Below are 72,089 nucleotides of genomic sequence, written 5' to 3'. Positions count from 1 at the left end.
TCACGTGCATAAAGGAACTACTTTATATTGTAAACAAACAATGGACGCAGACGCCAGCACTTTTGATTTGTACACAAATATTGTACACTCGCGTAGTAGGCGCGTTACGTTTTGGTTGATTAAATTTGTTTCTGAATGAAGTAAAGCAGATGTTTCGTGGACTGCCACATACCAGCTGGTTTGGCACATTCCGCGTTAACGATTTTGATTCAATGTTTAGGATGTAGGCTAGCTACACAGTAGACACCAGAAAGGGTCCTTACAAATAACATACAAGTGACAAGGCATAACATATCATCTTTAGCTGGTAATAAGAATGGCAAGAAAAAGATACTTAAGTTTTACATCCTGAATTTCCTCAAAATGTACTTTCTTAGTTTTGCAAATCCAAATTACATGAACATGTCATAGGTTATCAATCTTGATTACACATTTCGAAAGTGTTCTATACTTTCGAATTTAAGTGCAATTACATCCTCCTTATTGCACTCAAAATGAAATAAGCATTAAAATCCATAGCGTCCTTTTAATAATTTCAATTGAAAAACTTCATATTTTTCCCACATTATGATTTCGAACATTCAATGACAGAAACAGAAACACATTTGTAGATGTCAACACGTTTCTCCCTCGCTTCTTCAATCCGATGTATTTAATGTAGAACTCCAGTCCATAATCACGAAATTTCGTAGAATCGAAACAAATACCAAAATCTATTCATTCCAGATCAAATGGAAAATTTGTTGCAATGTGCATTCATTACCAATATGACTCCAAATTTCAATTTTGTTTTTGTTGTGGAGTTATGTGCGCAGTAATAATGTTGTTGTTGTGTAATGATGAATCTGATGAATCTGCGCTTTTATATTTAGTTTGGAATATGGCATACATTCAGTTACTTTGTTTACTGTAGCGTATTTTGTTAATATAATTAAGAAGGTAGAATAGGAAAATGAGCTTATAATAAAAAGGTTACTGCATTTGTATTGGAAAATATGAACTCGTTTTGTCGGATGGATGTTCTGCACTCCCAAGGTCGTGCAGTGTTTACATCCGAAAAAACTCGTTCATATTTTCCCATACAAATGCAGTAACATATGAATATTGTATTTAGACATATTATACTAATACTGTATCAGGACATCCTGTACTATTACTATAGCACGACATCTTTTACTAATACTGTATCAGGACATCCTGTACTATTACTATACCACGACATCTCATAGAAACTAATACTGTATCAGAAGATCTGAGTAACGGAATATTCTAGGAATAATGTGGCATTCAACATTGATTACGTGAATATTTTCCATCTCATTGTAAATCCTTTTGGTTGCTGCGATATAGAAAAATCTACCAGCCAAAGAGTGTCAAAAATTGGTTGTGAAATACTTACGAGAGTCTGAAGTTAAATGAATATTGTGTAAAAAGATATGTAATGTCGGGTAATTAAGTATTACAATACGCACTCTATCACGTAAGCGCACGATGAAGCTATTTTTAATTATTCACCCGAGTTGGTAAAGACAGACGTTCCTAACTACATTTATGGAAATGAAATAGTTATCGAAATATTATTATTCTAGGTAAAACTACTTTGGTAATGCAAGACAAATGTTACCTTTTCTGATATGTTTTTTTACTAATTCTCATCCAGGTTTAAGGTGAATGATACTCAAAATAACGAAAATCACTCAGATTTTATAATTTGACGGGTAAAATGCTACTCATCATGGACAAAGTCAAGTTCATAATTTGTTGAGGTAAATATTACTCAAAACTGTATAAAAAAATCAGACTGAAAACAAAAAAATTAAAACTTTACAACTTCATAAATATATTTTAACAGATTTTTTTTTACCGATCATCAGTTAGGTTTCATGTAAATGATAATACTCAACCGTGACAAAGTCAAGATAATCAGATTTTATAACTTGATTGGGTAAATGCTACTCAACCTTCAAAAAGTCAAAGCAGTCAGATGTTATTATTTCATGGAATAAATAGCACTCAAAATTGTGAAAATCCTACTGACAATCGAAAATTAAATGAAAAATAGTATTAACAGAATAAAAATAAATATAATCTGAATAAATACAATTATCAGAAGAAGAAACAAATATTGTTTTTCACTGATTATCAGATTTGCTGGGGTAAATTTTACACGATATTGAGATTTCATAATGTGTTGAGGTAAATGTTATTCAAAGTAATAATTATAGGACTGACTGCATAATCTGCTGGGGTTAAACAGTACTCAAAAACACGAAAACCCTACTGAAGACAGAAAGTTACGCAATAATAACAATTTCACAAAATAAAATAAAAATATTTCTGAATTAAAAAATTATTATCCGAATAAAAATAACTCAGAATAAATATTATAATCTAAACAAATATTATGATCTGAATTTTTCTGCAAGAGCCTGAAATGAATTCTTCTGTTTAGCTGTTACCACATTAAAAGTGACAGCACCTTCACTTTTATAATCACCAGTCACTTTGTCACTGTTTTTATGTTCACTTTTACTACAGATCGTTCACAATCTGACATAATCTTTCTCAACTGTCTTCCACGCGTATTCAGAATCATTTTAGTTTCGTATTCGTGAGATAATTATGATCTAATTTTTTCAATCGTGTGTGGGTGACAAACGAATTCTTCAACTTCTGCATCTTTGACTGTCGCCAGGGATTGTAACATAGGCTGTTGAATCAGCTTCACGAATCGATATTAAGCTGGAAGTGTATATCTATCTTCGTTTTTTCATTGTTGTCATGATTCAAAATCAAATCAGGATTAAGCTGATCACGAATTTTAATACCGTCATGTTTCAATTTTTGAATTGCAGAAAAATAACATTAATATTTTCAACACTTGTTATATCATAAATATATATTTAAAATTAAAACTTATTTGCACAACACAAAACCCATGTGAACCAATTATCTAACGATATTCTAGCAAGTCCAGAGGGCGATACGAAATATTTACAATCTCAGTACCATGTGAATAGCTAGACTGCCAAACAACATTCATGTAAATCCAGAGGGTAAGTATATACGAATTATTTACAATCTTAGATCTAAGGACGGCACAACCCAATATGAATCCCTGGATTGCCAAACGACATTCTAGCAAGTCCAGAGGGAGATACGAAATATTTACAGTTTATACAATCTTAGCTCTGAGGACGGCACAACATATATCAAGCTATTTACAGCATTATATATAATCTTAGTTCTAAGAACGACACAGTACACTTAGTATCATATTTACAACATTATATCAAGATATTTACAGCATTATATACAATCTTAATTCTAAGGACGGCAAAACATACAAACGGGGATATTCTCTACATTCGACAAGAGTTATGCATACCCTCCCCCCATAAACAACCCTGGGGAGAGCAAAAGAGCAAAAAATGTATCAAAAAATAAAAATTGTTTATAAGAGACAAGCTCTGCCTTTATCTCACAGAATTATACCCCTTAACATAATCCAATCACAAAGTCATTGACGTTGAATTTCTGTCTTAAAATAGGTAATACTTATCCTTTGTTTATATTTCTTTGAAAATGCCGATTTTGTTATATCATTTGCGACATGATGGAAAACAATTAACCGAAAAATGGTTATTTATAAGCGAATAATATTGTAAAATACAGACGAGATAACGTTTTGATCGCTCTATCTTTAACCTGACGAAATTATTTCCTTTTATCTGGTCATTTTTACATAACTTAGTCGGGAGATACTGAAATAATATTGTTTTCTTTATATTCCTTTGAATACGAAGATTTGATAATATTATTTGCGATAAAGTTCCTTGAACGCCAGCAAATGTCAAAATATTTGCCAGATGCATATGTCGATGGAAATATTATTTCATCGCCTGTCTCTACATTTATAGATACAACTGCTCTGGCGCTCTTATATTTACAGCCAGTATTTCCAAATTTGCTATTTTGACTTTGCGTAATAAATCGTAAATTATCCAATGATTTATAAGGTTTATTGACAATTAATATGATCGATCATAAAACCTTTTTCAACTAGTCCATGAAAAGACTCTTAGATAAACTAATGACAAAGATACATTTCATCCCCTCATACTGAATATGAGATAACCAGTATTAATGACAATACCGACTGTTCTTTTATTCGAGAGTTCATGATGACACCATCACGAGATACTTTATAATTCTTCATGATGGGATGTTTTAGCTCCATTTTTATATAATAATATTATTTGCTTAAATACTTATTCTTAGAAATCTGGCGAGATCGTCTTCAGCGTTTTTTATGACCTTGTCATTGTCGGCGTTATTTTTTTAATCATAATATCGTTTCTGCTCTCTGCATTTTTTACCACCACATTGCACACACAACTGTGTTTCTCCTCTAACTTCAACACCACACTTCAAACTTAGTTTTGGTCCTAGATTCACTCTTCGCACGCTTTGTAGGCGAAGTCAACAGGATTCATTTACGCAAGACCGATTACAAGGAGTCGTAGAGCCGATCATTAACCATTTACAGTTACTCTTCGCGTGAATCATTACATATAAGTATACTTCAATTTAAATATATATTTGTCCTAAATATAATATGGAGGATTTGGAGAGATAATCTAAAATCGAACCTTCTAAAGCAAATTTCGATCTCGACAGAAGAATCCTTGACTTGTCGAGGTGAGCTCTGGTTGATCATACGAAAACTCTGATTACAAGTATTCATGACGCCAAGAAAGAATTTTGCGAGAATGGTGCAGCTCAAGTGTGATCAGCATTCAGAATCATGTGCAACACCGAAGGTGTTATAGATATTACAATGAATGACCACCGACCGGCGACGATTATTAACTATCAAGACAGTCAAAGCCTTTTTTAGAGTAAAATTTATTGCGCAGCTAGACGAATCAGAAACCTATCATTCATGATCTCAAACCAATTAAATTTTCAACACCCAATTGTGTAGCCGAGCGAGATACAGAACGCTTCACAAACGTGATACGCGGAAATTGTTTAACGGATCCAAGATGTAAAAGATGAATGAATGGACACAAACAGTTAAAGATACTGGAGCGTCTATCAAAAGACGTCGCTGAACTCAGAAAGAAACTAAACTTTCCTATAATGGTAAGAAGAATAAATAGAGAGATTCTGTGTATTTTTCGGCTCCAGTTATTTCGAAATACTGAGCGAAACTCAACCCATACTGCATGTGCAAATTGCCTGCAGCGAAAATCTAAGTACCTAGCTGCGCATATCTGTCACAGCTAGTATACATATAGAGCAAATTCTCTATAAACAAATTACATTACGACAAGTGTTGTCAGAAAGCTTACTCTTTACGGGAGCAAATCTCCAGCTGTAGCGCTGCCATATACATGGTTTGATGTGGAGTCACAGAACTCTGTGTGGTTTCTTGTGACGTGTACGCCGTGTCTGGTGACGTTGGATCGGAAGAGTGTACTGCTGTTATCGATCCGAGGGACCAAGGCTTCGCGACCATCGGGTCGTGTGTTAAATGTGAGGGCTCTCGAGGGATCCTTCAACAGACTGAGAGGGGCGCACCGTGCGTAGGCGCTTTTCTGACCATTGACTAAAGCGAGTGGAACCGGAGATACATCTTGGACATCATTCGTTAAATTCCTGTTTGAGTTTTTTCGTTGAGTTACTTGTTGATAGTTTCATGTTAGAAACCTTATAATTTTCCTTCTCTTTTTGTTTATAATGGAGTCAGATTTGCTAATATTTAATTTGCGTTTATAAATAAACATATTATTAACGCAGTTGCTTTGGGTGACTTCACTAATCCAGTCACAACCCGGCTTCATCTTGTGACACTGTTAGGTTCTATGAAGGTGATATGTTTTATTGTATCACGATTAACAGAAAAATTGATCCCGTATCCGTGTGACTGTTTCAAAATTCCGATTATGGAAACTGTCATCAATTTGTACGACCTAATAGTGATATTAATCGCACAGATTCTCTTCACCAAAAACTGAAACATTTTGCATTCAAACATACCATGACAATAATAATTATAATAATGAGGACTTTGTATAGCGCCTAATCTTTAGAAGCTCTAAACGCTTTACAACATTAGACAACACCTATAAGATAAAAAACATATAATAATATTATTAGAAAAACAAACACCATGGAATTTGAAGAAAAAAAAAACATCAAAAAATAAAAAAACCTGCTGAGAATATTTTAGGTAGGAAACATTATTAGGTCTATAAGTTTGTTCTTGCAGTCGAAATAAGTGAGTTTTGAGAGCCCTCTTGAATGTAATCACTGTGTCTTTGTGTCTAAGTTCAGTGGACAATTCATTCCACGTTGCTGGGCCCTGGTATGCGAAAGAATGCTGTCCATATGACTTTGTTTTCATAGTGGGAATAATGAGTATATGATTGTCAGAAGAGGGGCGTATGGATCTTGCTGGTGTGTACACATGGGTGAGGTCGGATAGGTATGTTGGACTAGAGTCCGACAGTGAAACGTAGCACCAAGGACAAATTTTGTGTTTGATTCTGGATGGAATGAATAGCCAGTGTAGGGTACAGAGCAGCGGGGAGGTGTGCTTTGATCGTGGTACTCTAAGTAGGACCCGAGCAGCTGTGCTTTGAACTTTTTAAAGTTTCTGGAGTAGATATTGAGATGAATCAGGCAGAATTGAGTTACAATAGTCCAGTCTTGAAAGTACTAATGAACACACAAGTGTTTTAGTGGCATCAACTGAAAGATATTTGCGAACTGAGCTGATGTGTCTCAGCTCAAGATATGCAGCCTTGCATATGTTCATGACATGCTTTTGCAATGTGAGAGTGCTGCCCAGAGTAACACCTAGGTTTCGTACTGATTGTGTGAATTTAATGTTGGCGTTGCTGATATTTTTTGTTTGAGGTAAAGGATGTGAATGAGAAAGTATTTGTGTTGTGATCAGAATGGCCTCAGTTTTATCATCATTCATCTGCAGCTTGTTACATGTCATCCATGATTTCGCATCAGAAATGCACCTCTCTACACCTTGGATGGTAGCATCAACAGTTGGGTGGCTAGATTTGTATAGTTGGGTATCATCAGCACACAATTGGTGAGATACTGGATGATGATCTATGACACTTGAGAGCGACTGAGTGTACAGAATGAAGAGAACAGGTCCAAGAACAGATCCCTGTGGAACACCACACCATAGATTAACTGGGCTGGAGTGTATTCCATTTGCAGATACAAGGTGTGTCCTGTTGACCAAGTAGGACTTGAACCACAGTAAGGCTGTATCACGAATGCCAAATACATGCTGGAGACGGTGAATTAATATATCATGGTCTATTGTGTCAAATGCTGCAGACAAATCAAGGAGGGTGAGGACAGTAATCTTTCCGCTATCCAATGCAGAGAGAATGTCATTAACTACTTTTAGAAGAGTAGTTTCCGTACTGTGGCAAGGGCGATATGCAGATTGTACATTGCTAAAAAGACTTTGAATTTAGATGAGATACAAGCTGGGATAGGATGTTATCTCGGTTGATATGGTTGGATGTTTTCCTGGACGTTTTCTAGGAATGAGAGAGCGTTCGGCATATTTTAAGAGATTTGGACATCCAACACACAAAATGACCAGTGTTTCGATAAACGGACTTCTACCAAATTTTGATTTGAATCGATGGGCTTGTATGGAGCTATTCGAGTTTGTACCGAAAATCCTTCACCTGCTTGTCGCTGTTTGGTGTGGAAAAAATTTAACGAACGCGGTAGGGCTCCAACAGGTATATTGCGATATATGACTGATGCAAAAATATTGATATCGTTGATTGTAAGTGAAGCAATTATACTATATTTTCCGCAGAAACAAATTTGGCTACCACAAGAAAAATATTCCGATGATGAAAATCCTGATATGACTGATTTTGTGAATGAAATAGCCAAAGATCTTGGCAGAATAATAATTGACAAATTTACGCAAGAAGGATCATCTGATCATAAACGACAGGACTAATGATAGATCAACTCGATTTTATAATTGATGATACAACGGAGAGAAATACATTTATAAGTCAAATAATGTTAACTTATCGGACGGAACTAAATTAGATACAATTGTGAGTTACACTGATGGTGAGCCACCGCAGTTTACTCATTTAAGATCTTCGATTCTCGCGTATTTTTCGATAAATTTGTTATCGATGATAAATAGATTTCCTGATGCCACTGTTAGAGTCGCCAAAGATTCATTTTATATCAACAAAATATTACAGGATTGCTAGAACAATTACATACAGGCACTGGTGCATCATGAGGCGAATGGAGAATAAACCAAGAAAAGATACTTAGTTATTCTGAATCTGCCGACGTTCAAATCAAGTACATTTATTACCAAAAAATCAATTATCAAAATTGTCATCAGCACCATCGGAATATATTCCTGTGACCAGACATAAAACCGTTTATCTCAATAGACCGGCAGTTATGGTAAAACAACAAGTGTGAACGAATTTTTTCGTGCACTTAATATAATTTTGTTAACCGCTACACATAGACTCGCCAGTAAAATGAACGAACGAGGAGTCAAATCTCATACGTATCACAGCTTCTTCTGATGGAAGGGAGATACGTGGACTCCTGAACGAATGGGTAAGAAATATATTCCAAAGATTATTATATGGGATGAAATAAGTACAGTTCACAGGAGACATAAAAAAGTCATTCTTGATTGGTTACCGACTAGACATACTGCTGTTATCATGTGTGGCGAGCATGGACAACCACCACCATTTGTTGGATTGTCTCCATATGAATAGTTTTAAAAAAGTTCGTAGATTATTATGCGGAGATAACTGATGATCATAAAGCTCATGATCCATAATTAAGAGAGTTTAAGAAATTAATGAGACTACAGCCGAATAAAATTCAATGTGAAATAATGCGTGAGATAATTTCAAAAACTCCTATGATCATTTTGTGGGAATTCATGGAGACCAGATGATTTGATAGTTGCAAGTATAAATATAGTTCATGCTATGCTTCAACAACAATTATTTCTGTTACATAAAGTAAACTTTCAAATCTACCCGTACCATTGTACTATTGACCAGCAGACACTCGACGGCAAAATATTGACGTTGAAATTACAGGTTGTAAACAAAATCTTGTGTTAAATGATATTGTTTTAGTTCTTGTCAGTGTTGTTGAGGGCACGTTAACAATTGACTAAACTTCAAGGACGCTAGAATATGCTATAACGTATCATTCGTCACAAGGATTATCAATTTCGGATACTAATATTTGGATTGTTATGATCGTATCAAATGGTCAAATTTAGTTTATCTCGCAGCGTCCCGAGTCAGAAGAATATCTCAGCTGCAGAGACTTATTGCAGACTTCATAGAAAATAATAATCGAAATCAGGACATCGACGATGATGTAGTAAGAAAACATTAGTTATAAACAGTGACGAAAAAATAAGCGCCACTTTGATCTCGATGCTGAATTTATCATTACATTGAAATAACGACAGAATAATCATTGAGCGAGCTGTAATACTGTAATGTTGTGGCAGTATTCAAATAGTAATCCAAAACAGTTTACCGTAGATAGACTTAATAATAGTCTTGGTCACACAAGTGAAAATGTTATTCTGACCGGTCTTTAATGAAATCGACATCGAGGCGCTAGTTCACAAAAGTGAACGCGGTGGTAATTGTGTATCATCAGGAATTACCTGTAATTGTTCACGTACAAATAGACTTTAAATATAGTCTGTAGATTGCATGTCTACTCGTGGAGATTAGCACACTGGAAATTTTATGTGTGGTCACACTCCAAATAGGATCGGTTGCTTTTTTGATCCCCTTTAAGTTCACCAAGTTCATATAAATATCTTACAGTCACATTACCTAGTACTGGTTGTTTTAAGAAAGAGTCATGTCGTTGTATTGGTATATGTTGTTTTTTGTGATTGCATTGGTAGGTTTCATAGTAATTGCAAGAGTAATTTCATTTTTTAACGCAGCTATCACACTTGGAAGTCTTGCAACCTTTCAAGAGATCTCATGTCTTTTTGAACTTTGTTCAGTGATATTTCCTCCGCATACTGATATCCAAATAACCGCTAAGCAAGAGTTCGATTAAATCGTTCACAAATTGCCTGATCGCAAACAATTGAGATATGTCCTCGTCTATTTTTGACGTTATGCTTTTCTCATCAGAGATGATACTGCATCAAGAAATTTCTTACCTGGATCAACTTGTAGCATATGTGTCCATCTCTAGGGTCCTCATTGATAAATTCGTTCAAAAGCAGATGCAACTTCATTTGCAATGTTTTAGTTGATAGTGGTTCTGCTTCTTTATATCTACTTGCAACGTCAACAACAGTCAACGCGTATGTGTATGTGCGTGATTGACGTCTACGTGTTTTAATAGTATCATGTGGTTAAAACAAAATATCTGCTGATGAACCTCATTGGGGATGCTGACATCAAAATGTACCTTCTGAATTTTTTTAGGTGTTGGTAGGTAAATTTGCCATATAGCCTGTCGTGCTAACCAATTTGCAGCAACAAAAAGTGTGACATTTGCTGCATCATCGAATTTAATAATCGCTGCTCTACCCCTCCAATATCCCACTAGGCTACAATAAATCGAGTCCATAATAATAATAATAATAATAATAATAATAATCGGTTGATTAATTACCGGCCCCTAATACTAGTTAACCTTTCATCGCGGATTCTGCTAGGAAGCTAGCAAGTTTTTCTCTGAGACGTTTATTTTGTATGGAGTTTAACGAATGAATCAACTTCACATCTGCAATATTTCGTTCTTGTAAATCATTGTTTTATACGGTACATCATGAACGTGACATGCTTAATCAGTCGCATTTATTGGATACTTCCAGGTCTTGGTTGATCTCCCAGGTCAAATCGGATATCAGTCAAGTCGGGTTCCAGGACCACGATAATTTTATCCATAAAGATTTTTTCTCCTGGATACTTAGCTCAGAAAGCTCCTGATAATTTTGCTAATGTAGTAGCGATATCTCCACCTGTTTTCCTTGATGTCAAGGGATATACATTTGTAATTGCTTTTACCGCATTTTACACACTTACCTTTAAAATCACGCTTTTAATTTATTGTTTTGGTTGTTATTACTGTTGTTAGTCCTTTACAACATGAATGTCATTGATTACTCAGCGAAACGAAAGCAATAGCCAGTAAAACATCGTCCAGCGCTCCCAAATTTTAACAGAGCAATTATCATAGGTCCATCTGGTTCTGGTAAGAAAACAATTATTACTTAATATGATAGTGAGATGGCTCAGATGGGATAGGTTATATTTAATGGCACCATCCACAGATGATCAACGATGCTACGACGTGTTTAAAATTTTTAATGAAAATGAAAAATTGTTGGACTAGGACGGCAATTGTATTATTGATTTTATCACCGATATGGATGAAGCCCCATCTGCAGATGACCTCGATGGAATTAGTAATGATCTCGTAATATACGATGATGTAAAGCGCGACAAACAATCAAATCCAGTTCGGATATTTTCTCGAGGCAGACACAAAAACATTATTTATGCTACTAAGCGATATACACAAATATATAAAGTAATCAGAAATAACTGCAATATTTTAGTTGTGTTTAATAGAGTTGATACACATACTCTGTGAAACATTTACCAGACCTGGTGTTCAGGGGATATGGATCTTATTAAGTTCAAAAATTTCTTTCACGTGTGTAAGCTACCCCCACAGGGATTTATCACGATACACTTACATAATCCTCGGTCGCGATATCATGTAAGTGTTGAAAACAAACTTGGTTAAGAAACAGCAGCAGGTAGGGTTACGACCAACAGTGAGTATCTGGGTGGGTAAACAAACACACATACAAATTTGAAAACACGAGCGACAAAGACAAAGTAACAAAATGAGCTAAACCAATTAGAGAAAACTTCGGTCGGTAAGAGGCTACAGTTTTGTCGTTATTTTCAGGCATATACACTCCTAAAAAGGGTATGTTCACCCTCTCTGCTGCTAAATTAAATGTGATGTTGTCTTCTCATTTTTATACATTTGTATCGGGAATGTTTTGTACATCTTCAAACCTAAACCAATCCACGGATTGAATGTCCAGCATGAAATTCGACCGAACTAAATTATATGGGAGATAACACCTATGTTTCCAATTATCCAAAGATGACTACAGTCTGTTGCATGCAAAAACAAATCGCATAACAATTCATATAGCATGGCCTTTAGGCTGTTGAAATAGATAAGTACTAGCCAGTATAAAATAAATAAAACCTATACAATAATTATTTCGCTCATTGGCATTTGAAATAAAACTAAAATAAATACTGTCCATTCTATAAGATTTATCCGAATATGAAAGCATTTATGAAGGTCATTCTCTCAAATGTAAAATGCTGACTCAAACTTGGTAGTTGCTTTTAAAAAACAAATTCAGAACATTCTATGTCAAAAATGCTTCAAACTCTATCATCATTATCAAGTATTACAAAATAGTATTTTCACTAGCCTAGGTTTTGATAACCCTATCTACAGCCTGGCATATCTAGCAGATATTTCTGCTCTTTGGGTCTGTGAATTTCATTGGATGCAGCCGCAAGCCACCGCATGCAATCAAAATTACGTTGTTCAAATTTGAACACTATTTCTACTTGATCGACACAAGGGGAGCACACAACTTTAATGGACTGATAACAAGCAATTTTCCATTACCGGTCAGTGTTTGTACAAATACCTTTCACTCAAATAGACCTGTATTGGCTTCACTCTGGTACATAGTCATACTTTCGATGTTAAACTTATAAAGTATCCTTTTTAGGTCATTTGCCACCACTGTTTTCAACATATGTTCAATGCACCACGCTATTGGTTAGCTGGCATTACATACTAAGGTAGGCAACATATAGATGTCGCTAGTACAAAGCACCGACATAGCTGTTCGATCTTCCATGGTGTAGATATGGTTATCGGAATTAGGGAACGAAGATGACAAAACACATTTACACGGTATGACGGACGCACTATGAGTAACCTTGATGTAAGAGCCACAGTATGGCTACTATTACGACCGAGTCTAATTCATGTGGAATCAACACAGTCAAATAGTGCACGTCAAGTCCCACCTGAAGAACCATTTTTATTTTTCCAGGTTACACGTGCATGCACATCAAAAATTGAAACAAATCGAGCGTTGAGAGTGACATACAAAATCATACAATTTCTCCTGTTCTTCATATGTATAGCTTACCATACAATGATTTGCGTTTTAAAAAGCCAATTTGGTAAGATAGAGCATCGAAAACCGTCAGTAATTTTATTTTTATAAAAGATTGTTTTTCGGTCACCGTTTTATAACCAAAATGAGCTGTGTATACTTGTTTATCACACGAGATTTGGGCAATGCTAACGTTATATAAACCTAATATCTAAATATAAAATTATCACACGAGATTTGGGCAATGCTAACATTATATAAACCTAATGTCTAAATATAAAATTTTCTTTATTGTTTAAGTTATAACACTTCCTGCTCAAAAACATGTATTTTACGTACCTAAATGTTCTGTTTGTCTATCACTAATTAATTTATTTAACAACATTTTATTGATATAAGTAAAACCAGACTGCCATTGTATGAGTTCGTATGTACCCATAAAACAATACTTCCATATATCAGATCTATACGTTCTATAATGCAACGTGATTTTACAAAGTTATTACCCGATTTAAGTAACTTTATTTCATTTACACGCATATGTGAGTTATCGTAAAACTGAATATTCAAATTCTGTACATAAATTCACTATGGGAATATTTATCGTAATAATATTGTTTTAAAAGTGCATAATTTATTGTGTGTTATTCATAATCCTTCATGGTGCTGTCTATGTAACATGCATCCTCCATCATCGTCATTGGAAAAGTGTTTCTTTGACACATCATCTATTTTAATTTAATACTGTTTTCTACTGTTTGTCACCTGTTAAACAATTCATCATATACATTACGTTTGAAAAGTACTTACATTTTACCTTTCATTCCTTTGGTCTTCATTGTTTTCAACCTTTTATATGTCATCTCTTATGAAGTATATAGATGCCCCTTGTGTGTAAAATATATCCTCAATATATTTTCCATTTAACATTTTCCAGTTTATAACCAATCTCAATCTTGAATATTTCCTCGGTAAAGTTAGAAAGTTGTTACTGTTTTATAATTTGAAAATCTAACTGTTACACCAAAATTTAAATTTAGGCGTTCCAAAGGTGTCAGCCGTTTGATAACTGAATAGATTGGTCCACACTTTTCAAGTAAATATCAGTTCATTTATAATTGTGTCATTGTTAATCAAATCAATTTGGTGCTGTGCACAAACCCATGGGTAGTCTCAAAACTTTAGTTGCTAAGTTGCTAAATAAAATAAAACCGAGATCAAGTGAAGTGGTAAACTTTGGTTTGCGCTCTATAAAAACTAAGAAAATAAATCGTGTATATCAAGAACTGTGTATCGAAAATCCATAGTCTCTGAGTTTTAGTTACTGAAAACCACAGCGAAATATTTGTTATCAGAGACTTCATTCTCGTGTGATATGTTTGGTTTAATGTTGGATTTTTGCGTGTTGCTATAGCAACAATTGTGCAGGTAAAAGCAAATCTTTTGCCTCTGAGGCTGTAACACTGAGATCTTGTTTTTAAAATGTTCATCAAGTGATTCCTTAGAATCTCCTTTTCTTCGGGTGTCCATTGGTAGAAATGCTGATGTTAAGATTTGGCATCTTCTTTTAAATGACAAAGACATCTTTATTTATTGTCGAGACACTGAAACAATTTAGGCATTGGGTCTGATGGCAGAATTATGCCGCACTTCTGAAAAATATGGGCCGGAATGGGTACAGTAGTTTTGAAAACCTTCTGATTCGTAGCGCCCAGGGGCAATGTTCTTTAGTGGCGTACGTACTGATTCATCCATGGACAATGCTTTTTAGTGGCATACCTCCTTTGTTACAGAGAACAGTTTTTATGCTTGTTGCCAAGCCCGCCTACTCTCATCGCCACTGCTGAAACTTCGTGTCTCTGAAGGACCAATATTTTTTAAAGAACAAGACCCAATACACATAAAGTTACTGAACATAATCATTAAAGTACTGCTCCTACATATATAGGACATAAAAGTTTTAACTTTGAAGACAATTAAGACAGGAATTAATAGGAAAAGCTTTTTTTTATTGTTCTACCAAGGGTAAAGTTAAAAGGTCAAAAGGGATGCATGGTGCTGCTATTGGGTGCTTTCCTTATTACTAGAAGAAGAACACAAAATGATTGAATACTATTTCGGGTTTTATTATAATCTATTTCATACAATGTACATGTTACAATGTTTCAGTGCATAAATGGAATGTTCGATACAGTGGTTCTATATTGAGCATTGTGCATCTTTGCTTTGTATTTACTTTAGTATGGTTGTTGTACAATGAATTATTGCTAAGCAGGATCAGAACTTATATAATATATACAAAAATATAATATTTTTAATAATATATACAAAGACTACAGTTGAAATAGAAAAAGAAAACTTATAAATATGCTGTCGATCAAGGACAATAAATATTAGTATGTCATAAGAAATGTAGGTGTGTTAACAGGTCGCTTATGTGCTTCACTTTTCAGTGAGTGAAAAACATGGTGCAATATTAGTCGCATGATTGTAAGAAAACAAGCCATCAAGATATACCCGTAAAGAACGAGACCAACTCTCACTTTGTTTTGATTTTAAGAGATAAAAAGACAAATATCGCTTTAAAAAAATATTAATTTCTATGTTACCATATATATTTGCTTATAGGCCTAGTCAGCTGTAAACGGTACAGAACCCAGATTTGCCGCTTTATAATGCGCAGGCAGATTTTGGTCCATCTCCATCCAGTTTGTAAGCAGTAATCAGTTGAATAAACTAAATAGACTCTGATTTGCGGGCACATTTTTGCGATAGCAGGTCAAGGTCTATGTTGTCTGCACTTGTAGCCTATATATTTAAAGGTGAGTATAGACGATAAACATTTTTATGAAACAGCAAATTGATCAACATTATCAATTATCATATCCGAAGTAATATCCACCTTGTGTGCCTATACAACGTAAATATATTACCTGGATTACTTGGGTCAACGTCGCGATTTTAAATGTCATGATAATAAACCCCACCCCCAACCCCAGTCAGAAGCCATATTCCTATCATCTGTATGTATATTCTGAAAGAGCAATTTTTGTCGTGATGTCTCCATTGAGGAGGTACACCATGTTGTGAGGTCTTCATTGAGGAGGTACACCATGTTGTGAGGTCTTCACTGAAGAGACTTTCCAAATATCTTTGCTCTGAATAAACAACTGTATGATCAGTTTTTTAAATTGGTTTTGACAAGAGTCTTGGTGGTAACGAGACCCAAGGTACACGCGCTGTAATGGTATAAGAAAAGCATAGATGCTTGTGGTACCTTTAACGAGGCTTGTGGTGGTCGAGACATTTTTTTGAACACTAATATTCGACTGTTCTTCTTACCAAGTTGCCAAGTTTAAGCTAAGAATTCGCATAAGGAACTCGATTGTAAAATCTCTAATAACTCTGAAAACGGCTTGTGTACCTGAATCGAAAATGAAATGTTAAGAAATAGTCATGCAGCGTTAGAACGATATCTATATAGAAGTAAAGATGCTTGTACATGCTAACAAAGCATATTATATTTTGCTTCCATATATAGAGATAAACCCGTGAAAACTCCGTCCTTAGACACGCTAGCAAGTATCGTACTTCTGCGCACATGATGTATGTATATCATATTCTGTCATGGAATAAGTACTAAGAGCCATTTCAAAGTCGAAGCAAACTGTCGAGAAACGGAAGTATGATCTTAATAAGGCACGTGCAGATATCACTTCGAATCGTTAGGAAGATATTTAACACAAATCAAAACAGCGGCGAACCACTCGAAAAAAAAAATGTCATGGGCACCCCGCACATGCATACACCTAGTACACCTACACCTAAATGATTTGATTCTATTCAGTTTATAGGGCATCGTGGGGCATAACCGAAGTGGCGCTTTTTATGATGATGGTTGCTGGTAGATATTATTTCACTAATAAAGTTCCTTTTAATATGTCATTAATTTGGCTACATTTTTAAGTTCATTTGTATCAAGACTGTATTTTGTAAGGAACTAATCTAGTCAAAAACTCTGCACCGGAAACGTAAGTGGCAGTATTTCCAAGACCCACAGAATCATATCTGTTTACGTTGTCGTCCTACGCAAAAAGTAATGAGGCTACGTTCAACAAACATGTAATATTCTAATTATACATTAAAGACATTTTCTATTTAATGTATATAACTTTTTTAATGATTTGAAAATCTCCAGCAACATCAGAGAAAACAATCTTAATGATGTCTCAAGGACTGCAATAGAATTCAATACCAGTCCTAATTCTTGTAGTTATGCCTGATAATGTCAAAAGCATTAACGTGTAGGAGAAACCACTAAATTCATAAAACAATTATTGAATGCTTCATAGGTTACCTGTTAAATGGTAAACAAAGGATATATCTTTACCATAATGACTGGTGCTATATCGCACAGGAAGTTGCTCTGTTTTTGTTTTAAAATTATCATTTTCGCATTTTGTTCATTATGCGAAACAAAATTTGGTAGATACACATACATTTTAGGTATATATTTACATTCGTACATATATGTGTTCATATCATTACTTTGATATGTACTAAGTTCATAATGTAAAGTTATCAAATAAATCGTTATTTGATACTTTTCTTTAACCCACTGCCAATTAGCGATGCCATTAAGAAATGCTTGCCTAATGTAAAAGGAAAAATATAATCGAAAACTTTTTTGATATGGATATGTGAAATTTCTTGAATTTCTTGAATAAGATAACATAACACTTGCTGGAAGTAACTAATTGCATACAGGATTTATCAACTCTTTTTATAAGTTTCATATCAAATGAATACTCGTATAACATACTCCATATTTCAAAATGCAAAACGAAAGCAAAATAATAATTATGCTGGAATAGTTAGAAGTATTCGATTTTCAAGAGGAAAATATTTACATCATACAGGTTAATTGTGAGGTGTCATTTATTACAAAGATGTATATCTAATTTTTGTAGTTCGCTATTCTTTATTTATTGCGGATTACATGCATGCAGAGGTTTCTAAACCAGGTTATTGTCATTAAGTTATCAAACAAAAAGCAACAAAATGTGTTGGATAAGATAAATAAAGGTTGAGAAAAGTGCTTGTTTACATTGATTAAAATGACATTATGGTTGGATAAAAACTATACTTACCATCCTTCTCTGAGGCAGACATATTGACACGTTAGTATATTTTTTTATGATGCAAAACATTCTACAAATAATTCTATAAAGTTCTGCCATGACAGATATTCATGTTTCACCACATATGGAAAGTCTGATTGAAAATAGTAGTAAACTATTTGTAAAATATTTTCAATATTATTTTTATCAAATGAACCGAACACGCACGTGTCACTGTGTTCCTATAATGTTTTCTTGTTTTTAAAGTATCTTTCTGTATTTTGTTGTTGCTCTTGTTCTTGTTGATGTTGCTGTTCAAGTACCATCACCTCTGATTACACAATGTTTCCATATTTTTTGCTCTTGTTGTTTTTGTTCTTCATATAAATTGCTATAATGTTTTACATTAAACCTTTACAAGTACAATACGTATTCGGCCATGTCAGTCGTAAAAATGACATATTGACGATTTCGAGCGCATTCATCTATTTACTGAAACAAACCAAATTAACTTCATTTGAACTAAACTGACAAATATTCGCACCATCCCCTCTGCATCAATGCTCCTCTCACAGTCTGCTCAACTAAGAATGCACCGTAATAGAGATGATTAAAGACGACCAAAGAACCTCGTATAGATAATTCACAAAGAAGAAAGTTCAATGGTCCATTCTGTTATAGTTGGATACATCATACCGGACAAGTGTAAACAATACAAGCAGATTTCAGCTTTCACTTTTTAGATTTATTTACTGCAGCTGTATGTACCCGGTATCCAATAAACGTCTGCAAATCCCTAAAATGCCAGTCTATACCTGAGAGTCGTCCCTCTGTAGGCATACATTTTGTCTATTTTTTCTGGGCACCATGAGCCAATGGTTTGATATCAGATCAAATACATTACGTCACAATGTTAGATTAATGGCTCTGATTCTGTTATGTTGGACTTAGGTGTTGACGTTACATTCGTATTAGTAAGTGTACTGCCTATTCTCACATCACCGCTACCTTTATTAGTGCTAGATACTAATGTATCATTACCAGCACTTTCATTTGCAAATGTTGATAATGTACTATTCTCCACAGGGGATAGACTTGGGAATGTTACATTACTTGCGTCCGTGCTATTTATAGTATCATTTATAGTCACTATATCAAGAGTGACGCCATTTGTGTTTGCTAGATTATCGGATGAATTCCAGGATGTAGGCGAAGTTCCGTTATCACGTAGCTCAACATTCAGTGTACCAGATTCAGTTTCCTTTTCATATTTGTTTGTAAAATTTAAAATGTATGGCGTTGTCTCAGTTACATTTCCATTAACTGTTTCATTATATAGGGAATTTTCCGTAGTATTGGCAAGAATACCGGTCAAGTTTGTATCAGTAATATTTTCTGTTACATTCACGGTATTGGTCGTATCATTTGCAAGCACGGTTTCGGTTTGATTGTCCATAGCAATGCTATTAGTAGCAACCGTGGCCATCTCCCACAAATTATTTGTCGTTATACTTTCTGAGGCAAGTGTCGATATATTCACACTGTCGGATACTAGAGACAATACTGTTACATTACTAGCATCTGTATCAGCTGGGTTTTCTGTTGTAACGCCCGTGACAGTTGCATTTCTCGCCCCTTTAGTAAGCGGAGTTGTATCATTTGAGATTGGTAAAGTAACCTCTGAACTATTGAAAATGTCGATGGATGTGTTCAGTGCACTGTTGTTTCTATTATTAGAAAATGGATGCCTATCGGACACGTTTTCACTCACTAGTGGCTGTGGCTCGGTGGTGAAATTGATAATTTCGACCGTTGTAATAGCCGTGTCATTCAATTCATTGACAGAAGCGACTGCTGGTGGCTGTTGTGATCCTAATTCTGTCAGACCTGATAAAGAAGTCTCCTCGATAGCTGATGCAGAAGAAACACCATCAACAAGACTTTGATCATTAGAAGTTCGTGATGAGTTACTCTGTGACGTACCGATCGTTGATTTAATTGTTCCTGTAGGAATAAGTTCTGTTGTTTGTCTCTCCGAATGAGAAACTAATGGTGTTGCTATCCTCTCTGTCGTAGTTAGGAGCCGAGGTCCAGTCACGTTTTGATTTGCAATCGCAGCAGAAATATTTGACACAATTTCCTTCCCAATCAAAGGTGAATCTGTGGTTTCATTATTCATTGGTCCAGACGATACGTTAAAGTTTTCATCGACAGGCGAGATACCATCAACGAGACCTTCATCTATAGACGGTCGTGATGAGTTACTGTGTGACGTAACGAACACTGAGTTGACTGTTTCGGTCGTAATAATTGTTGTTGTTTGTCTCGCCGAATGAGAAACTGTTGATGCTGCTATGCCTTCTGTCGTAGTTTGGAGCTGAGCTACCGTCATGTTTTGATCTGCAATCTCAGCAGTAATGCTTGATACAATTTCCTTCCCAGCCGAAAGTGAATCAGTTGTTTCATTATAAACTGTTCTGGACGATACATTAAAGTTTGCATCTACAGACGAAATACCATCAACGAGACTTTGATCAGTTGAAGTCTGTGGCGTACCGAACACTGAGCTGATTGTTTCTGTCGTAGTAATTCGTGTTGTTTGTCTCGACGAATGAGAAACTATTGATGCTGCCATGCTTTCTGTCATAGTTTGGACCTGAGGTATCGATACATTTTGATCTGTAGTCTCAGCAAAAATATTTGATATCAATTCGGTGGTTTCATTGTACACCGGTTCGGACGATACGTTAAAGTGTTCATCGGCAAACGAGATACCATCAACGAGACCTTGATCAGTAGAAGTTAGTGCTGAGTTACTCTTTGACGTACTGAACAATGAGTTGATTGTTTCGGTCGTAATAATTTCTGTTGTTTGTCTCGCCGAATGAGAAACTGATGTTGTTGCCATCCTTTCTGTCGTAGATTGGACCTGAGGTACCGTCACATTTTGATCTGTAATCTCAGATGATATATTTGATACAATTTCCTTCCCAGCCGAAGGTGAATCGGTGGTTTTATTATCAGCTGGTCCGGACGTTACATTACTCAAATTTCCATCGATAGACGATATAGTTTCAACGAGACCTTGATCTGCAGAAGTTCGTGATGAATCATTCGGTGACGTACCCATCGTTGAATTGTTTGTTTCTATAGTAATGATACCTGTTGTTTGTCTCGCCAAATGAGAAACTGGTGACGTTGCAATCCTCTCTGTCGTATTCTGGAATTGAGCTGCAGTCAAGTTTTGATCTGTACTATCAGCAGAAATATTTGATACAATTTCTTTCCCAGCTAAATCTGAATCGGTTGTTTCATTATAAATTGGCCCGGACGATAGATGACTCAAATTTCCATCAATAGACGTATAATTGTATTCAGCTGTTGACGTAATAGTTGGTCTGTCCACCTCACTGACTTCTGTTTTTCGAGTAACTTCTGATGTAGTTATGGAAGGTATTTTTGATATAGTAGGCGAGAGTTCCATTGTACTTGCGATCCCTGATGTCGTAACTTCCATTCTGACCGCATCAGTTGCTGCGAAAGGACTTAATGTAATATCCAAAGAGTGTGTTGAACTCGCTACTGGTTCCGCAGTAGTAGTGTCCACAAGAACCATCTCTGTGGAACTCAAAACAGCTAACGTGATATTGATTTCTGGTTTGTCTGATGTCTCATTGCTGGGGACAGTTGTTGGTTTCTGGTCGATTCCTAATGTAACATTATCTGGCTGCCGGGATAAATGTTCTTGTTGAGTAGATTCTGTGACAATCGCTTCTGTGACAGAAGAAACCTGAACAGATTCCGAGCTGATGAATGTTTTACTACTTGCTGCTTGCATTTCAGTTGTTGAATTGTCAACAGAAGGGGATGTTATATCAACGTCAGTTGTAGCTGTGAGATTCGATGATATTGTTGTTCCAACAAAACTAGTTGTCCGTCCAAACGTAATAAAGAGCTCTAAAGATGTATTAGCCATAATTAGGTCCGACACGTTTGAGAAAGTATCAACAAGAGTAGTGTATGCGCTAACTTCTGCAGGCGCGCTTGGCACGTAAGTGTTCGTGTTAGTTGCATCGGTTGAAACTTTTAATGCTGATGTCGTGAATTCCATTGTTGGGTGTGTTGCATTGACAGCAGTAAAAGTCTCAAGACCAATTGCCTCACTGACGTTAAGATTTGTATATGTACTTACAGTAACATCTGATGAAACCATTGTTCGGTCTATTACAGACGGCAATTCAGATGGAAATATATCAGTGGACGTATGTACTGGCACTTTAGTCAAATCCGTTGAGCCACTGCTTTGGCTAGTCATAGCAATCTCAGTTATCGTAGAAATATTTGGCTCCAAGTCAGTAATGGATGAAAGCTCTGGAGATAATGTCGTTAAGAACTCGGCAGAATGAGGTAAGGTTGAACCTTTGTTGATGACAATGGCATCGGTAGGCAATGCAGTTGAAGAAAGAGCAGTTTCGAGCAGTAGTGTTCTATCCTCCAAAGGTGGTGACGTTTCTGAGGAGCTAGTTATCATGTCATTCTTCTTAGAAACTAGCCCTAAATCAGATGAAAAGGTGCTAACAACATCAGCAAAAGCAGTTGTACTGATCCCGAGATGTTCTACATTACTGACCAATATCATTGGTGTGGAAGTATTGATCAAATCCAAAGCAGTTGCGATCTCCGTCTCGTTCTCAGATGAACTTGATGAGGTTCTCAAAAGTTTAGAAGTAGTGTTTTCTTGTTGCGTTGAAATATTATCAAATGCCATGGCTCCTTCACTTGTAACAGTTTCGTCAAAGGAAGTTTTATTGTCTTCCGTTCTGGCCGTGACAAGCTTCCTAGTACCATCAGAAAAAGTTTTGATATTTGATTTTTCTGCGGTATCAACTTTGGGAATAGGTGTTGTCAATGTAGAAACGAATGTGCGTATATCTGTGGAAACAACAACTCTTAAGGGACTCGGCGTTGTACTTAGTGTGGTAGAAGTTCTCTCCGTAGTAAACGTTGTAGTCGTCTTTGTAGTTGCGTTTGTCATGTTTAGTACTATTCCAGTGGATATAACCTCCGATAAACCCTTCGTAAATACAGCAGATGTTGCTCTCCCAGTAGTGGGAATGACTTGACTGGCTTTGGTTGTCTGCCTCTCCGTTGTTACTGTGGAGAATTCACCAACATAATCACCAGTTAATGTTGAAGTGGTTGCTGCGGATGAAACACCAAGAGCTTCAGTTCTCACTCCTACCGTTGTAACAGATTTCATTGACACATCCGTGGTTCGTTTAGTCAAAATTGAATCTTGCGTAGATGCATCAGTAGACGTGTGTTCAATTCCTTCAGAAGTTATTAAAACATTTGGAGAGGTGTTTACGATTTCCTTTGTTGTAATAACAGCTTTAGCTATGGTGGAGGTGGTAGTCGAAGTGGTGGTTGTAGTGGTTCTTGAAGTGGGGGTTGTGATGTTGATATATGGTTTTACTGTCATCGCTCCAGTCTTGTCTACTTTTACAAAATCCTTGATTGAATCCAGGTTGATTTTGAGCAGTTTCCACGGTCCATCATCATTTAGCTTTTTGGTGAGATAAGTTATCAGCTTTTCTTCCATACTACGCTTGCCTTCGGTGTCAGCCTTTTCGCTTGGACGAACGAAGATTCGAAATCGTGTCACGACGCTCCCATTCCTGGAAATAAATGTAAGCATTTGCTTAGTTGCAGTTGTTAGTGCACTCTAGGTCGACAAAATTTTGACCAAGAATAACTTTTGTTTTTACACATCTAAATTATCTTGCTGAGTATATGATTATCTGCAAATATGAATTTACTCTATTTGACATATCTGATATTCGGAGGCGCTGAAGTTCCACGAAGAGATCGTGCAGAAGGTAAAATAAACTCATACAACAACCAGGTTGCATTCGAATACGTTACACAGATGGTACCAATATAGTCTCTTGTATACCTTTTCGAGAATATTTCTGTCATAAATATCATGACTTTATAAATTCTGCAAAGTGATGTCAGTCATATACGCTCTTTAACTGATAAAGTCCCTGATGGAATGCCCAGTTGAGAGCTCAGTTACTGTGGTCTAAATAGCTGTATTTTCCTAGCTCTAACTAAGAAACGTAATATGCATTACGATTATACATTCAAATGTAACTATGCAATAGTATGAATTCTGCAGATGCTTGTAACGTACAGGTGTCAGCGTGACATACCAATTTTAAGTTCATGAATATGATTGGCACGGAATTAAATCCATGACAAGGAATAGTGATATTGTACACGAATGTTGACTAATGAGGACATGACTGATTCTTAATGAGTTCCGACTGATACTTGTGCTAGGCAAATTGGTCAAGACGATGTGAATTGGTTACAGAATAGAACAAATCATGCGAAGGGTTGAAATGTTGCAGAAAGAGCGTTTGTACCTCCTGAAATATTTTTCACAAGTTTAAACTTTGCATAGATCGGTTTATTAAGGGAAGCGTGAAATATTTGAAATTTTCCAAACCCTAGATGGGCATGTGTAAGAGCATAGAGGTTAAATAATCCTAGATCCTGATTGGATAAGCAGCTGTTTAGGGGTGTTTCTCATGAGAAATTTTGTGCTTTATAAATTTCTTAAGCTGCACACTTAGACATTCTAGTTGCGATCGTGACTCCGAAAAAGAAGTAGAGGGTAAAAAAACGTCAAAGAGACGTGTCATTGTAAGTCTTAAGAGATGATTCGGCAAAAGGGAATAATGGCAATGTAATATATCTTTGTTTCAACAATGTTTCTTTAATATGATATCTTAGTTCATACAATCTTTATTTGATGTGTGTCTGAAAATAATTGTTCAATTTATTTATCTAAGAATTTCATATATTATTTACTTCATAGTAGTCTTGAGATAATTGTTTGAATTCCTTTGTCTTGAATGGTATATGGATCATGTATTCTAAGAATTTTATACATTGTTTTCCTGATAGCAATCTTGAGACAATTGGATTGATTCGTTGATATGTAATACGAATCATGTAGGCTAGGAATCGATCGTATTATGTCCGTGGGGTGTTTGTGCCGATGAATTTTTATTAGCAAATATTGTAGTTAAGACAAGAAGTGAATTTCGTTCAATTCATTTGTATAACTAAAATATGAATTCTCTCAACCGAGGAATCTGTGTATTAACATTGGAATCACATAATGATTTTATTCTCGACTGTTTGTGCACATGTGTTTGATATCAGTCAAGGTAGTGAGTACTAGTTCTCAATACATGGGCCCATTTGTTAATTTTATTAAGCAAGACCAGACTGTGTCATAGATCGATTAGTGATGTTAAATAGTCTGTTAGAGAAGTACATTAATCTTTCTGTACTATATTCCGTTTATAGAAAGTGATATTTACACAAATTACTCTACGGTATGAAAATGTTGTGACCTGACAACCATATTAGCTGTTAGTGTTCGTTTGGATTAGGATGTGATGATATCTAAGTAACGAGAGAAGAAATAATGTTCTATCCATGTAGTAAGAACCTAATAAAATATTTAGGCTGCATATTTATATATGTTAGCCAGGAGATAGCTCCACACAACGCAACGGAAGACGTAGATGTAATACGACCCATATTGCAGTTAATGACCTGTAATAGGCTGAAGGAGACAGAGACAGAGAGGAGGGGGAGATAGAGGGATAGGCATGCTGGACATTTGAGTTTTAAAAAAATGCTCACTTGATTTTATGGTGAAATTTGTCATATCCGTGTAAACGGAACTGTTACTTCCATTTTTAATAACTTTTGGTAATTTCTTTATATAGAAGTGTATCCTTCAATGTCATTTTACAATTTTGTTTCTTCCTTTAATCGAATGAATTGTATATTTTATGTAAGGAAGCTATTGTTGTTGTATTCTACATCTCTGCTCAGATGTCCATTTATTCCATCCATTAATTTGATACTTTTATTATCCGCTCAGTCCTTACAATAACACCGAGGTCGATTATCCTCTAGTTAACGATAGCCACCACCATCACCGCTTAATAATCACATTTTTTATTATCGTCATTGCCAATAGCGAACTACAAACTGAAGAAGAGTTATGATGAGATTGTATGATCAGAAATGTTTTACATTCTTAAGGTAAACTTACGAGAATTCCAAAACCTCACAACCTGACCATTCAGATTTTATTGGAGAATCGTCTGCTATGAACAGCGCGTGCAACTGTAAGTGGAAAAGAAAAAGAAAATCGTCAACAATATATATATATATATATATATATATATATATATATATATATATATATATATATATATATATATATATATATATATATATGATTTTAAACAAAGAGTAGCTGTCCTAAAACTTATCCTTGTGGTACACATGCTCAAAGAAGCTTAAATTCCGATTAACACGAGTTTAGCAAACTGTATTTTATTTTCCTTAAAGACATAGAGTTTTGAACCAGTCTAAAGGTGGATGTCGAATTCCATTAGTTTTTAGTTTGTATAAAATACTATATTGCCAAACCCCTTCAAAGATCGTGGAAATACACGTATTCTCATTACTGTTAGGATCTGCACAAGTTTGATGCGAAATATCAATGAGGTATTTTAACAGGATAACAGGCTTAGAATCCCTACTAGAGCTTTTATAACAGAATGACATGCTTAGAATCCTAATTAAAGTTTATATAATATAATGACAGGCTTAGAATCCCGAATGAAGCTTATATAGTAGAATGACAGGCAAAGAATCCCGATTGAAATTTATATAATAGAGTGACAGGCTTGGAATCCCAGCCGAATCTTATATAATAGAAAGACATGTTTTGAATCCCAGCAGAAGCTTATATAATAGAATGACTGGCATGGAATCCCGACTGAAGCTTATAAATTAGAACGACAGGCTTGAAACCGGCCTGAAGATTATATTGTAGAATGACAGGCATGGAATCCCGACTAAAGTTTACATAAAAGAATGACAGCTTTGGAATTCCTAATGAAGATTGTGTGGTAGAATGACAAGCACGGAATTCCAACAGAAGCTTAAGCAGTAGGTCTAAAAATAACTATATTAGTATTTGAATATTGTACGAGTCGGAATATTTTGTATTGCGCCAATAATATCTTGTTCCATGATGACAATGAATGAGATCTTAAAAGATATATAAACTAATAGCCGCAGAACCTCCCTGTCATCTACAGTGGATAATAGATGTAGTTCATTCACTGAGACAATTAGCTTTCTAATTGGAGGAGTATTTAGTTTCAATTATAAAATTCATCTTTATGAGGTAATGGCGGGTAGATGAGATGGTGTGATTTATGACCATGCGTCTGATTTATTTCGAATATTTCACGTGAGTTAGATCCGAAAATTGTTCGTATTTTCGTAGCTGGATATATGGTTTTCTTCCGCATACCTTTTACGATTCCTAGCTTGATCTTGATTTCTTAGGTATTTATGCTTATTCAAATGGCAGGAATTCTCTCTCTCTCTCTCTCTCTCTCTCTCTTTAGCTTGTTGCTTCCAGTTGGCCCGTTAATCTACTAGATTTTCAAACTGAGGCTACCATATTATGGTTTATCATCTGACCTTATTCTTCATATTTGTCTTGGAAAAGAGTTTTGCATTTTCAAAAAAGTGTTAGGAACATATGTGAACATCTATTTCCTTTCTCTAGTGGAGAATACATTCTCCTGGATAATTTAATTTAGAATGCTACAGAGTTTGTTACAATTGCCGTGCATGTATATTCACACTTCTCTCGTATAAAAAGGCTTCGAATAAAACAAGTCCATCAAAATGTAAGTTGTCTTTGATCACTTATTGCTGCATGGACAGTGGTCATCCCGGACGCAACATTTACGTTGTTTGCAACAACGATAGAGCCTCTGAGAGCAGGAATGGCCTTAGCAAACGCGGGGCCCGACTTGGATCTTTTTGGCGGGACGCACTGGATTTACACGTGGAGCCCCCTGTGCGCGCGTCGTTTGGAAATAAACTCTTAAACAAGTTTTATGTGATATTGAACTTAAAATTTTATTCCATGGCTTTATAATTACTTTCTCTCTATCGATATATCCCGACTGGGCAAAACTGGTTCAATCGGCATAAGGCCGGCACTAACTGAGAGTTGATGTATACATACGCAGGCTCATTTGTATATTTCGTATCGACAAGATTATGAAAACAATCATCGGGCAGGTCCTCGTTTAAATCATTCAAAATAATGGTATTGTCCCACACATTGACGACTTTCTCTGTACATATATTTAAACAATCCACACATTATGTTTTCTGAAGGAGAGCAGTAAAGGTTTATAAGAAGAAGAAAAAAAAAATTATTTTTATCAAGAGTTCAATACATAATGCTTCGATATTTTTATAAATTAAACATCCTTGTTCCTATCAAATCTAATAGGTTTGTAACAGTCGGACCAAATGAAATCATCGCTAGACAAGTATGAATCAAAACGTGTTTTTGGTTAACTTGATAATATTAAAATCACCTGCTTCATTTTCAATACAATCTGTCTTATTATTTGCCTACTAATGTTAAAATAAACTATGTATGTATAAGTACGTTTCAAAGTGTGCAGAACTACCTTGTTCAGTTATCAGCTGGTTCCCATGGTAACAATATTAACAAGATCATCAAGACAATGTATACAAGAATAACAATGATTGATATCTTCATTGTTGATTGACTATACAGTTTCTACTCACACAAGCAATGAACCCTTCTAAGATTATACTGTATTTGTTTATTTGAATAGTCGTGTAAGTAATAATACTTACTGCAGAACAAACACTCTTTTCCAGGGCTTTGAATTCCTCACTTGTGTTGTCTCGAAGCTTGTATGAGAAATTTGCTCCATTTAAGGTCATCTCGGAATCAAATTCTATAGAAATAAAATGAAATGTAATGAAGGAGGATATAATTAAAAGTTAGTCCTCATATGGAGATTTGATTTGATGAACAGGTACATTAATCATACATATCTCTAAAATTAGTGTTTATATGTCGAGTTGATTTCTTTATAGTTTTTGTTCAAAATATGTTTGTGTATGTTGAATAGTTTATGCTTTTCATAAGCTTACAGTACGTCTAAGTCGGTATATCAATAAACACAGGTTTGGTTTGGTCTTCTACGGCACAGTAACACAAGTAGGTTATTTAGTGTCACTTCAGTTTGAGTAACGAGTCTTGCCCGAGGACACACCACATCCAAAATTCCCCATATGAGGAGGAATTTTTAATTATAACCTCCTTCATTACATTTCAGTCGGGCCAATTATATTATAGGATTCAAAACCGCACCCTATTAGACGCAAATCTGGCGCGATAAGCATTGGAACACAGCACTTCCATTCTCATTAGTGGCCTCGTACTTGCAAGAGGGCTCGTCGAGCCTATTCTACATTCCCTATCGCGCAGGTCAACAGACACCGGTGTTTGTCGTAAACTTGTGCCAACTTTGTGTATTCGATAAACAAAAATAAGGAGATAAAAAATTACGTACATCATTTCCGTTGCAGAATGGGGTTGAACACGATCAGAATTAGATAAAACTTCCGCATTTCGAATAGTATGCAAACAAAATGATTCAGTGCAACAGCAAGGTCATCATACATTTGTTATTTATTAACTGTTTTACTTATCAATTTATCCTGCCTAGACTCCATCCCAGGCGACGGACAAAACTTCTGGAACATTGGAAACAACTGTACATTTGATAAAGCCAGGTTCGGTAGTCCTCCAAAAGTTGTAAGACTATATATTATAATGTAAGAGAAGATGTCACACATGACAGACAGACGCATGAACTGACTGCCTGAAAAACGAAAAAGAACCACAAATAACATATACCTACCGATCGGGGATGGCCATCTTTTCGTCACATTGTGCTGGGATACTGTAAAATAAATAAATCCATAAATGGATAGATGGATGCATATGAAATAGTATGTTAACAAAAGTAGCACAACTTGTATGAGACAAAAATATTTAGTTTCTGCTCGAAGTCTACGATTTAATCTGTTAGGTTTTGATCCGATTCAAGCGCATAACTAAAAATGATCATATCGCCCTGGCCATGAGGATTGTTACACGTTTCAACATAAAATTTCAAAGACAAAAAAGTATCGTATTAAATGTTAAATTTTAATCAATTTTAAATAATTGTGAAAGTTCTGGCATAGATTATTAAAACTTGTTTTCAATATAAATTATTCATTTCTCGTTATTTGCGACATGCATACATCATTATGTATTGTTTTATAAATGAATGGTATAAATAAATGATGATTGTGTTTTTGCAGTTTCAAAGATCACAAATTTTAGTTTTGTATGCTAGTCGCCCCTCCTTTTTCCCACCCCAACTCCAGCCCCTATTTTTTTCGTTTAGTTTTTCTTGAGACAACAAAATAATCTTAACTACTCATTGTGGATTTGTACTCTGGATATTGCTCTGTGAATTAAAAATACAAATTGTTTGTACTTTAATGAAAAATATGCCGCGAAGTTAAATAACTCGCAGAAACGATGCCTTTTACGTCTTTCTTTTACTTACAAATCACAGCAAGTGTAATGGCGGCTAAGACAACTCCTATGAAACTCATGACCAGGAAGATGCAGAGAATAATTCTACATGCCGAGCCTCGTTTGAAACCTCCCCCAATGACATAATCGGAACTCCTCGAGCGTGACTCGTCATCCTTATATACACCACGTGTGTAGGAGGGTTCCTCGATACTCATTTCAGAACGAGGCTGAACATAATATCGGTAAGCGCCGTACGGCTCATCTGGGTCAAAAACATTGTCGATGCCCATTAGGGGGTCTGGGTTCTTCCCCGCCTCATCCAAGTTATGAGTGCTGGTGTAGAGAGTTGAGAGATGAGGCCACTGAAAAAGAAATGGAAATTGGAGGTAACCTTCGCGTCTCTGAGGCGACAATGTCTAGGAAATAATGCAGCACTATATATATGCTACGGACCCCACACTTTCAAGGGCCTCGCGCTAAATGCTTTCGAGCTATAAATTGCCTACAAGCAAACAATTATATTATTGAAATGTCAGACAAGTAGGTTATTATCTGGATGTATAGCAAATGAAGAAGTAAAAATACAATTACTTTTCTATGCTAGTTAAAAATTTGTGTTTTAATATTTATGGTTTCTTTTATTATTTAGGGCCCCTTTGTAACATATACTACAGGCCCCGCACTACCTTAATCAGCCACTTATATATATATATATATATATATATATATATATATATATATATATATATATATATATATATATATATATATATATATATATATATATATATATATATAGGTAGGTAGGTAGGTAGGTATCCCAGTTTCATAAGTAAGAGAAGAATCAATAAAAATAAAGTTTAGATGACTAATGTTTAACACCACGTTAACGCATCAACTGTTATATCGTTCCTGGGCAGTTGAAGTAAAATGCCATGCTCCAAAATACTCCACGTCGGCAGAAACAGCCTTGTATGAACAGTATTTGAAACTACGCCCTTCCAGATGGTTGTCTAGCACTCAAACCACTGGGCCGCTGCAGCTCATGAACAAAAATGAAAATCAAGAAGCACACAAGCCTAGTCAAAATGTATGTAATATGTAAACATTTGCTATATTGCTTGAAGGAATTCCAAAAGTTTCACTTCTGAGAGAGAATTGTGGAATGTTCTTCATATTGCCGTGTCATCTAGTGCAAATCATGAGATACTGGTAACGGATCAGTGAGCGTGGCAATAGCATTGCCCATAGTATGCTAATTTACCTCGAGTGAACTACGTCACCCTACCCTACTCGAGAACTAGCTATATAAAAGGTAGCAATTTGTAACTTGTAACATCAGCCCCATGTATGCTCAAGTAAATATCCTTGAAAGAAAAAATCCTCTTTAAGATCTTTGAACCGTAGACCTCCACAAGTTCTTCGAACATCATCTATAAATGACACACGAGTATCTCTCTAGAAGACTGTGCACATTACTTCAACATTCGTCTCAGGTAACGAGATAGAATTCCTAAATTTGAGTAACACGCTAAAAATTGTACAGATGGTGCCTCATGCTTCCTAGAAAATAGCTTCATGACAGATGGCTTCCGTGCTAAGCAAGAAAGACTAGGATCTATCTCAACCCTAGTCTTGTACTTTTCTAAATGACAAACTATTTCTCTCAGAAACACAGTACATTTTACACGACTCTTATGGGTCAACCTGGTGCTGCTATTTGGTGCACTGTAATGAAAACTCCAAAACACCACGAGGATATCTCAAATAATATCAAGAAACAGTAACGGTGTGCAGTAGTATTGAGCACCTCTCACGCTATAATTTAACTAGACGAGTGACGGGTCTAAATGCTCTTAAGGTGGACATTATCAAACATTTTCATTTTATGCGCGTATATACATGTGTTGCTTTTTATTTAACGTAACCACAATGCCAGTCACTACCAAAGAAAACCTGAATTAAACATATACAATAAAAGAAAAGAATTAGTGTTTGAATGTTGGGAGTTTTCTAAATGTAAACTAGCGTTACCTTTTTCGTACCAGAGTCAAGTGTTTGTATGTCATTACATTTACCTGTCTGTATGATTATGAGTCAGTTTACCGCTCCCATTTGGTATATCTTTATTTTTCGCGAGAATGTAGTAATATTTGTTTTAAATGGTAACTTGCGATACATTATCATGATGCGTTTAAAAACGTCCTCAAGAAGTAACCCTGGCACAACAAGTATACACTTTTCCGGCCCCATACTTAACCTGGCACGTCTCAAGTACAAGATGAAAATCATCCGTTTTACAATTCGTGCCCTCGGGCTTCAAATTGACTTTCTCTAGGATACAACTTAGTTTGTAAATTTCAAAGGTTTAAGCCGTAATACCACCTATTCTCTATGTAATATCATCAGGACACGTTTAAATGCGGTGCAAGCACATGTTTGTTTGTCCATATCGTGTCTACCTCTAACAAATAACTATAATTCTTTGCAACGAATAGACAAGACTACATTGTGTTTTTTAAAAGCAATTAGTTACTTAGCTCTGATAAAATTATCGAAAAGTTTTATTTGCCTTAATTAATTTAGGGGCGGCATGATGCGTGCTTAAATTTTTTAAACAAATTATCATAATGCCTATAATGTTGATAACAATAGCCAATTTAAAATGTATCTTAATCGAGAGAAAAACATAACGTCTTCCTTGGCCACTTGCACCTGATAAAGACTTGTTCTGTTCAGAATAATCACGTAAATATCTATTATAATTCCAATGATCCTTCTGATCTGACGCATCCCAAAGAGAGGGTTGATCCTAGGGACACTTTAAAAAAAAATTTAATTTAGACAACGTAATCTGACAAAAAAAAAATATTTCATTAATCTGGGAATAATACATCTGTATCTGGATACATTGCGAAAACATTGCTTATTCCAACAAAAAAGCATGAGTTGTATAATTTACATAAATGCCCTAATGAACGGACGCTTGCAACTCTCAGAAGTGCCCGAAGCAACACCCAACGCATCGCTAGACAGTACGCGAACGAGTACTGGCAACAAATGTGTGAAGGAATCCTGCGCAGTGCCGTTTCCGGAAACATCCAAGGTATGTACAGCAGCATCAAGAAGGCTCTATTCCCTACAATGAAATGGATCGCCCCCCTGAAATCCCTGACGGGAGAGAAGATCATTGACCGTGAGCAACAGATGGCCAGATGGGTGGAGCACTACTCGGAGCTATACTTCCGAGAAACGTCAGTCACTGATACGGCCCTTAGCAGCATAAAGAAACTGCCCACCATGAAGGAGCTCAACAAAGTGCCCACCTCAGAGGAGCTCAGCAAAGCAATCGACTCCCTCCCAAACGACAAAGCTCCAGGTAGTGACAGCATCCCGCCCGAAGCTATCAAATGTGAGAAACTAGCATTGATTCAGCCGCTGCATGAACTACTTTGGCTCTGTTGGGAGGAAGGAGCAAGACATGCGACACCACAATTGTGACCCTTTACAAACACAAGGGCGACCGCAATGGCTCTAATAATTACAGAGGGATCTCGCTCCTGAGCATCGTTGGCAAAGTGTATGCCCGCATCATACTCAACAGGCTGCAGCTGCTGGCAGACCGAGTGTATCCGGAATCCCAGTGCGGCTTCAGGGCAGGCAGGTCGACGACAGACATTATTTTCTTCTTACGACAACTCCAAGAGAAGAGCAGAGAGCAAGGTCAACCACTCTACATGATGTTCATAGACCTCACCAAGGTCTTTAACCTGGTCAGCAGGAAGGGCCTTTTTGAACTTCTCAGTACGATCGGTTGCCCCCCAAAACTCCGCAACATGATAAACTCTTTCCATGTAGATTTTAAAGGAACAGGTCTGTATGATGGATCGTCCTCAGCCTCCTTCCCAATCAACAGCGGCGTAAAGCTATAAGTGATTAGCTTCTAACACTAGGAAGGGAGTACTTGTGCATTCGTGCGCCTTTAATGTGCTTCGATAATATTTGTAAACATTGTATAAAATATAGTTCTGTTATTTATATTTTGAGATACTCTATTTTACTTATAGGCATGAACCACCTTCGCTTCGCTAAAGCCGTTCACAGTTTTCAAGCTTGATGACTACACGAATCCTGTACAATATGCAGTGCACTTATTACATCATTTGCATTCCATCATATGTAGTTTACTGTCCTCAAGCTTTAATATTGGATGCTTGTTATGTAAATCAAATTTTTTTGTGTACATCCTTTACAATATCCCTGCAATATGTCTCATTATAATTGCTTCAGATGCGGATTTGTTAAAAGAAGTTTCCCCGATTTTACTCCAAAAATACTAACGTAAAATGCTACAGGTGCAAGTTGAATTTCGAAACCGTTTTCAGACACAAGTTATCAGAAATTTATAATAAACGTTACGACATTGTCATTGTTTGATTTTAGTTTATTTGTGGGGGGGGTATAGGTTTTTGATGAGAAATTTACTTAGGTTTATCGACGTATTTTTCTTTTCTCCATCCCCCAGCGGGCTCACAAATAGAATATGCTTTATGCGCCTTCGCGAATGTCAGGAGAAATGGCGACAGAAACTGCAGTTGCGCTTTGGTCAGCATGCTTAACTCAAACCTGAAATGGTTCGGGTTTCAATCGGAGCATCAGATCAGACTGTCACATTTGTCTTCTCTTCACGAATTTAAAAATACAATCATTACATTAAAATTTAACTATTGGTCACTTCACAGATACAGATATATATATATATATATATATATATATATATATATATATATATATATATATATATATATATATATATATATATATATATATATATATATATATATATATATATATGTGTGTGTGTGTGTGTGTGTGTGTGTGTGTGTGCATCTAAAACCATTGTAAAATAATATATGTTCATTCCGTGTGTATACAAACCTTTTGTAAATTTTGTAAGTCTTGCAGAGACCGTCCAGAATATAATAGCAAGACACGTAAAGATTAAATCCAACAAATATATATTCACGATAACTTGGACACCATATTGGCTAAAGAAGCGTTCGGCTTGCTTCAACGTTCTTACTTCTATTGAAACATTTGGCCTAAAGTCAGTTAGACCTAAAATACCACGCTGCCCATCCTGCCTTTAATATTAAATGCTATAAAATCTTCTGTGTTATTGACACCGTACAACGGCGAGGAACTAACTTCGCTGCATACACCTGCTTGATCTAGATGCAGGGGTTAAAGTTCAGGAACTATACTTCCTTTGGGCAGCATTATGGTGTCTACGTGATTACATGCTATTTGCTTATAACAGGGGATATTTATTGTACGTACTTAACGAAAGAAAGATTGGGACAAACGAAATTGAACATAATGAATAATGTTTGTATTCCCCGTTTGTTCCTAGATGAATAATGACCAACCGTTTTATTTAAGGGATAAACACAATGACAATCAGTTTATGACAAATATCCTGGTGTTTGATTGGCCCAAGATTGATACTACCGGATATATGGTATTTCGGGTCGCATTTTGAGCAAACTTGAAACTATTACTTTTATTTTTAAGAATCGGGATGTGGTTACTGTCGCGATCGGTCTTTGCAAGTAAATGCAGTAATCTGGTGTCAAAAAACACAGCTTCTTACGACTATAAAAGCTATATTTTTAACTGGCTTTGATCAAACTTGGCATGTTAGATTTTGTAGTGAAGATCTTAAAGGTGCTTAATGGTAAATTAGATCAAATTATATTAACTGGGTAACTTAATATATAATTGACGAAGCCTTCCTACCAATAAAATACAGAGAATATATGGATCAATCTGTCTCGGCATCAAAACTTACGTCAGTAAACTCTTTCATGAGTTGTATCGGTATGCAATGATCGGACATCCAGCATGCTGACTTGGTTGCCTTCACCCTTAAGAAAGTATTTTTGGTAGCTACTGTATACAGCACGGCAGAATACAGCTAGATGTAGATAAACGACGTCATATACGGGCCTATCTCTGGATCAAGATTTCAGACTAAAAAGATCAGTTCACGTTGCCTTAATTTAAATAGATCTTGGTAGCTGGCACAGAGATACACGTATGTGCTTAAAAACTAATCAAATTAGTGGTGTCAGGCTCACTTGTGCCTCTTGTTTAATAACCATATGTGCAACATCACATTATATAAATTATTTGTCTGATGATAAATGTTAGATAACAAATCAGAAGTAGCTACCTAGGAAGCCTGAGATGAAATAAGTAAAGAGATGACATATGAACAGTTAGATAAATATAAAGATAAAACGTATCTACCAATACATGTAAGAGAAGGAGGAGAAGGAGGAATAGGATTTTGATGAAAAGAACAAGAGGAGGTTGAAAAGAAATGGATTAGGAGGAAATAAAACAATAATAGTATTACCAATAAATTTGATGATAAACATATGGACCACACAGGCAGTTATACCTAAGGTGACTGTTGCAATTTTGTTTAGCAAGAGGTTCAGAAAAAAAAACCTCTACCTCTGTGTCTTTATATGTTCTCTTTCTTATTACCTAATACGTTCTTCCCTATGTTTGGTTAAAAAAAACATGATAATAAAAACATCTTGTGAGGAAGCAAGCGAGTTTAAATACCTTACTGACTTGTTGAATCTGTTCTGAAGATTAATTAATCATACAAAAGCAAGTGAGTGTCCAAAGAAAGGAAGAAAATTCTCAACAACTATGACATATATGTCATTTATTGTTGTCGTTATTAATTACAGGTATTTAATTACAGGTGTTTATTTTTAAAAAAAAATTTATATAAATAGGTTTTCAGTCAATGTATAGTTATATTACATTGTTCAGATTTCATGGTGATATTGTACCTTACTTTCCTAGAGTACGCTTCCTCTGCAACCCTTTTTAATGATTTAACCCTAATAAAACCATTAATGGGTAAAAATTCCTATACCCATGTTATAATTCATGTAGATTTTTTGAACGCGGACTTGATGTTAGCGTCTGCCATCCTAAACAAGATGATTGAGACGCTGGTTACACATTCAAAATCTCTCTCGAATTTGCACAACATATTTGCTATTTCTACCGAATGTTAGTTAAAATGTTGTCAGCTTCTTACAAATATGAACAAATAAAAACTTCGTCTCCCTTTTCAACGAATCACAGACTACACTATTCCTTTTCCTGTGATAAAGGATCATGTAAAATTAAGGCCATTATGCCTCGCAGGTGTCGTAGCAAATGACCCGCTAGGGCTATTTTGTCCACTTCTTACAAGAAATACAGAGATATACTGTTTCCTCTCTACACACAAATTATTATCTGTCTACTTCATACAAACAAACGAGACATTTTTGTCACTTCATGCCCGAGTAACGTCAAGTTTTTTCTATGGTAGACTGGTAACCGTGATATATGTTTATGGGATCTTTGCATCTGTTGTATATCAAATTATGTGATTTATTGCACTGCGTGGTATACATGTAAATATATAAGCCCGACGATAACGTGCTAATTAATGATCAGGTATGGTATACGCCTCAAAAATATTCAAATTGACTGCAGTGTTCGCCGTTTTTTATTGGTTGTGACTCAAGGTCAAAACTCAGATGTAATCTAAGTGTCGGTGGTTACATGACTGACAAATGTGTGCGTGCGTGCGCGTGTGCATGCGTGTGTGATTTAGATTTTTGACGTAGCTTTAATAATTTTTCAGTCATATAGCTACGATGTCTGTCGTGTGGCAATTTTTAGTGATGTCTAGCACTTGCAGCAGATATATAGCTTATTGTCCAACCCACTCACATTATCCTAACACAAGACCCACCAGTCCTAACACTAACATCTTAATACTGAACGCCTAGCGAGGCAGATGTTAGTACCATTTTTTAAAAGTGTTCTGGATGATCCGGCCGGGGTTTGGAGATATATACACTCTTGAGCACACACAAAATAAAATGTAAAATATGAATTTCAGGTTGTTTATGGCTCTTTCATATCTCAAAAACTATTTATGTGTTCAAAGAGGAAGTAATATATAAATATAACTTGCGTCTACGGCATATGTTGAACATAATGTGGAACGTGTTGTCGCTTTCTAACAACTAGATTGCAATGTTTAATTTAGAGACAAGCATGGCCTAGCATAACACCTGCTTCATGTAGAAGACATTTGCTTTACTTGGCTCTTTGTGGTCATTATGTCCAACGATTTCAGATCATGTATCATATAATTTCTCAAAATTAGCTTTACAAAGAAATACTAAAAAATTTTTGTAATACATTTTTAATCATCATATAAAAATAACATTTCAGACGGATTTTATTTACCGTCAAATGTCTAAAGGGATTAAAACTACATCAGTCGCTTTATGGAACGAAACAAACAAATTTGCACTCGGGACTGAAAATAAGGTCACAACGACATAATTTGGTATAGTTGTGTTAAAACCAGCTTTCACGAGTGTAGGTGAAGTAGCGTCTGAAGCACAGATGTCTAAAAAGACAAAAGCCTCTCAAGGTTGAAAATTAGGTACGCTTTTTTATAGTCGGCTTGTAAAACACACCTTGAAATCCATTACGTTGCAATTTGCATTAGAATAGGTGAAATAGAATTCTTAATACTGAGGACACAACGAACAGAAAATCAAAAACAAAAAGTAACTCAAGCGTGAGTATATGGTCACGTGGACTTTGTGTTGATATGATTGAGTTGATTTCTTTAAGATTCATTCACAAACCAAGTTTCTTGAGTGTTGGTGAAATGGATTACAAAATATGGAGGGTGTAACGAACAAATTCACTTGTGCAAATTAGGTCATATGGACCTGGTGTTTTATACGGTTCATTTTATCTTCCGCGGATGAATCGATGTGCCAGTTTTCGTTGATGTAGGTAAACCGGTGGTCTGCGATTTTGGGAAATAATGAAAATTATTGAATGTTCCGAAAGCATGAATGAGAACACGAAACGATATACCCCCTCTCAACTATTTTGGCAGAGATAATTAAATAGCCAGCGGGGATGAAAATGCAGACGACTGCAGGTTAATAAAGAAAAATGAGACAAAAGTGAGAAAGACAAAAGAGAAAGTGTCAGAAAACAGAGTGCATTTCAAATGAATCATTAGACGAGATGTTTGGGTACTGGTGAGTTTCTGTATCTTTTGCTCAAGCCGTGTTTCCGATTTCAAGATTCACCTCAGTGCTACATGTAAATAAATGTAGTGTACATTTCATATGCCTATAGAACATGATAAGCATTCCGATCTTTCAACGAAATTGTATCCCTTAATCTTCATCTGGACACGTTGTCTACTTTTTTCGTGTTAAGAAAAATATGTTGAAGTATATTGACATACTTATGCTCTGTAAGAGATTAACAGATCAGTCGTTTAGCCACTCGGATCATGGGACATAGTTTTATCGTTGAAACGATTATCACACATGGATGAATTGAGAGTAGTTTTAGTTATCGTCTATATTCTGTCGATTACGTTAATGCTTAATATCCATGACCGACACTTTATACTGAACACATTTACTCAGATTGCAATGCCTGGGGAGGGAGGGTACAAGCCTGATTTGAAACGTTAGTGTAACGGACGGAACGAGTGAAAATCTGGCAACGGGAACCTATGTACATCCCGAACTAAACGTTGAACTCCAGTCAAAAAACAAATGTACCATTTCTAGACTCAAAATTCTGTTTGATTTTCTCGATTATAAAAAAATACAATACACATCAGGGCGGGAGGGGTAGAGGAAACGGGAGGGGGAATCTCATAGACCTGCTAGTTTAGCAAAGATGGAAGTCTAAAGGTGTGAGCGGAAATAAAAATAGCAAATACAATGAATATGAACAGACGCCCATTGCCTACGTGTCCTCTTTCCACAATGAACAGAAAACAAAATTATAAATTGCTAACTTCCTCGGAATTTTGAAGCTGTCGATGAAATTAAAAGTATTCTTTATAGAATAGTCATTAAGAAAAATAAGAAAGGAAAGACATATTTAGAAGAAACGATACAGGCAGACAGAGACAGAGGGATGAAATACGATAAGAAGAGATTGTAGAGTTACGGGTTTAAGTTGACAGATCGTCATGTCATGTCTCCCGGCTCTTAGACATGGTGTTGTCCAGAGTGGCACAAAGTTTACATGTGTCCCACAGACACGTATGTGAAAGATGACCAACAGCATAGCTGTCCATATGCGTGTCATCTATACCTTACGTGTCATAAATTAATCTCAAAAACATCGGGTCTAGCTGCTTGGAAATGCTCATCAATATGTGTTATGGATTGCAATATTTTTCATCTTTCAATATGTAATTATTTGGTGTTGTTTGACACAGTTTACACTCTTTTTAAGGAAGGGATACGAATTGGCAGAAGGTCCGTCTTTGATGTAGAACTAAACAATAATTACGTGCTGGGTAAAGTTAAACTTAATGATGAAATTTAACTTTAAAATAAGATGTATATGTGGAAAAGTACAAACGTGTTTTGTACATACATAACTAAATGCTTGCTTTCTTCCGATGCAGAGGAAAGAAAGAGATTATTATAGCTAAGGCAATATCAAACGAGTTTTTCCCAACCCCAAATAAAATATGAAATAGGTTTTGCATTTATTATAGACCCCACTGTTTACGCTTTTCAAATAATTTTAGTTTTAACGGTGTGAATGAAATTTAAAGCAAACTGGAATTTACAAAAATTTGATTCACTACATCAAAGAATATCGAGGTCAGTGAAAATACAGTTTTAGTCTAATATTTTGATGTGGAAATAACAACTGAAAACTTGTATCGAATATCTGATCATCGGTGTAAAATTAAATGAGTACAGGATCACAAAATTTTCATCTTGGACCGTTGTTCTATATAAAAAGGTGATAAATCGGTTAATGTCAGCGGGTGGCATTCACGTCTCTTATAATTCTTTAAAGAATTCAGAATGAATGATGAAAATATAGTCTAATGAAGTGAAACGTTTGGTTACTTGTGTGTATGATTGGATATTGACTACCTTCAGGACAGGACCTAGGCCGTAGGGTAGATATAGCTGTCGTCTTCGGCTCCCTCTATAATCAGCCTGTTTATTCAGGACCTGTCCATCGAGCATTCCATAGCCAACGTTATTGCCCTTTTCATCAGTAAATATTGTTTAAGTAGCAAACAAATATGATAATGATGACAAACAATATTAAGTAACACTGAGTAACAACATCGCCTGGGGTTGATCTCAAGACCATGTTCTCGTTATAGACAGGCGTCTGATTACGTAGATTAATTTCCTTGCTCTTATGAAAATATGCTTGCATTTTTTAATGAAAAGTGCCCCCCCCCCAATAAACTTTAATAAGTAAAATTGAAGATCTGTTGAACATTTTAAACTATGAATTACATCAGACATGTATATTTCCGTGAATACTATCCATACCAAGCTATTAACCTTATACAAGTAACCGTGTCTTTTATTTAAACAATAATCGGATTGTACACGATTTGGTGTTTAAAACGATTGCCAGGGTACGATGAAAGAGCCTGATCTTCGGGTTTCAAAGTTTTTCTTTAGCATTTTCGCAAATATTTGTGCAAAACACGAATGTGTTCACCGCAAAACGTGTTTCATTGTATTCTGGCAAATATTTGTTCCAGGTAATACGTGTACACGTGTAGGATCGTATTCTGACAAATATTTGTACACATCAAAACGCGTAGGATTGTATTCTGCCAAATATTTGTACAAATCAATATGTGTATACCATAAAACGTGTAGATTCAGATTCTGGCAAATATTTGCACGCAACAAAACGTGCATGCTCGTATTTTGGCAAAACTTTCTGCACCGCAAAAAGTGAATGCTCGTATTCTGGCAAATATTTTTACATATACAAACGTGTATGAGAGTATTTCTTTCATAATCAAGTTACTTTGTTTATAATTTTATAACAAAAAACGTACATAAAGAAGTTTTCAAACAGAAACAAAAATGTCTTTGCGCAAAGACAACTTGAACTTTATATTTTTGCGTACTGCCGACGTTACGAAATGCATGCGTCGCTCCAGTTAAAACAATTACATATCAGGACATAACATGACATTATATTTATTTGCATTTAGCCGATTAGCCATGAGTAAGAATTTTACATATACATTTAAGTTGCTTACAGAAATTGATGGTGGGAAATTTATACATCCAATATAACAAGTATATCATATATTAAAAACAATCCTGATATATATATATATATATATATATATATATATATATATATATATATATATATATATATATATATATATATATATATATATGATATACTTGTTATATTAGATGCACAATTTTTTCCCACCATCAATTTCATATATTAAAAACAATCCTGATATATATATATATATATATATATATATATATATATATATATATATATATATATATATATATATATATATATATATATATATATATATATATATGATATACTTGTTATATTAGATGCACAATTTTCCCACCATCAATTTCTGTAAGCAACTTAAATATATATGTAAAATTCTTATTCATGGCTAATCGGCTAAATGCAAATAAATATAATGTCATGTTATGCCCTGATATGTAATTGTTTTAACTGGAGCGACGCGTGCATTTCGTAACGTCGGCAGTATGCAAATATATATATATATATATATATATATATATATATATATATATATATATATATATATATATATATATATATATATATATATACGCATTCAATCAGTAAAAATGAAATGTACTTACACATAAATGCACATTTCTACAACTACATTCATATGTGTGTGTGTGTGTGTGTGTGTATATATATATATATATATATATATATATATATATATATATATATATATATATATATATATATATATATATATATATATATATATATATATATATAATCTGTAAAGTTGTCATCCATGATTCTCCATATACGAAATCAATTTTGAGCAGATTTGTAATCCAATATCTTTTTAAATAAAAATTTAAGTGCAACCATTTGACAACATTTTCTTCTAGCAAATCCCCTTACATTCGATCCTTAACAAGAACTGGTGAAACCAGTACGTCAAAGACGCATATATCCTTCGCAACAAAAAGAAAATGCGTCCGAAGCTTATAATCTTATGCACCTAAAGTTGGTTGGGTAAGTCTTAAAGAGCCACCTTTTTTGAAAACAAATCCAAGACATAAAAAATGTATTAACAACCTCTAAAAAAACAGCCTTAATAGAAGAATAAATCATCACCTGATATTCTTTCTCCCTTACATCATGAAATAATATTTAGTGATAAATCACACTGAAACTACTAAACACTTCAAAATGTGACAGGATCATATCGTAAAGACGAAACTGACAAAATTGTAATCAGTTATTTTTCTATCCAATTGAAAGCAGGGTCGAGGGGCGGCAAGCACATGTTCTCAATATTTAAAACAGTGCAAGCAGTTAGTATGGCATACAATTATATACAGTAAATATGCGACATAGTTATCAAACAGCACAGAAAGCAATTCAGAGTGCAAGATTGTGGACGGTTGGCTTAATCAATTTGTAATTAAGATTGTCCATCGCGATAGACAACTCTACTCCATGTATACGTAATAAGACCTGAACCAAGCATCAGCCAAACTTCAAAGAATTGGTGTCTCCATTGGTAACTGTGTGTTCGGCTTGCACATGGCGCAAAACAATCATAAAGAGAGTGCAGGGGAGAATGGGTTAAAGAGGAGATGGAGAAAAGCGTACCACGAAAAATAAAGTTTTCTTTAAAGTTAGATCTTTAAAATTATGCCCTCGAAATGAATAAATGCGGGAGTTTCGATGGGCTTTTGCTCTCTGGTAGGCCACTGGTGGTTCCTAGACCCTTTTCCTACTTTTTTATGCACCCCACTTCACCCGGACCCAACCCACAAACGATATTTTTGGATCCGCCCTGGAGTGGTATCGAACGCAAACAATTCTGATTTACACTCTTTGGGTTTTGAACAGTTGTCATAAAAGATATCAAGAATACAAGTATTCTAATACAATACCGATTTATTTTCAAGTTTAGAATTTGTCTGAAATCTCAGGATTGTTTTTATTACAAATTCATCATTATCTGCTAACAGCATCATAAATGCAAATAAAATAAATTTAAGTAATCGTGAGTGTTGTGTAGCAAAAATAAAACAACTAATTTATTAATTTATTATCAGTTGATGTCATGCATGACTGGTGGTCATAAGTATAAAATTGTTTCCTTGTAATTACGCAACAATGTACCGACGTGTCCCGGTTACACATGCCTGCAAATACATACATGCATTTACAAGTCAGAACGGATGAATGGATTAATTAATATTTGTTTTTGTTTGGTCGATAAATTGATTTTCTTGTTTTCTTGTGGGATACAATGGAATTCGCATGGCATGCATCCATTCAGGAAGGTATGCCAGAAGGTAAAGACGGTTATATCAAACAATGAAAAGAACAACACTTTTCGGGGAAGCCTTGCTATTGTCCTTACTGTGACAGTCAGACCTGACAGATGTATTACTCAAACGGTGTCAAAATGACTGTTCTATTATTTATATATGTGAGGTCATCGAGCAACAACGGGTCCTATTGTTATTTTGCCTCTTCGGTATTTCCAGAAGTGCAAAGCAACCTCGAGGATCTCTTCACATATTGCTAATTCGTGTATATGTATATATATATATATATATATATATATATATATATATATATATATATATATATATATATATATATATATATATATATATATATATATACTGGTGTTGAAAGCACACTGTTATTTAATGGACAGAATACAAACATACAACGCATCTGAGGCGACGTTTCAACGAACGGTAACTTATAGCGACTAAGCCTGACACAGTGAAAAGACCCTAAAAGTGGATGGCCGACTAACTTAATTTTATTAGGTTAACTATTTGACAGTTTAGATCTACATATAGTTTACTTAAACAAGTGTAATTTTAACCACACCATCCAAGGAGTTCCCATGTGAATGCCAATTGCTGAGTTGAAGGTTTCTCTCAAACATAATCTCGGAACCCATCGTTGTATATTCAAGCCCTAAAGATGTGTGTGTGTGTGTGTGTGTGTGTGTGTGTGTGTGTGTGTTTTCATGTCGGATTGAAATATTAGGATTAAGTGAAAGAATGAGCTTAAAGAAAAACAAAATGGTAAGAAGAAAATCGTTTAATTTTCGCAGATCTGAGGATGCCAGTGGTAAACTGAGTCCATTTTAAACAACATATCTGAGTCAACGATTCTGAAACTACTTCATGCTGTTCAACAATGGATGCATACATCGTTTTTGTTTGAAAATATGTGTCCTAAGACATCAATTATGCGACAATTCATTTATTTTACGTACCTGACATTTTGTTAGCTTCACATTAGCTTGACCTTGTCAAACTAAGCAATCTCTATTTTTCATGAAAACGTGTCTTACTCAATTAACACTAGGAATGTCGCCACACCCAGTACTTACAAATACAGTGCATTTTAACTTGCCTGAGCGTCTAGTCTTGTATTTGCAAGTGTAAAATTCTAGTAAAGATGTATGTCTAACAGTCTACTATTTACACTTGTTTAAATAAAATTTTATCGGCGTTAAGAGGGAATGTGTACACTCACCAGTTAATACATGAGGGGTTCAGAGAGACCAGTGGACCGCGCTAAGTTTAGCAAACCCCTTGTCTTAAATTGTTATGCAATGATAATTTGATAATAGCATTATGATCGTGCCTATTTTATCAGATTTCCTTAATGCAACTGCGTGACGTCAACTTAACTTAAATATTGAATCTGCACGTGTTATCTGTGTATAGGTGTTTTATTGTGCGCTCAGAAACCCCTATTAATAGACACCTGGGATGAAATTTTAAACCATGTTATCGATTATGAAATTATAAGGACTAATTATGGTTTGTTGTGTACAAACGTTTGCTTATTTAAACACTCCGGTAAGAAATATTCCCTCTTGCTCCATCAACATTTTGAACACTGCAAACCTTGTATCATCCTTATTTTTTACACATTGAATCTGAAACTGATTTTCTAGATAGCATTGCACAATATATATGCTTTTTAAACGAATATTTATGAATACTCGGTTGCATATGCGTTCTTTTCCATCTTAATGTTTGTTAATTTGTGTGCTATGGCATGAAATGCGGTCGTCCCAGTTCATTTATCCGTCCCTTCTTTCCTACCGGTTCTTGTACAAGTAGGATACTAGATTATCGTTTGTTCTAAAGAATCAGGAATCAAACTTGTTAAAAGGCACGAAATAAATTACTGTGAGCGAGTTTTGGCCTCTGCATCATACGAATTTGAAGAGAAAAAACACGTCTTCCTAAACCTGTCAGGAAAGATATACAAGGGTCGCCTGCACACAGTCCTCTGAAATACTATCTAATTAATGGCGTGCAAGATTAAAGCTGTAAATACCTCCATGTTCAGATGACATGTTACAGGTAGATGTATTTACGTAGCGTACAGACACTTTAGGAACGAATCTTGACTGCTTCAGATTGCCAAAACCTAGGAACAAAATGTGTATGTGATTTGGAATAAAAAACGTTGCTTTAACAACTTTTCAGTCGTATCGCTACGATGTCTGCAGTGTGACAGTTTATAGTGATGTCTAGCCCTAGGGTATCATGCCGCAAAAAGTTAGCATTATGTCCCACCCAGTCACATTATCCTGACACCAGGCCTACCAGTCCTAACACTAACCTCTTTATGCTGAGCGCCGTGCGATGCATCTGTTAGTAATATTTTCATAAGTCTTTGGTATGACTTAACCCCGGTTCGAACCCGCGACCTCCCGCATCCAATGTGGATGCTCTAACCACTAGGCCACCGGAGCAGTTGGTAAAACTGTATATTCACTCAATGGTTCTCTCCTCAAAGCTGGAAAACAATTAAATGAACGGAATTGTTCGAAAGGCTCTAGTGGAATATACGTTATGAATATAACGGCATCAATGACCCGACCCCAAATAGTCGCAAGCATGATTCGCATGCAACGGGACACCTAACTGAAAGTATTTCTAATCAAAGTTATAATTATTTCTCAGAAACAATGCTAACAACTTGACTAATGCAAACCATAACTGTCTGAGTAAAAAATCCTTCCCTTAACTCGTCGCTTTCTCGTTCGGCTCCTCTTTATATCCCACATTTCCGTATCGTCTGCTAATCGTCAAATATGATTGACTGGCACGAACTACACACACTACTGGGACTTTTCTTTAACAGACAATGTGGAAACGAAGTTCTTGCACATTAATTACCCATGTTAAAATACACCATGTGTAGGTCTAGACAGTATATTAGTTGGTCTAATAAAGCTATAACAATTGTAAACATATAAAATGGTAATTGCAAACATATAAAATTCAGTTTAAAGACAGCTTTCAAGATGTATTTGTAGAACTTTATATGCACCTAATCTCCACATAACCCACCCACCCCAAAAAGCCTAAATTCGGCCCTGAATCAACAAGGTGTTCTTATAAAGCTCGAAATAAAGTACAAAAGAGCGCAAGTTCAGGACAGATGAATTCATGGAAAACTTGTTGAAAAAGAACCCAACAGAATAAGTACACATAAAACAAACATGATTTGGTGGCCTAAGCGGTTAGAGCGTCTGACGCGGACGCTGGAGGTCGAGGGTTCGAGTCACACCATAAAACTTATGAAAGGGCACTTGCAGATGCCTCGCTTGGCACTCAGCATTAACATGTTAGTGTTAGGACAGGCCGGCCTGGTTTCAAGATAATGTGACTGGGTAAATTAATGTGTACACTCACCAATTAACACAAGGTAACTAACTCTCGCCGGTCACAATCTGACCCCTCGATGACTCCGATCTAATTTTCCGATACTATCTTGCGCATTCAGTCACTGATAACGTATACCACTGTAAAGAAGACACTCCACACCTTTCATCCATTACCATTTATGTAACCTTACTGATTCTGAAAGGCCAATTTTACGAAAAGTTAATCCGTTGCTTCGTGTCTTCCACACACAGACGATAATTCCAGGATTCAACTTCCGGTTTACTTCGGAGTGAATTCCGTTCGATCGTGATTGCTTCAGTGATTGGTTCTTTCGTTGAAAAAGTCTTTTAAACATCGATTTCAATTGCTACATCTCGGCTTAACCCGGCAAATATGCAGTCGGAATATCCACGGTATTTTCTGTCAAGTCGTTTCGCAATTTCGATCGTTACATGTGCTCAAGACTACATGACATTTTTTTGAAATATTTAACAACATTTCTTGACATGTTAATTACATTTATTTTTTTCTTAGCGCTTTCTAAATAGCTACATAAATGATCTCTGGTTGTGCGTGAAAAAAAAAGATTTTTTAATACAATTGTAGACTTATTTAGTTAATAGTTAAGTAATTACCCGAATTTCAACTGATATGTTATCTACATAATGTTATAGATTGCTTTGTAAATATTTTCTGTATGTTAAATACGATCAATCTTATACAGGATTTGCCTTGTCAAGAAAACGCAAGGATTAACTTGGTTAGTTCTTGTGTAGTTATTTGTCACTAATTTGCAGGGGCCCCGAGTGGCCGAGTGGTCTAAAGCGCTCTCCGTTACGGATCACTGCCATCTCACCTCTGTCTGCGTGGGTTCGAGTCTTGGATTCGGCCAATGTTGGTATGTGAGAAAGCTTGCCAGTAGCTTCTCGTGGGTCGGTGGTTCTTTCCGGGGTTTTCCCGTGCTCTTCCTCCACCATTAATACTGGCCGCCATGTATAGCCTATCGTGTGCTGATAAATGGCGTTAAACCCCACAACAACAACAACAACAACACTAATTTGCATACCCAAACACAAAATTGAATCTCATATTGGATTTACACTGTCAGGAAAACAAAAGGATTAACTTGGTCAATTTGTGTGAAATTATTTGTTGCTACCTTGCTTATCCAAGCACAAAATTGAATCTCATATAGGATTTACATTCTCAAGAAAACAAAAGGACTAACTTTGTTAGATCTTGAATAGCTATGTGTCACTAATTAGCATACCTAAACATAAAATTGAATCTCATATAGGATTTACATTGTCAAGAAAACAAAAGGATTAACTTTGTTAAATCTTGTGTAATTATAAGTCGCTAGTTTACATATCCATACACAAAATTTTATTCAAAATGTATACATGTTATGACATGTAGAGCTAATAGCAATTAACCAACCATGTGAGGCAGGTGATTGGATTTTGTTATGTAACAATTAACTCTTTTTAAATGAAAGCTCTTTTATTTTGGTAAACGTCACTTGTTTAAACACGGTATGTGTGTTTTTAATGTAAAATGAATAAAGCACAAATGTTTGCTATTGAAACGGCTGTAGAGGGCCACAATATCATTTTGTTAGGCCAAAGTGGGACAGGCAAAACATTTGTGGTTAAGGAAATACAAAAGATATTGTCTGCAGCAAATAAAAATGTCAGTGTAACTGGCACAACAGGCATAGCAGCACTGAATGTGAAAGGATGCATGGTGCATTCCTGGTCTAGGATTGGTGATGGTAGATATGACAGTGATGAAATATGTAGACAACTTCTCACTGATGAACATTTTGATTCCTATAAACAAAATATTTTGAAAGCAGACTGTTGATACTTGATGAAATTTCTATGCTTTCACCGAAATCTTTAGAACAAATTGAATGTGTGTGTAGAATGATTAAACATTCAGATTTACATTTTGGAGGTATACAAATTATTGCAAGTGTGGACTTTTTTCAGCTTCCGCCTGTACATGACCCATTGACGTCTGATTCGGGTGATCATCATCATCATCATCAGTCTCATGACCTAGCGTGGTCGTCGAGGCACTGTGCTGCTGAACGTCTGACCAGTTCCCTCCACTTGTCTCGATCATGTGCCAATACCTGTGTCTCCGCAAAACTTTTTCTGGTCCATTCTGTGATGTTGTCAGTCCACTTTTTTTTTTTCTCTGTCTACCTCTCCTTCTGCCACCCTGGACGCTGCCCTGCAGGACTGTTGAGGATAGACTGTTGGCTCTAGTGACATGGCCATACCATTTCAGCTTCCTCTTTTTGACGGTGGTGAGGAGGTCCTCATATTGGCCTACTTCGCGCCTGATGGTGTTACGCACTTCTTCATGTGTGATGTGGTCCATGTAAGAGATGCCAAGGATGGTTCTGTAGCATCTCATTTCAAGTGACTGGATTCTTCGTTGTAATTCTGCTGTCAGGGTCCATGCCTCACATGAGTACAAAAAGACTGAGATGACTAGAGCTCGCAATAGTCTGATTTTAGTTTTCAGATATTCTTGTCTCTCCAGATGGGTCTTAGCTTTGACATAGCTGCCATAGTTTGTGCTGCTCTTGACAAAATTTCTGCTCTTGATCCCTTTTCGGTGATTATGGAACCAAGATATTTGAACTGGCTCACTGTTTCCAGTTCATGTTCTCTGACTTTAATCTTGGTTGAGATTTGTTTGCCACTATTTGTCATCAGCTTTGTCTTCTCAGCGCTTATCTTCATGTCAAATCTGGAAGATGTTTCATTCAGGTTCTTCACTAAGGTGGCAAGCTCGTCTTCACTGCCTGCCAGCCCATCAATGTCGTCTGCAAAGCGGAGGTTGGTGATGTTACGCCCTCCAATGCTGACTGTCCCACAATGGTTTTCCAGGGCTTCGCTCTTGATGCGCTCTAAGTAGATGTTGAAAAGCGTGGGTGACAGGAGACAGCCTTGACGGACTCCCACTGTTGTCTGGAACCAGTCCCCCACAGAAACTTGGGCAATTATTGCACTGGTAGCCTTGGCGTACAGCTGCTTGATGGTATTGGTTAACTTTTGACCTATGTTATACTTCTTCATTGTGATTCGGGTGAATATTGTTTCAAATCCACCATTTGTGCAACGATATTTGGTCATAAAATTGTCCTTGATGAAGTCATTAAACAAGATGAATTAGATTTCATAAAGGCTATCAATGATGTTTCAAAGGGTGAAATCCCTGAAGATACGAAAACCTTGATCTGGGGCTGCAGAGACCTCTTCCCCCTAGAGATGACCCAATCAGACTTTGTGGACGGAACTTTGAATGTGAAATATACAATGCATGCAAACTTATGGAAATGAATGGTGTATCAAAGTGTTATCAGTCAATAGACGAGTGTGACAATAATCGATGAAATAAGATGTGTGTTCTAAATTTGTACACATGAAAATTGACTGTCCAGTTATACTGGTCAAAACATTTTTAAGCTCAGCACTAGTAAATGGTTTAGAGGGAAATGTGGCAATGAAAAAAGACTGTGACAGTTGGTTTTGAAAATAATTTAGTTCAGTTGGGAAGAGATAATTTTACTCTTTACAGTACCATTGATAAAAAGATTTTAGCCACAAGGCATCAAATTCCACTCATTCTGTCTTTCAGCATTACCATTCACAAGGCACAATGATTGACTTTACATAGATCTGAAGTTGATGCATGAAACATTTTTGCACAAGGTCAGTTAGGTGTGCAATTGGGAGAACCAGAAATACAAAGTGACTAAGGGTTATCAGTTTCAATTCCAACTCTGTGATTCCACATAGCTCTTGCATAATATGAATTTTACAATAAAAGTTTTATACAGTTTGATTCAAGTTTAGAATGCTGTAGATATTATGTTTCTTTATTAGAGAACCTCAGTGTTGACTTTGATTATGAAACAGGTTCTGTTTCTGATAACTCTGACTTTTCTGATGGAGAAATTTTAGAAGCTGATGAAACGTTGTACATTGGGGAAGACATGCCTGCTTCATGTAGTGACCAAGAAGGTAGGTTAACCACAGTTGACTCTGACATTTTAGAGCATCATGTTGACCATACAAAAAATGAAACAACTTATCCCAGATAATGCAATAACACCAGAGCAAATGAGATTAAAAGTAACTCTAACAGAAATCTTCAAAATGCCACTGGAAGAGTTTAATACATTTTTTTGCGATATTGTACCAAAACATTCAAAGTATCTTTAATAAAGTATGTGGTAATATAGAGGTCAGAAAACCAGAGTCAAAGACATAGACTGAATATTATTCTGAAGTTTATCAGTTTTCAGAGTCTCAAGAATGCCTCCAAATTCGTGAAAATTTATAGAGTTCTGTGCAAAATTATGATACTTTTTTGCATTTGGAAAGATTTTTGACAGAATTTGTAAAACTGTTTTGGACGAAAGTACTACTCACATTTTCAATACCACACACGTTGTACGAAAACCTTCCATACCTGTATCAGACCCAGGACAAGGCAAGTTAAGTTATATTGCACGTAGATGTAATGCAAAGAGTAGATACCATAATATGAAGAAATGAAAGAACAACTTGTACAGAAAGGACAAAATTAACTTGGCCAGTTAAAGTTTCTTACAAGTAAAAATGTTAGACAACCTTACAACTTCAGCTGTTGATATGGAAAACAATAGCAAGTATCAACAGACCTTGCAGGAGACACAAAGAAGACATAATATCAACCATGGTCTAACTAACATCAAGGACTCTGTACTTGAATTTGTTTTGCAAGTTGACGATCAAAGGAGGCAGTATCAACATGTAGATGTATTACATTTGCATGGTGCTGGGAGTTTACAGTATTGTAAGACTGTAATGCTTACGTATGAGACACTGTTTGAAAACTGGAAGTTGATTTACATAAAGTTTCATCCCATTATAAGTGTCACACAAGTGGGCGACACCATGATTGCTTCATGTATCAGAGATCTATATGAAGATTTGATAGGTGGTTACAGTAGACAGTTAATTCAGAAAAGACACCATTTCCAAAATTGAAATCAGACAGTTTGAGAAAGAGGGTTGTCGTGAGATCAAAGCACAAACACAGTAGTGATGCAATAGCCTTTGACATGAAATATATCTTGGAAGATCAGTCAGAAAATAAACTGTATTCTCACTTAAAACTGAAATCACAGATTTATGATCTGAATACTGTAGTATTTACTAGCTTCTTGAAATCGGATCTGATTTTGTTATGTAAAGCCTATGGCATAGAAACAGAAAATGTATAGTTGTTATTGTTGTGGGGTTTAACGCCTTTTTCCAGCACACGATAGGCTATACATGGCGGCCAATATTAATGGGAAATGTACAGAAGAGTGGTTTAGTTAATACACTATGTAATGTAATACCTGCTTTGAATGAAATGTCAAAGTCATATTTTAGTACAGAATAATCATGTTACCAGTTCTTCGATCGCAAGTTAAATGTAATCAAGACTCCCCTTATTGTAGCAAATGTCAAACATTTACTAGTAAAAGAACGTTTTTGGGAAAATGAAAATGGAAAGGAAAGGGTAAAGGAAAGAAGAAAATGGAACAATATGACTAAAGTAACACTGATAATTCAGTTTGCTCTATATGTAGACGTCATTATGCAGAGGGTAAGTTGTGGATCCAGTGTGATTTGTGCAATGAATGGTTTGAATGGTTTTGTCAGGCATAGATGACGAGATGTGGAGTAGTATAGAACATGAAAAATGGTTCTGTACCAAATGCTCTTAGAAAAAGAGCCAATGCTATATCAGTCTTCACATATATAAATATGGCAATATTGTCATATTTTGACAATTTGATCCTCCGCTGTCAGTTGACATGTAAAGTGTGAGTAAAAGATGTTGTTATCATTAGTTTTCCCTATTTAACTAAAATGTGCTGTCTTTAGTTTGCTTCAGCCTACATAGTTTTTATTATTTTACAAGTTCAGTAAGTGATCATATATATTCAAGTTACTGTATGTGTGTTGTTCATGGGGTTATTTTTAGATTGCATTTTTTTCACTCTTCAGACATATACTGTCTTGCAGTCATGTGTTACATCTGGATCTGTTTTTGCAAAGAACGCGTATATTGAACACTTATGTATATTGTTTAATGAAATCAAAAGAATACAACATATTTTATTGCTATAAAAAGGGTGATGTACAGTTAACAATGATGTCAGCAATCACAGTTACACACTGTAGGCATCAGTTCCAATACAATTGCATAGGTTGACCAAAGCTGGAGAACATCACGACAATCGATTGATTTCCTCTCAGAGGCTTCAGGATCTTGCCAAAATATACAGTAATTTAATGAAATGATATTATTTTGGCTTGGAACATGTGATGTAGCAAAACACCAGATGGAAACTCATTCTTCTTTTGCACATAACCATTTCATATTTTTTTATCAAAGTGCAATAAAAGTACTGGCTACTAATACTTTCTGGGAAGTATCCCCAAATTAAATTTGGACTCCTTGAAATTTCCCCTATGTTTAACACATTTATTTATTGGACCTAGTGATAATCTGGAAAAGGAAAAGATTGTCCAGAAACTTAGATGAAACTGTATTGTGTCTGTATTCATTCAGTTTTAATCCACTATTGGATGACATACATCCAAATCCAATAGTGGCAAGATTACTATTAGATGACATACATCCAAATCCAATAGTGGCAAGATATTGGCTACGTAGGATTTTGGAATGCCGTTACAATGATTGACTGTACAAAGATTTTGCCATTCCTATTTCCAAACTTTCTTGGCTGTTGTCATATTATTCTTTAGATGGCATACCTTCTTGATTCATACCTCTTTTCAGTGAGACAGAACGTTGTATGCCTTAAATATTGTTTTGCACTTAGGTTGTTTTTATATCTTGTACCCGTTTTAATTCATTGTAGATTAGTCAACTTTTGATTTGAAATCCTACATCAGAATATAGAATTCAGATTGTAAGGATTGTCTTATCTCACACCTATAAAACTGATCCGGGATAATACCAGGTTGTCTTATCATGATAGCATAATAATGGAACCTTTTATAGGGCAGATTTAGTTTTCACATTTCCAACTCACATTTACATCATTTTGTACTTCTATATTTATGTTTCGAATATATAACACAACATTATGTGCAATGAACGTGGTTTTCCAGATCATAGGTAAATTTGTGTTTCAATTATTAAATCATGTATTCTAATTATTCAGATTTTGGATTTCAGTAGGAGCATCTAGATCAGTGATGTTACCATCAAGTGGATTGCCTTGTCTCACGTCTCTAGATTTGCTTCCAATAACAATGATAGCATCAGCAAAGACGATTATACAACTGTTTTTAACTGTTATGTTTTGGAATATTTATGAAAATTACTGCATATACTTGCTTATAAGATGAACCCAAATGCTAATTTCACTGACCCAGATACGCCTTCGCATAATATGCAGGAAGATCTGGGTCTTTGCAGTTTGTTAGGAATAGTAAGTAGAACTACATCGACCCTGATCTACAGGTATATTGTGCTATATCAGATAAGGATCTTTGTTATTTGCAGTTTGACAGGACTTTTAAGCTAGTATATATGGCATAGTGATAAAACATAGATGTATCTATGTGAAGTTTAAAAGCTAGGTGTTAAGTACACTGTTACCAAGTTTGAAATAGGCACTGTAATGAACAAATCAAATATGGTATTTGTATTGTTCCAACTGCACAATTCAGCCCTACTGAGCTCACTAATTTATTTGAATACCGCAATTCATAACAAAATCCTAACTGATACTGGCTGAATCCACTTTAGCTATAAATCGTCAGAAGAAAATCATTTATTGTGTCGTATTGTCAGTTCGTGCAAACCATATATTTTGGTAATATTAATGTTGCTTCAACATTAACCTCCCAAATTAGTGTTTTATATATTAAGGGTAAGTGTTCAAGTTTTTATTTTGATTTGTAAATAACTAAAAGGATGGCTTCACCAAACTGTAGCCTCTTGTCCTCAATTTTTTTGCCTTTATTCCTTTTACATTATTTGAGCATGCTAATTACATTTGCTGTCCTCACCACCATTATTGCCCCACTCCAGTATTCCATGTTGAATATGGCAAGGTTGCCTGGCTCATACATTTCTTTATAGTATTTTTTCATACATTGTACAAGACGAGATTGGGAGCTGACTTAAGTGTATTAATATATATAAGTTGTTTTAGTTTATGTGTAATGTAAATACTCTAGTGATATTTTAAAAATATTAAGAATTGTACATGAACAGAAGATAGAAGAATTACATTACCTTTCAAAAGTAACGACCCAGAAATGCGTGGTAAGTGACCAAGATTAAATGAGATTGAGAAAGAGAAAGATGACAGAAGTGGTACAGATGGGCGTATATCTCTCCCATTTGTGTAGTAGGTTGTCAGAATGACACCCACTGTCTCTGTCACAAGCTAGAAATATTTCCAATCCCTACTGCACTATCTCAGGAAAATAACAAAAACATAGATATATTTTCCAATGAATTTCTCTTATTTGGATATGACATATTTAAATGACAAGACAGTAGCCAGTAGCACGATGAATGGCTACATATTGTGAACATGAAGTTTAAGATAAGATAGTTTAAGTATTCATTAAGCCATTAGTATGATGAAGGACTATATATTGACTATATCCATAATAATAGGCCACATGTAGCGGATCTCAAGTTAACAAACCTTTTTTATTTATTTATTCGGGGGGGGGGGGCATAACTGCAATCAACGACGCAGCAATGAATACAATACACGTACAAACGACACAACAATGAATACGATACATGTACATAAAACACTGATTCTGTTTCATTACATACCTGACAGCCGGCAACTCAGCTAAGGATACCCAAAGTAATAGTCTTATGGTATAAATGTCTAGCCAGAACATACTACATAGTAATTGCAATTTCTGCCATTTTGGATACTATTAAACTGTTTATTTTCTTGTGCTTTATTGGTGCTAAATGGATTTTCAAATCTGTCTCAAGAAAAAATATTTCGAATTTCCCTCCTGTCATGAAATATCGGAAAATTAGATCGGAGTCATCGCGGGGTCAGATTGTGACCGGCGATAGTTAATTACCTTGTGTTAATTAGTGAGTGTACCTATTAGTTTACCCTGGAATCGAGTGCCTGTGGATAGAGATCACTATAAACTGCCACACTGCAGATATCGTAGCAATATGACTAACATTTTTAAAACTAGGTCAGAAATCCATCAAACACATACACACATCACGCGATTCTTTCACAATACAATACATGTCGCCGTTGTGCCTGTTTCATGAGTCATTTTTGTGTTAGTTGTTTTCTAAAAGTCTGTCATGGAGACTAATTAGATTCTGTGTGAAAGGTGTAATAGATATAAAATACAGAACATTCGGGAAAAGGACAAGTGCCACGTTGGCGAGATACTATATTCATTGGGGATCAATCTACAGTGCAAACATGAAATTGGTTGTAGCATTTTGAAAGCATAAAGACAGTAAAGCCGAATCTAACTTGAATGCTATTTGTCAACAGCTGATGGAACACATAAATGCAAGTGTTAGAGGCCACATGTAACGGCTCTCCAGTTAACAAACATTTTTTTTGGGGGGGGGGGGGTGGTGGAGTAAACAACTGCAATCAAAGACGCAGTAATTAATACGATACACGTAGAAACGACATAACAATGAATACAATACACGTACATAAAACACTGACAGCCGGAAACTCAACTAAGGGAGACAACTTAGCACGCCTAATTACATTATCCGAAATAAAGTTCGTTGTTTTATTCATTATGTTTTTATTTAACTTGAAATTTGTAACTTCATTTCTCCTTCACGCGGGATCTAAATTCCTCATATATATCAAAACTGAGTCCTGATTTGTTTCAGACTAGCGTCAAACTTGTAAATTTCATCCAGTCAAATTGATTAATTGATTAAATCACTGAATATTAATCCCAAATATGTATGCATATATGTATGTGCGTGAATGCATGCGTGTGTGTGTGTGTGTGTGTGTGTGTGTGTGTGTGTGTGTGTGTGTGTGTGATTGGGGTATTGTTTAAGAGTAAGTCATTTGATAATATTATTTTATAAACGTATTTGGAAAACTTACTAGATTGTTCAAACTCTAAACAACATTTCTTTTTTTTAAATCTCGCCTTATACTAATTATTCACGTTTTAATGCGTGTTGGTATTTTCACAGTATGCAAATTAACAAATGATTAGACAGGTGTGACACGTTGAGGAATTCTGCCCGGAAGCATGACAAAATAGTCTTATCAGTGTAGATGAGTAAAGACACATTTCTGAGACTAACTTTGTTGATAAAGGGACTAATTGCGATGACAGGTTGTCTTTGCCTCTGATATTATATTCTATTTGGGATAATTTTTGATTAAGTCGAAGAGAGCCAATGTTAAAGAGATCAGATACATGTATTAAATGCTTACTTAAGGTTAATGTCAGAATGTAGACAAAATAGATGAAGATATCTCTCTCTCTCTCTCTCTCTCTCTCTCTCTCTCTCTCGTTAAATGGAAGAATATAAATTTTGTGCAAGAGTAAAAGAAACGTAAAATCTTGCAACTTCACATCCTAGCATCATATGTTTGATTGTGCGTATGTTTGGATGACTGCTGATATACTAATATGTGTATGCATGTGAACATACATGCATACATACATGTATACATACATACATACATTTATACATGACCACATTTATTATCCCGGTAAATAAAGAAGAGTATTATTATTATTATTATTATTATTATTATTATTATTATTATTATTATTATTATTATTTATTATTATTATCATTATTATTATTATTATTATTATTATTATTAATTCGCTATAAATGGATCACATAATAGTGATGTTTTAATTCAATGTATGAGGAATGAAAGCAGAATTTAATATATCTTTCTTTGTACATCAGATTAAGGGACTCATTTTAATGCAAAGCTACACCGTTGAAGACTTTTGGACTGGAGACATGAATAAGACAGCCTGATGCATGCCTGGCAGACATTAAGAAGCCTACCCAAAGGAACTGTTTCCATAGGTCTAGTTATTGCGTACATCTGGTTTGTATAATGATTTCCGACACAATGAAAACGTACCGCTTTGACAATCAGATAAAATTAACATCTTTCCTGTGTAAACCTCCCTGAGGCAATCTTTTAAGATTTGTGTAAGAGATCTTGACCAGCAAAGCTTAAGACAGCCAAGGGCGTTTTTCTTTTAGCAAGAAAGAAATAAAGAAAGAAAAACTACAAAAGAATGACGTTGGGTACGTACACATATCTTAAAGAATGCATTAAGATCCCATCCACTAACTCATATAGAAGCGAATGTATGACTGATGCAAAGGAAAGTAATCTTTTGCAACCTTTTTAGTTCACGCTGTAATTTTGTTTAGTTGTCTCTTCCACGCTCACTCTATCATGGAAATCAAAGACAGCAATGCAGAGGGTATAGTATACTATAGCAAATCACACTTGGTAAATTATTTCATTTCATCATATTTTAGATGAAATTTAAATTAACTTTACCTGATACAATCTTTTCTTTTGTCGTATATAACACACAACCACAAACACACTTATATATATATATATATTTCGACCTAATCATGGTTTTTTTAATGATAAATAATAAAGAACATTGCATATTCTAAATTTTTACTTACCTTATCATGGAATCGAATTCTCCAGGATGCCATTTTATTGCAGAATCACGTTAAGATGTAATAGCAGTACAATTTAGTGCAAAGGATTTTCCTCCCAAAAATAAATATCTTACTTCAAATATTCTCAACAGGGAGCATACACAACTGTGTTTTAGATCCCTGTCACGTACGGCCGTAAAATTAGGACTCGGAGAAGTTAGACATCGCAAAAACCGCACATTTGTTTGCAAAGGCGTTTCCCCGAAAGCACTATAATAATTCACACTGAAATCTTGTTGACTCCTGACTTTCTTGTCTGGCCAAACTTAAAAACTAAATCTATCTTTGCCTGAACAAAATGAAGTCAGCCGTCTTGCAAATCATCTTCCGCAACAAATGATAGTACCCAGATTCTGCACGAGAACACCGCTTCGCTCCTAGTAACTGGTTTGTGTCGACACCAGTCGTATAGTTCGCGTCACGCTTGATCATTAACACGTGAAGTTATGACACAGGACTGTCAACTGCTTGTCGGAATCATTTTAGATCAGGAGTGTATATGTGAGAGTGACAGACTTTATTTACGAATTACCACTGTTCGAAAACGCCTCTGAGAAAAATAGGTCGAAAACCAAAATTACGTGACAATACTGTCAGGTATGGCTTTTATTTGGCGTCTGCTCAAAATTGGCTCACGGATATGCATTTTTGTGGATAACGATCTTTAAATAAACATATCATTACGTACAGCCAAGAAGTTACTCTGTGAAAAAGAACAAAAGGAATGTTTCCTTTATATCTATCTGTACCTTTAACTTATTAAACTGAGAGAACTTACAGAAAAAATCTTGCAGAAGATATATAAACCGTTCAAACGTGCTCATATATACTCCCAAGTGCGTACAATAAGTTATTTTGTGTGATGTTGATAAATGAGATACCAAACATTCATGAAAATATGTTTATGTCCATAAATTGTCGCATTGAATTACCTCATCAATCAATGCTTTACCTTTAAAAACATAACTGTTTTGTATTTCAGAACAGTGAGAAAATATGCAGATTTTGGTTTTATAAAACGTTGGGAGGAAGAAATTGTCATCGCGTTAGTACTCCTCCTTTATGGTACTTATCATGAATCTTGTAAATTACTTGATTGTTATATGTATTTTTCTGCTCGTCAATCGAACAATGCTATAATCCATCCATTACTAATTTCATTCATTCATTCATTTGTTCATTCATTCATTCATTCATTCATTCATTCATTCATTCATTCATTCACATACATACATACATACATACATACACACACACACACACACACACATACATACATACATACATACACACACACACACACACATACATACATACATACATACATACATACATACATACATACATACATACATACGCACGCACGTACGGACGTACGCACATAAAAACAGAATGCAAGTAGTAAATTAATTGAGATTTGTGAACCACTATATGTTTGTAATTATTTCATTACTTTTGACATCATATATAGGAAGACAAGAGCAATATAAATTCAACTTAACGAAATATCCGACCAGTATAACACTTGTGAACTATTTCTGAAAATCATTCAAAATTAATTACAAGACCACTCATACTTTCTTTCTTTAGCTCTCGTAAAGGGAATGTACGAGAACAATTAAAAGAAATTATCAAATATTTACTTTACCAATCAGACTGGAGAGTTTCACAAATCTAACTTCCGTGATCTGTAGTGCATGAAAACAAGTAACTAAAAAATTTAGCAGAGATTTCAGTAATACAAGGCCTTCCTAGTAAGCGGGTCTTTAAAAAGAGACACAGGTCTTGACCGTTGTGAGTTAGTCTTATTTTCATATGTTCAGAACAGCAGTGCAAGAAGTACAAATTTAGCCATAATATGAGCACAATCTGCAGCATAGGCAATGTTCAGTACATTGTTATGTATATAAATATTGTGTATTTAACTTTTGTCCGTAATGATAGATTCTACCTTAAGATAATGGTCATTTGTAAAAATTTTAAAAAAATATAATAAAAAAAATATTTACATAGCTAACTATTGTCCGTCATTGTAGGTTATAAATATGTTATTTATCAGCTTAGAATACTTTCGAAACATACTTATTTAGTATTTGATTTGACGTTATTCAGTGCTTATTGACTTTGGATCTGCATATTTGTTTAGAATTATTGTGAACTCATTTAAAGACATTATGTATTCGATCATTGTGGTACATTCTTGAATATTAGAATTAATTTAGAAGATTATATACGTCTGGACTTGCTGTATGACATTTAGGATTATTTGGGATTTAATTCTCAATACTGTAAATGTTTCTTATATTTTTACACTGTATTGTTAAGGAAGGAATTGTTTACTGATCTTAGTAAACTTCCTGGATTCGCGTCTTTCTCTTGCATAGTATAAGACATAGTCATAACAATTTAAAAAGCGGATATATTTATGTAGCCTTTGATAAGAGTTGTCTGTATTAATGCTAGTGGCCACTCGACAACATACATGGGGCAAAGACTCCGCAGTTGCAAACAAATCTTCTACTATATCTTGTCGCCATGCCCTTAATGGTAACAGGGTGAGTTAAAACCTCGAGTGCTCCTACCCTTACTTTATTGCTACGAAAACAAAAGACAACACGATAAAGGTAAAGTGGAATTTCCTCGAATTGCTTGAAAAAGAAATAATCAACAGTGCCAACCACCAATAGCCAGGTCTATACATTTAGTCACAGTGTATGCAAAACGTTAAAGGCTAGCAAGATAAAGGTTACCATGGTAGCGATAGATTTTGTACATCTCCAGACCTAAGGTGTCAGGGTACAGTTTCGTCAATTGGCATCTGGCAAATTTTTTAACTGATGGCTATGGTGTGACTTTTTCAGCTATTATTGTTTACTAATTAAAGATATGGATATGTTTGTGAACTAGGTGTTTTGGGCTTATGATGCTCTTAAAATTGATGTCAGGCATGTACACTTTCCATAGTTATTCTGCAGTATGTTGATAGTGAAATACCAATAGGCGGCTAGGAAGAAGAGCTATCTCCAATAGCAATAAACACATGGGTTTGGGGCAAGTAGAATATCTCAAAACGGCTTGGATGACAACTATTTTCAGTTGCATCAGCCTGTTTAGTACACGCTGTTTTGTAGAATTGTCATCTAGTACAAGGGCTTATATTTGCACCGTGAGCATCACATGTTGTCAAAAATGACTTTCGAACACAAAACTTGCAGGTATAAATTTGGGATTAGGGTGTATAAACATCTGCTATGAACTGTCTGGTCAAGTGGATAATATTCTTATGCTTTGTTTTAATATCGGTATCTAAAGATATACACCTTTTTTATACCTAACTTGTGTATTTGATTTTTTATAATACATCGCTGATTGCGGCATTAAATTTGTACATACAAACTGGCCCCTGCCCCGGAGTAGACGATTTTATCTAAACAAAACTATTCCAGTTAAATAAAGCAACACGATTGCGTCGACACCTTATAAACGAAAATGTCTGTGTGTGTGTGTGTGTGTGTGTGTGTGCCATATTTGAAAACAATCACCATCTGTTTAATTAGAAGTAAACGTAGGGCTCAGACATTTGAAAGCTTATTCAACATTTACACACCAAATTTTAGACAGGAAATAAGCGAAATGAATAAGAAAATTCCTGTATTTTGCACGGCTTTATTTTACGTATTTAAGAGTAGTGTGGGTGAAAGTCAAAGCTGTATTATACGTGACTGATAAGGACCAACAAAATGTTTGTTCATGAAAAAAGATAAAAACATTATTGCAAAGGAATTAAGGTTAGAAATGTATCAATATTGTATATTTATCACAAGGTGAATTACCAAGAAATAATATTGCTCTGGATTTATCATCATGAGAATTGCAGAATCAAAGTGAATAAATTAGCTTTGATTATATATGACGACAAGCATTTCTGATTGACGACATAAATCAACTACCGTACATTATTTTAGTTGCGTACTTTATGAGTTGTCTATGATATACCAAAGTCGATGTGATACTCAAAACGAAAACAAAACTGTACACTTTGCCCTGTTTTAAAAATTCTACAATTTATTGCTTGATAATTTTCTTCAAAACAGTTTCCGTCAACAAGTAACTCATGCTAAATATCTAATTTATCGTGAAGATCTGTTGGGATCACATTTTTTTCTTGTGTACCCACATCTTGTTTTAGATTTTGTCGAACAGAAACGTTGGACAGATGATAAGGATATACTAGCAACTGTTATTGCATTCAGTCTTTACAGATTTAGAGCAAACATAGCCTTTCTTTAATTTCTTTAATTTGATGTTCCATAGATTATTAGCATGCATTTAACCATAAGTAAAAGCCTTGCTTCACACACGTGCATTGCACGGATATATATATATATATATATATATATATATATATATATATATATATATATATATATATATATATATGTGTGTGTGTGTGTGTGTGTGTGTGTGTGTATTAATTTTTAGAAAAAGCTACTTACAAGGCAAATATCCCTTAAACGAAGTAGATTTTAGCTTTAAAAAATTCAATATTTAACTGAACATTAATACAGCAACAATAAGCAGTTTCTAATTATCAACATGTTATTTTCTAATTATCTTTAGATGGATACGCTGTTAAACATGAGCTACATTATGACCACTTACGTGCAATTTTTTTAAATGCCTATATCAAGCCAGATGAAATGATTCTATACAGAAAAGTTATTAGCACTCAAGTTAGTAATTTTTATGTGTTTTAACAAGAAATGCCGAGTATCATCTGCAAACTGCAAACCTAGTGCCTATGCTGATAACGTATTGCAGAGTTGAACCACTTTCCTTGACAAACTATTGCCAATTCTGATAGTGTATTGCGAGTTGAAACTCTTACCTGGACATATTGTTGCCTAGATTAATAACATGTTGCAGAGTTGAAACTCTTTCCTGGACATAAAGTTGGCAATTCTGTTAACGTATTGCAGAGTCGAAACTCTTTCCTGGACATATTGTTGCCAATTCTGATAACGTATTGCAGAGTTTAAACTCTTTCCTTGACATACTGTTGCTAATTTTGATAACATATTGCAGAGTTGAAACACATACTGTTACCTTTAATGATAACGTATTTCAGAGTTGAAACTATTTTCTGGATCACTTTCTCGATTGTTTTGTGCTAGAAAAATGGAACATTAGGTTTCTAAACGTTGTCTTGGTTGTTGTGTCCATGATTATGTGTGATTTTTCTTTTACATATTGTCATCAAAGAAAGCAAATAATTTTATGTATTTGTCATTAAATGAATGCGCAAAAGATATAAAAGTATTATATCATTCATTAAACAAATGTTTTCCAGTCTATAGTTTTTTAAAAACCAACTTTCATAAATTCAGAGACTTCTTTAAGTTTTATGTTCTTTAGGAAGATCAGACACATACAAACGAGCACATATACATACACACACGCACGTACACACACACACACACACACATACATACATACATACATACGAGAATAATATGGCAGTATCTAAAGGTCAAATAGTATTCAAAACCTTATATCATACGCCTTATACTCTATCTTCAGAATACGTATTTTGACCATTACTTATTTGTGATCGTATTCCTTTTACTGCGTTAGTCCTTTTGTTTTTAGGAAAAGCCGTTGACCACACATCTTTGTATGTATTAAAGGTCGTTTATTCCGCAGGATATATTGATGTATCCCGCAATTAAATGATTAATACTGCATCATCAGTATCTCATTTCATTACTGCCTATATTCAAGAAACCAACGCTTGACCCTAATGATTGAAGACAAAAAATTAGAAAAATGTTGTTTGGTCCCATCTTGCATTTGGCCTGAATTTAAAACCTTTCTATCAACGTAACGTCTGCATATCTTACTCCCCACACTCAGGAAGAAACAGAATTTCGCCTACATTAAGATATTGCACCAAGGCATTAAAGATTATTTTTAGAAAATTAACTCATCAGTATTTCAGGACGTTAAAAAGGTTCCATGTTAGCTAACTTACGATGTTACTTTGAAATATTAAAGTCTAATTTGAGATTTAATACAACAAGATCGATGGATACCAAAGGCATAACGAAATGTGAAATAAAGAGGGAAAGAAACAGTAGGTGTTATTGCAATAATAAATACTTGAAAAACGTTAGATGAACAAAGCATATAAGTGGATATTAGAAAACAATATATGGAAAAGAGTGAGCTTTTAAATGATGCAAGAAATCGGGTAGAAGAAAGCAAAGACACTAATGAGTATTACAAGCTATCATACCACAACGATGTAACCCACATGATATCAAATGTATTACAAGCTATCATACCACAACGATGCAACCCACATGATATCACACTCAGGAAGAAACAGAATTTCACCTACATTAAGAGACAATATCACACAACATTAAAAATGATGTGTATCATCATTGGATTTTATACGGAAATGGCCAATGATGGTGACCTTGAATTTGATCAAACCACTTTTGATTTGTCTAACCATAAACTGCATTCAGTGATCAAATACTAGGTATATGACAGCTAGTGGAAACATTTAAATAAATTATAAAATGCCGTCCCGTAAAGAAGTACAAGAGGGCGAAAAACCGAGTAATTAACAACGACAACTGTGATAAAGTATGGTGTCATAAAAGATGAATAGTGGGCGGTTCATGTTAAATTAATTCTCGCAAGTCTCAGCTTTAAATTCTAACTCTCTACATTTCATATATTTATATTAATGGTCAGCACATTGGGTTCAATTTTGATAAATTCAGGAACATAGGCAGGACATATTGGGTCACTAGGTGCATTAAATAACTGTACGAGGATTGAAATATCACGTTATTTTACTTTAAATGATAAATATGCCGACAATTGGGTGGGTGAGTGGTTGTGATTGGCACTTACTTTGTACGGGTTTGTCTCCCGTTGTCATGTTTGGTCAACACTGGTCTTTTTGGTCATTGTATTTTGGACTGTTTTAAGTCCTCGTTCACTATATAGTGCAGAATATCCGTTTTCTGAGACACACGGTTAAGTTGTGAATATCTTCATAAAAAGTCTCGAAATAAAGAGTAATTCAACTAAGAATGGTTTTGTATGTAGGAAAATCAAATCCACTCGCTATCATACTTTCTAGCGTTACAAGCGTGTTGTTAAGTATCATTCGAACCACTCGTGTGTTTTCCTAGTAATATTACTTATAAGGTTTTCCACGTCAGTACCAATGGTATAAATACTAGCCGTGTGCTGTCTTACCAGCAATGTGTATACGTGAGGTAGAAAACCATATATGACTGTGATATCCTTACTATGGAGATCGCAATATAGTGCAATAAAATTAAGTATTTCACACAATATAATATTCGAGATAGATATAAAATAAATGTACAAAAGCTGAATATTCTTCTGTCTTAAGGAAAGATGCTCCAGTGGAATTAACGTTGCTGTAGTGATGACGATATATATAAAACGTCTTGTTCTGCAATAGTGTTATTTATGTTTGGATCTTGACTAAAGTAACAAAACAACTATGCATTATATATTACTGCAGAATGAATATCATTTAGTGAAGTGCATCAAATTGTCAGTACTGTTAATATGGCAATGTATCAACGTGTGTAGTAAGGAGTATTCATTTTGTAGTATTCGCACACACTCCGGTATGTTTGTACCCCAACCACACACCGATTTGAAACATAAAAAGCATAAAGGATATAAAAAAATACCCCCCCCCCAGGTTATCATTTCATTCATTAATTTATAATTTCTAACTTGTCATCAGGAGGTCCTTAACACTGTCAACTTTATCTGCGTTTCTATCTAAACGGAAACTCTCAATTTAAACAGTCATATAGATTGCTCGCTGTCCTCAACTAGTTTCCAGAATAGTCTATTCCAGTAACACAAGTTTTTCGACTGCGTCTAATAATTGCAGCGTCTAGTTTTAATATTTCTAAAACAAAATCGAAAAAATAAAATTTGTATGTTAAGAGAGATTTTACTCCAAAATGTATGAAATTACGGTGATTATTTAAATCGTTGAACTACATCACATTTGTTGCTTGGAAACATAGACCAGTCCATGCAAATATGGCGACTGACTGTAATACTCGAGAAACTCCCATCTGATTCCAAATGACAACACTTTGATATTTTTTGGGACCCGTGACGACAATCAGGTTAGAAATTATAAATTGATGAATGACATGACTAAGTTTTGTTCACTTTTATATGTTTGATGCCGTTTGTTTTTTGTTTCTTTTTAAATCGGCGGTTGGTGGGGGTGATGGTTTACAAACAAATGGAAAAGTATGCGAATACTATAGTATTCTTACAGGGAGCACTCGTTATGTGAATATGCCCTTGAATTGACCTTTGATTTGCTATAAGAAGATAATTATATTTCTAAAATTTATATTTCAAAGTATCAGTGCATTCTGGAATATAACAAACTATTACATTCAATAGAAAACACACCGAGTGGATTCAAATTTTCCATGTGTTTTAAAATTCAATTAGTTTTTGTTTGTACTCTTTCCTGGGAAATACATAGATTATATTTTCAGTTGGTCTTTTCATATGAGTGTTTTTAACTTGAACTATTAAGCCACATACGTCATTTACATTTAGATAAGCAAAGAAGAATTTTATATGTAACTTAATTTGGAAAAGAATATATAAAATAAATAAATGTATTCAGACCCATTTGGTCAAAAGAGAATTTACACTGGAGTGTTAAAGATTGACAAGGTTATTCTCTATTCATTCTTGCACAGTGAATAGTTCATTTGTATCATTGATAGCATTTACAGAAACTTAAATAACTCTCGTGTTTTGTGAATGGAATCCAAAGCTGACATCAAGTCGAGGCTGGCCATGTATTGAAATCAATCTCGAAAGCAACTTATATAGCTGAGGAGATTTTTAATATTTTTGTTTCGTCTGTGTACTTAATTACGCATGTGTTCCTTTGTCACTCAGGGTCAGCACGATATTTAGCTATTAATAAAACATAAGCTGTGAAAACAATTGCGGTTAAAGACATAAACAAAGAAGTAACATGTATACATTTACTTCACCCTTTTATTTTCCGTACTGTTAGACTCCATATTTTGTAGTTTGTTCTGGAGAGGCTCCGTCTTTGCCTTTTGAAAAAATTATAAGTAAAATTATCAAATTAACACCCAGAAGTAATGTCAAAGTGAATGCTAAATGTCCAGTGAAGTATCTACTCTCACACATTTAACCCAATGTAATCATCCTCAGTAATGTATTGCGTTGTCCAACGTATCGATGGGAATGTATCTTTTATTTTACACAAAACATAAAACGTCTGACAATGAATTCGAAATCATAGCATTTTTAGCACTGATAAATGGTTAATATGTCTTCTTGATTTATAATGTATTCATCTTTTCCGTCTCATTTGTACTATATTCCCTTTTTATGTTCTATTTGTAATGTCTAAGAACCACCGACCCACGAGAAGCTACTGGCAAGCTTTCTCACATACCCATATTGGACTTAGACTCGAACCGACGCAGGCAGAGGTGAGATGGCAGTGATCCGTAACGAAGAGCGCTTTAGACCACTCGGCCACTCGGGGCCCCCTTTAACTAAAGTAGATAAATCGTTACATGCATCGTGTGCTAAGGTATGCTCAGGCTTAGTCTTTCACCCGAAGTCTATGCCGTAAAAAATAACCTAAAATGACTGAGATGACGTTTTTGAAGTCTATGCCGTAAAAAATAACCTACAATGACTGAGATGACGTTTTTGAAGTCTACGCCGTAAAAAATAACCTAACATGACTGAGATGAAGTTTTTGAAGTCTATGCCGTAAAAATAACCTACAATGACTGAGATGACGTTTTTGAAGTCTATGCCGTAAAAATAACCTACAATGACTGAGATGACGTTTTTGAAGTCTATGCCGTAAAAATAACCTACAATGACTGAGATGACGTTTTTGAAGTCTATGCCGTAAAAATAACCTAAAATGACTGAGATGAAGTTTTTGAAACCCCTTTTTTCAACAGACCTTACCAATAATAAGACCATGCCAAGCAATTTCAGCAGGCGAAGATATCCTAAAATGAAACGTTTCATTTGATGTCATTGATATGAATATTGAACAAAAAGAAACAAATATTTTACGTTAATAAAACACAAAATACGAGCTGATAAGAAATTGTTTAAAAAATAAAAGATAAAGAATATTATATCAAACCTGAATCTGGTGGTAATACTAAAAATGTTAAAAATTCGAATAACGGTTACATGCGGTTGATGTCATCCTTACTACTACAGCAAGCCATGCTGGAAGAGATCTATTGGATATAAACGGTTTGAGAAAACTCAGCAAATAATCACAATGAATACGTCCCATTGAAGAGACAGAGCCTAGATAGGCACTTGAACTCACTGTTTATAGAAAGGCAATCAATACAAATACCTGAGGAATGAGAATGCAAAGGATAGATCAAAAAGACTTGTTTAATGGACATGAAAGATAAGCTGGGACTATAATTGACGAATATCAAGGAAGATTTCAAAGTGGATAACTTTAACCTGCAGTGAAAATATTTTTCACTACACAGAAGAGTTGCGATATTATGTAAATGCTAAAGAAGCTATCATTTCGAAAGTAGAATATATCCAATGTAATGTATGAGAGTGATAAAAGGCGTCAGGAAACCAGACATCAAGACAAACAAGCTGCAGAAACAGTTGAAATGTTTTAAAAGTAAAAACTCAGCTCAACAGGTAACTCATTTGAAGAGATATTTTAGAACCGTTATTGATAAAAATGAATTAATAAGTAAAAGAACAATTGCCATTATGCAAAAAGCAGAAAGAACTGTTTAAAGACAGAGTGTCACAAAAGATATTATGCAAGTGCAATGGATGTTGTTCTGTCAGCAGCAAATTTTGTAAAATATTTAAGTGACGGTAATTTTTTATCAGGAGGCAGAAGTGATTCTTTCATTGACAAAATGAGAAAATGATTAACAAATATATGCATTTATTTGCTTCAACTGACTACATTAAAACAATAGCTTCCTTACCTGAGGTAAATTATTGTCATTGTAAGTAGTTACTTGTATAAATCAGCTGGACCGATTATTTATTTTCTCGTTGAAAATATAATATTACAGGTTTTTCACCGACAAATTTAAAAGTAAACAACAGCCGAGTCTGTAATCATTAGTATTAATGTAAGTACATGTTTCTTCCATTATAATTTTGGAGGAAGTGTGTGTGTGTCTTTTACATTTCCCAGTTGCCACGTGTCAGCTAAACGTACATGTCATCATCACAGTAATTGGTCTCTGCATACTTTGTACCACTTCTGTCTTCTACAATTTCTTATCGTTCTGTCATATATTGTTATGAACCTGATCAATAATGGCCTTTACAAAATCTGCATTAATATTGGGGTTTTATCAGAATGT

The 72,089-nt window shown here is 35.1% G+C and overlaps 1 protein-coding gene across 3 annotated transcripts; it reads right to left on the bottom strand.

The window, feature by feature from the left end:
* Window positions 1-15,392: 15,392 nt before the first annotated feature.
* Window positions 15,393-61,059, bottom strand: LOC149799371 (uncharacterized). 3 transcript variants are annotated; one of them, XM_089958707.1, is made up of 6 exons: window positions 60,574-61,059; window positions 30,978-31,311; window positions 30,279-30,320; window positions 29,203-29,306; window positions 26,546-26,619; window positions 15,393-24,080 (listed from the first exon to the last, which is right to left on the bottom strand). In XM_089958707.1, exons 1-6 carry the CDS (start codon window positions 60,604-60,606, stop codon window positions 19,316-19,318), a joined length of 5,352 nt encoding a protein of 1,783 aa, XP_089814833.1. In that variant the 5' UTR covers window positions 60,607-61,059; the 3' UTR covers window positions 15,393-19,315. The 3 variants fall into 3 exon arrangements, with proteins under 3 accessions (XP_089814833.1, XP_089814834.1, XP_089814835.1); XM_089958708.1 differs by lacking the exon at window positions 60,574-61,059 and adding an exon at window positions 32,657-32,820; XM_089958709.1 differs by lacking the exon at window positions 60,574-61,059 and adding an exon at window positions 31,835-32,633.
* Between the last annotated feature and the right edge of the window lie 11,030 nt (window positions 61,060-72,089).

Source organism: Sinohyriopsis cumingii, chromosome 5 (assembly GCF_028554795.1).
Source record: "Sinohyriopsis cumingii isolate HCF-2022 chromosome 5, ASM2855479v2, whole genome shotgun sequence".
Lineage (NCBI taxonomy): Eukaryota > Metazoa > Mollusca > Bivalvia > Unionida > Unionidae > Sinohyriopsis > Sinohyriopsis cumingii.
The sequence above is the reverse complement of the archived record's forward strand: the minus strand, read 5'-3'. Positions and strand labels throughout refer to the sequence as shown.

What these genes read in the sequence shown, in the direction of transcription:
- LOC149799371 (XM_089958707.1), bottom strand. Translation starts at nt 60,606, where the DNA reads ATGGCATCCTGGAGAATTCGATTCCATGATAAG. An exon ending in CATTACACTTGCTGTGATTT is followed by an intron (nt 30,321 to 30,977) that starts GTAAGTAAAAGA and finishes TTTATTTTACAG; the next exon opens with TATCCCAGCACAATGTGACG. An exon ending in AAAAGAGTGTTTGTTCTGCA is followed by an intron (nt 26,620 to 29,202) that starts GTAAGTATTATT and finishes TTCCACTTACAG; the next exon opens with TTGCACGCGCTGTTCATAGC.